We start from the raw sequence: 72,089 nt of genomic DNA on the forward strand, positions 1-72,089 counted from the left end.
TAAACCTTTTTCACAAAATCTGTAACGTTTCTTTGCTGATTTTTAATCACAAATTCACCACAAATATAACAAAACTGTCAACCACGATTAGACATTGCACTGAGCAGATTTACAGGAAACGGGAAAGTGAGGTTAGGTTGACAGTAAACAAAACACCATTTGTTAACACAAAAATAGAATCGGCCATTTTTTACCAGAAAATTTTTTTCTGCATTGCTACCAACGTCATCTACGTTCATTACACCTCCTTTCTAAATTAATTTAACTGTATAAAAGCCGTTAAAATCTTTAAAAATTGCTTAACCTAATGAATTTAACTGTAAAATGTGAAGAAGTGGTGGGTGGTACAGTTTTTTAAGTATCATATTTGGATTTCCCGCCCTAAAAGCATAAGAATAAGGTATTTTCAGCAAAAAAGTTTTTCCATCGTTGGCTTGTGTTACTCTTGCGTATTATGAAAGTACGCCTTCAAGGCTATGGCACACTGAAGATCCATCACAAACGCATTTTGTTTGTACAAATTGTTATAATTAGATGTTAGTCAATAATGTATCTACTATTAAAGCTTTGAGAACATTCTAAGGCGCAATGTATGGTCGTATATGAACCACTGTCAGTATAGCGCAATGAATAGAGCCGTGCGAATTGGCCGCGCAGTTTGAGGTGCCATGTCACGGATTGCCTGGCCCCTCCCGCCGGAGGTTCGAGTCCTCCCAAGGGCCTAGGTATGGATCAACGATGAACTTAAACAAGCGTCATGGGGCGCCCACCCCGAACAAGTACAACGAACAATAACGAAAAAAATGAGACCAACAAAAAAAAATAGAATCGCAAAATGGTAGGGTATTGGTTGTGTCTCGCTGGTTCGCGTCCTACGCGATGCAAAAATTTTTTTCTGGCCTTTGCGTTTTCTAATAGCCTCTAAAAGTATATTCTACAGTATTCGATTCTTTCTCAGAAATGGAAATATTTATCCCTCCGTCGGCCAGGAATGTTAAGATCAGGGCCCACTTCAGTGCTAATCGAAAGGAGTACGCCACTTCCACTGTCTACCGGCATCATTAACAACGCAGTGATGACTTTACAGTCCTCATGCACTCATCACATCCATGTAATTTTAACAGGTGCACTTAAAGTTATTACAGCCCTATTTCCTAACAGCGCCTTTGGTGGATATGCGCCACTCTACCGCAGTCCCGCGAGTGACCGACGTTTCTTGTGTCCAAGTGAATGGCGTTGATGTTCAAAGAGGTAATGCATGCAGTCTGCTGAAAAATAGCTAACAAGAAAATTCCAGGAAGAGCTCTGCTTTGCCTTCCTTTTTCACTACATGCCGTTGTAGACTGAATTGTACAGTGCTGACGCCAGTGACTGGAATCATATCACAAGTTGATAGAATCACACACGTATTGAATCACTTCAGTCCTATATTTACTACAACATATATGCATTCCAACGCAGGAGCACAGAATTGCTACAAAATCTTGACTACCTGGTCAACGAAATGGCGTTAATTAGGAAAGTTTGTGCCATCACGTATTCCACACGAATAAACAGAAAATTACGGTAACAGACGCACGCACTAATTATAGTTTAAGGATACAGCATCTACCAGGGATCATGCTCCTTAGGAGTGAGAGATAACGTTGGAAGTTGTTAGCTGACAGTGGGAGTTTTTTGATTCGACACATCCATTTTTCAAAAGCGTCTCTCTCGCGTTTCTCCGAAGCATAGCAAAACCACTTATTGCAAAACCTTGTGAAATTGAACGTTCATCTTCCAACAAGTGCTCCTTTTTTATTAGATTATGAAGAGCTTAAAATACACAAAGCCCTTTTTGTTTTCAGCGAGACTGTAACGTGTGAATAGGCTTCCTTAGCTATAAACATTTAATCTATGTTGGGATTGGAAAGTAATTAAATTATTCTTCAAACTATCTACTTTTTGACGTCTCCGAATATACGATTTTATATGTGTATTATGCTGTGGCAGTATCACTCCATAAAGCCAAGCCAATTAAATTTAAAAAAATGAAATTAAGATAGTCTGAATAGGGAATCAAATGTGGAAGGGTGAGTCAATGGGTCGCATCGCGATGGGATGTTGATTGAATCTTAAGTGAAACAAAGTTATACTGAATAGTGTGATTATTAAAAGTCAGATAAATGTCTAAGGGAGGTAATAAGTGCAGGTACGGCATGAGGAAGACGATTGATTAAAACATTTAGGGAAAAAGACAATAGAAAGTAGTTGCTAAGGAAGTTGTGTTTGAATACAAGTGGTTCAAGTGTTTAGTATTAAGAAACGTCTGTGCGTGTTGAGAAACTCCCGTTATACCATTTTCTGCTGCTGTTGATATTACCCTATACTCATCTGTCCAGAAATCCTTGTCTTCTTTCCATTTCACTTCACTGACCCCTACTATATCTAAATTGAGCCTTTTCATTTTCATTTTCAGATTTTCTAGTTTCCCTACCATTCAAGCTTCTGACATTCCACGCCCCCACTCGTAGAACGTTATCCTTTCGTTGAATATTCAATATTTTTCTCATGGTAGCTTCCCCCTTGGCAGTCCCCTTCCAGAGATCCGAATGGGGAACTATTCCGGAATCTTTTGCCAATGGAGAGATCATCATGACACTTCTTCAATTACAGCTGTATTTGTCAAGGAGAAATCTGTAGGTCAATGTTGAAATGATAAAAATATAGGAAAGTGATAGTACGTTCAGTTTCACTCAGCAGTTTCAAAATTAAATTAACAAGTTTCACCTTCCAAATTATTTCAGTCCAAGTAGAAAATTAATATAGAAGTTTCACAAGTAACCTTTTGAACATCGATATCAATCCCTTTGTAACACAAAGGTTTACATTTACATGGTAAGTGAAACGAAGACTCAAGTACATTGGCTCCTAATTGCAAAAATAGGCACACTTTATAGTTCTCTATTACAGCGCCATCTACCACGAATGGGGAACAGGGTTTTGAGTAAACCACCCACGCAGGAGGGGTGTTGAGGAGGTGGCCAGTTGTTGCACAGGCAGTTGTCGCCTTTTCCAAGATTAACTTTTCACTTAGGACATTCTTCTCCTTTTTTTGTAAACTGTATCGTTTTCGAGGTATTTAGTTGCCTCAAGTTAAAATAAACACCCCGTATATTAGACTTCATAAACAAGAAACAAGTATAACAAGAGGGAACATATAAAGTGCAAAATTATTGGGAGTTGTATAGTATAGTATAGTATAGTATAGTATAGTATACAACAGTATATATATATATATATATATATATATATATATATATATATATATATATATATTGAGAGAGTCCCCCATCTCTAATATTTAATTTTATTATTTCATTATTTCTGTATTTCATTTACTTCGCGAAACCAGTTATTGCTAAAGTAATGACCCTATACCCAGTACCGATTACAAACACTGGTATCTTTGAAGATTTAGTATGGGAGCTTTGAAGACGGAATTCTCTGGGCGCTTGCGGTAGTATGGCGGTATGGGAGCGCGACCAGCTCACAGAGCACGCTCGGTGTTGGTTTCAGATACATTCTGTTCCGGTTTGTTCGGCAGCAGAGTTGTCGTTGAATGCAGTGTGTGACGCTGAGCTGCCGCTTGGTGAGATGGTTAAATGTAACTGGACTCCACGTGGTAAAGCAAATCTGCACCGCGAACTTGTTATATCTAGCGTGAGTGGAATTTCATGTACTATAAATGACTCCTTCTTTGTGAGAGTTATAGCTTCTAGGATTGGATCAGAATGATCAGAATCTGTTCACAGTCAATGAATCCGTAGAATTTTATAGTTTTATAGTAAATTCAGCCACTCCTTCCTTCAGTGTAGCTTCCTAAATGGTTTGTAATCTGTAAACTGAAGAGACATTGTACTTGGTTCCACAGAAGGGTATATGTGTTTGCTACATCATATTTCACTTTTATAACTACAGGCTGGGACACACGTCTCCTTCATATAGCAACGGGCTATAAGCCACGTTGCTACAGACATTCATTATTGTTCAGGTATTAAATATGATTTTGCATATTCACTTCAACTTATTTCATCATCGCTATGCCAACTATTAATTATTGTGACCTTAAAATAGATGTTAACAGCCCAGGTAACCTACTTATAACGTGTTGTAGTCAGAATGTGTTCATAAATTAATTTCATGGGTCAAAACTTTGCGTAAGAACGGGCATAGCTTTCCACATTAGGCCATGTTAGGATTTAGTTACATCAGTAATCCAACTTTAAACCGAGCAGGACGCTTACAACTGTAAAAAGTAAAAGTCCTATTGTATCCCCATGGGATTCTTGTTATTGTTTGTTGTTGTGGTCTTCAGTCCTGAGACTGGTTTGATGCAGCTCTCCATGCTACTCTATCCTGTGCAAGCTTCTTCATCTCCCAGTACCTACTGCAGCATACGTCCTTCTGAATCTGCTTAGTTTATTCATCTCTTGGTCTCCCTCTAAGATTTTTACCCTCCACGCTGCCCTCCAATACTAAATTTGTGATCCCTTGATGCCTCAGAACATGTCCTACCAACCGGTCCCTTCTTCTGGTCAAGTTGTGCCACAAGCTCCTCTTGTCCCCAATTCTATTCAATACCTCCTCATTAGTTATGTGATCTACCCATCTAATCTTCAGCATTCTTCTGTAGCACCACATTTCGAAAGCTTCTATTCTCTTCTTGTCTAAACTATTTATCGTCCACGTTTCACTTCTATACATGGCTACACTCCATAAAAATACTTTCAGAAACGACTTCCTGACACTTAAATCTATACTCGATGTTAACAAATTTCTCTTCTTCAGAAATGCTTTCCTTGCCATTGCCAGTCTGCATTTGATATCCTCTCTACTTTGGCCATCATCAGTTATTTTGCTTCCCAAATAGCAAAACTCCTTTACTACTTTAAGTGTCTCATTTCCTAGTCTAATTCCTTCAGCATCACCCGACTTAATTTGACTACATTCCATTATCCTCGTTCTGCTTTTGTTGATGTTCATCTTATACCCTCCTTTCAAGACACTGTCCATTCCGTTCAACTGCTCTTCCAAGTCCTTTGCTGTCTCTGACAGAATTACAATGTCATGGGATTGTTACAAACCGATTTTTTTCCACAACTGTCCCGTAACATTTATAAAATCATAATTTGTATACCAGTACTAGCAAATGTCGGTAGTTAACTAACGTAATTTACATTTTTATTCGAAATTGTATCTTTTATGTAAGTTAGAGGACTTTGGCAGCACATTGGGATGAGGTGAGGCTGCTCAGGTGAGCAGCAGGGTCATGTGAGTTGACAGAGGAATCATCCTTGAGAGGAATGCGTCAGATGGGTGCAGGTCATTGGACTTCATTTTGTAATGTCGTGAATGGACATTGAAAGCACCATAGGCAACACAAATACGTCTCGTTTAGTCTAAGACCTCCGGCGGCGACCATTTTATATAATTCACAAGTGGAAGGAGAAGGAACGCTATTCTTAGCAAGGTCCAGGAAGGCACTGTTGTGCACAAATGTAGAAACTTGTGTTTCTTTGGAACACACCGGACCCTACAGACAATATCTAAAAAAGGGAGTGAGAACCAGCAGCTTGGAGTATCTTTGAAATTTTTCCAATACAAGAACTGTCAGGATTGTCTAATGTAAATTTACTGGAAGTTAGAAATTGAAACTCGACTGTGCTGCCGAAGACCCACTTCATTGGCCATAGAGAGATAGTAAAGAAACAGACTAAAGTACTTTTTTATAGAAACAGAGTAAAGTACTTTTTTTCAACGTTAAATGGTAGGACGCACATTACTAGTTAACCGCCTGAAGAAAGACTCAGGGAAGGGGACCAGCCGCTGCTAATGAATATTTTTACCTGTCGGAACTCAAACATCTGTAACCGCCTCAATCCGAACAGGGTAAAGAACGCAAGATCCAGAAATACGAGTTTTATTTTTAGTGAGCATTCGGTACAAAACCACTTCATCTCTTGACTGCTAAGAGTCTTAATCTCCGGGAGCCTACACCATCAGACCTCATCCATGCCGACCTGCAGTACCAACAGGGTCCATCCCCAGACATGTGAGCTCAGGGACTTAGAAAGATTTCGAGCTCACTTGAAACTAGCCGACAGCGAGAGTCGTTGGTGTCACCAATGACTGAATTTGCAGCCGCCTCAGCCTCCATCTGTAGTCTGACATGGTGAGATCGAGCCGCGACCGCGACATTATGCTTAGGGGCAGTTAAGCCATTTTTATACCTTTTTGTTAACCTCGAGCTTCGCCCTGAAGTCTTGTTTTCAAATTCAGATGACCAGTTTGCTTCCAATTCTGCCCACAGATGCAATGTATTCCCTTCTCTAATACTGTCCATTTTTATACTAACATCACGACAACAACGGTACAACTTCACGAGTGCAATTCTTTTACTTTTCACTCGATTTCTAGAATCTCACCCCAGACTCTTTTGTCAGATGTCGAAAGACTTCACTTGAGTTTTATTTTTATTGCTTGTCAGATGATTTATGAGCCACTTTATAGTAAAAAATCAAATTGGTTGGGACTATTTCTAATCTATTATTTCGGAGGCTGTCTAATTAATTCTTGTAAGATCGCAGGGATAATTGCATACTGTAATGTTGTTGCATTAATTTGTTCTGAAAGCGGTGCTGATATTCAAGACAATAAAAGCGGGTTACAAGCTGTGAGCTATCTGGGGAAGTTAACCTTGCATTACTGAGCAACTGTTTCTCCAGGTATCCAGTCCAGCTTAGCAAATTGCCAACCAGACTAACATTAATGATAATCTTTTAATAGCCATCTTACGACAACCGGTGATATATATTCTAACATTCTGCAGTGGTGGCTGTTTGTTCTAAGCGTGTCTCCCTACCACTTTCGCACAACGACGCTCTGAGCGTGTTTTTTAGGGAATTGACTAGTTTGAACCTGGGACCTGTTACTGGTAAGGAGACGCCAGACCACACATGACATGTAGAGTTCAGAAGAGTTCAGTGAGACTAGCGATGATATAACCAAATACTTAATGATTTCAGCGTCAGCTCCACTGCACTCCTTGTAAAAGAATCTTACTACTAACTAAATTTAGTGGAAGGGGTTCAAGGCTTTCCTATTTTTAGTTAGCTGGTAAAATAACGTCGAAAAAGCAGTTAAGTTTACCATTGGAAATTTTATTCTACTCACAAAACATTCTTTATAAATTGCTCTATTGATGAAAGGAAATGTTTTAATACAGGATGATAAAAACCAACTGCGTTCAACAAAAACGTGAACGAATATTCCCTGAATGGGTTTCCAAGTTTTACAATGGATCGAAGGATGACCTGTGCCATATCACATCTATAATCTAGGTTTAAATTAAGTTTCACAAAAGAGAAAACTATCAAAATGGTCCACAGTGACCCTCAGTTATCTTTAATTACCTATCTAAATTGTCGTAAATTACAGTGGCTGATGTGGCTTCTCAATAATTATATAACAGAAAAATCATCGCGTTTCGGATTTTTACTTCAAGTAGCAAATGTGAACACCATGAGATTTAATTGACGATCGACACTAGTATTTCGTAAAAAGGGGGTGTAACAGATGACACTTCTGCAGTTCTGAGTGAAGCTTTATGTGCTGTTATGCGGCATCACGTGTGTTCATTACCTTGTCGTTGGTTAGGCAGCGTCAGAGGGTGGCGGGCGGCACAGATCCATACAGCTCGCTGTCTCGGAAGCAACTCTTTCCTAACTTCTCCTTACTGCAATTTACCGGAGTTGGTTTAAAAAATAAAACTATCTGACTGTGTTTTCATCTGACCAATCAGGATCTCAATGTTAACCCTAAGCTCCGCCTACAAAAATTCTGTCTATCCAATGAGAAACGTTATACTTTTCGTGGTGGGGCAATGTTTTTAACATTTGCAATGGAACAGAGACACGAAAAAGTCTCACGCTAAAACTTCCCGCTGGTTTGGCCCTTTTAGTGTTATCGTAAGATCTATACCGTTCTTCTGGAGGGCTCTATCTTTTAACATGGGCTGAGGGGTGGTCCTGGCGGTTGGCTGGCGACGTGGGCGTCCGTCCCTTATCGTAGGGCCTTCTAGCTTAACACAGTTCTGCTCTTATCTTCTCGTTTCTCCCCTCGGAACTGCGTCTGTTTCATGGTGGGAAGGTATGACATGCATTTAGGCATTCTTGTGTTAATCTGTGGTATTCCATTTGCTCAGTCGTTAATCGTATTACTTTGGTTAATTTAATGTCACGATTTGTTCCGAGCTATGTGACATACTGCTGGATTTGCTTATCATGTCAGGGTTTTCATGGAAGGTGTTGGATTTGCCTGACACCTGACATATCACCACCCTTCAAACTTAATTTTTGCACTGAAGTTAGGCAATGAATGAATCATTGTCTAAGTCAGTCAAAAATTATTCCTTTATCTAAATTTTTTTGCCTACTGTTCAGCCACATTAATCTGGTTCTATGCTAGTTTGTATTACTAATTTATATTTTTATATTCTTCCACATTATTCTCTAAAATATGTTTATATTGACAAGAGAAGAATATTTTTATGCTATTATTATTATTAATTTTTAATTATTTTCTTTCTTTATTTAAGTGTGAAGTTTGTTTTTTAAGAAGTTTGTTATCGAAAGTGAGGAGTCTTTCACATCGATTTTCTTATAAATATTTGTTTTTATAAATGTAGTAATTAAGTAAAATCTGTTCCTAACACATATTCTAAATATCATGTACAAGAAAAATGTTTTTGTTTCTAGACACTCATTTCAACATTGTTACACTAACAAATAAGAATTATTTCCAAGAATTGCTTTGACAAAGAAATATACATACACAAGTATTGAGATATTATCCTAACAAATGGTACAAATGTTAAAAAAAGGGAAAACATCCAACAAGATAATTTTCTATTCTTTGTTTATATAAGGAGAAAATAAGTAAAATAAAGTTATTCTTTAGTTTTTATGAGGAGAAAATAAGTGGCATATAGTTTTAGTGTTTGTTCTGCCTTACTTTTGTTCTTTATATACTGTCCATTTCAGAACTAATGACTTATTTTTATCGATAGTCTATTTTTTACTCAAGTCCATAGTCAATGACTGTTATTTTCTAGTTTATTAGCTGTCTGGTGTGCTTAACTTATTTAGTTTCTCACATGTTTCTTTTGCACAATTTCTACATCACATAATTTGATTTCACACATTCACACAATCCTATGAATGTTTCAGCATGAGGCAGGCAAATGTTTTTGCATGAAGGTGATGGACTTGAGTAAGATGGATGTGGGCAAGTATTTGATGTACAGCTTCGTTCGTCGTTGCTTGTTGGCTTTGCAACTGTGTGTTGCTGTTGCGGAGGTCCTATAATGAAATGGAGCTGTGAGTGCAGAATTTCGTGGTTTACTGGCTTTGTATATGTGAAAGTCATCGTTATGTGTTGCTGAAAGCAGTCGTTTTTCGTTGTAATACTTTGCAGACGACTAGTTTACAATAGGATAGGGATTTGGGAAGGTATGTCGTCTGTTCTTCACCCATCTTCTTTCTTGGTCTCAATCTTGTGAATCTTCAACTTCTGTTCTTCCTGCTTTTTCTCTGCTTCTTACTTGATTCTTGGTTCTTCCCTGGGCAGGATATGGGAATATTTATTGATAACTAGTCGCTTTGAAGTTCTCCTCTTAGTAACAGTTTGATAAATTGTTGGACATCTCATTTCTACTTTGTGTTTTCTTCAGTTTCGTGCATCAGCGTGCTGTTTAATAGCAGTAGTGTGACTTTTACGCATATTTTTTTCCAGTGGTGGCTTGCCCAAGCGGTCTTCTCGTCAGGCCATTTTTTGCTCACTCTGCTGAGTCGGGGCGTTCCAGGACCCTCTTGGCCTTCCATGTTCTATCCCAGCAGGGTTCCACCACTCTGTGGTTCTGCTTAACAGCAGATTTACTGCCCACTTCAGCTACAAGGGTCCCCTGTTGCTCTCGCTGTCCTTTCCCTTCACATACCGAGCGAGGTGGCTCAGTGGTTAGACACTGGACTCGCATTCGGGAGGACGACGGTTCAATCCCGCGTCCGGCCATCCTGATTTAGGTTTTCCGTGATTTCCCTAAATCACTCCAGCCAAATGCCGGGATGGTTCCTCTGAAAGGGCACGGCCGACTTCCTTCCCCATTCTTCCCTTATCCGATGAGACCGATGACCACGCTGTCTGGTCTCCTTCCCCAAACCAACCAACCAACCAACCAACCCTTCACTCGATGCTTCTGCCTTGTAGGAATCATGTCTTGCTAATTACGTCCTTTTCTTTCTTGATACTTCTCGCATTGCAACTTGTGGGTTGTTGCATCTGATCCTTGCTGGAGTTTTTACAATGGTTTTTATAAAAAGTTTTACTTATAATCATCTAACATATGTCTAGTACCTACATTGTTTTACGCCTTCTTAAAAAGCCTTACAAATTTCGGCACTCTTTCCATGTTACAATTCTAAGATATTTTGAGTCTTAACTTCTACAAGAATCCTCAAATTCGTTTTTTTTTTATTTTTTTTTAGTGTTGTGGTGTATAGCATTTTAGTATTTCGTGCTGTTAGACTATCTACGCTTTATCCCTTCACCTTAATCTATGGTACTATTGGTGTTATTTTTGTTTTTGTTTTTATTGAAACAACTTTCTTTTTCCCATCTTCCTCTCTCTTCATTCTTCTTACTCCTGACAATCTTATCTGCAACATAAACTTGAAATATTGTGCTGATTATTTACCAGTAATAAAATTAATCTTCAAACTTTTTGATATGGCTCACATGGTGAAGTCCTAAGGTTTTGCCTGTTTTTGGGTTCATTAGTTCCACAGCATTATCATGAGCAATTCGGCTAATTATGACAGGTCCTTTGTATGCAGCATAAAACTTACGTATTTTGTGTTTCTGTTTGCTGGAGAGATGGTGTGTTTTTACAAATACTTTCTGGCCTACTGAGAATGTTCATTTAATTGCTGTTCTACCTCCTCTTTCTTTTCTTTTAATGGCTGCCTTTCTGATGCTGGAGATTGCTGTTGCTATGACTTGTTTGTGCTGTCTATGTGGTACAATAGGAAATCTAACATTTTCTCTGGTTATGTTTTGGGGTTCAATATTTTTAAGTACAGTAACTGGAGGTAGTAGTGTAGTGCTATGTGGCATTTCATTTATTACTTCTTGAAAATCTTTAAGGTATATATCCCAAGTGTTGTGTCTTTTGCCTGCATATAATTGGCATAAAGTGCCTATGTCCTTCATCGATCGTTCTGCTGGATTTACGCTAGGTTCATACTTAGATATGTAGATGGGTTTTATTTTGTGTTGTTTTAATGTGTTCTGCCATTGCACTGATTTGTATTGTGGGCCATTATCTGAAATTATTCGTTCCAGTCAACCTACTTGTCTGAGAAAATCTTGTCTAAATGGTTTACTTATAGTAAGACCTGTTGCCTGTTTTAATGGTGTCAAGGTAACATATTTAGAAGTAAGTTCCAAAACGACAAATATGAAAATATATCCATTTTTGGTGCATGGGAGGGGCCCCATCAAATCTGTTGCAGCTATATGTTTTAAATTTTTTGGGACTATTGGAAACATAGGTGGTTTGGTTTGGAAAGTGACGTGTTTAGCCCTCACACATTTTTTTGCATTTGACTAATACTGTTCTAATTCGTCTTTCCATATTAGGAAAATGGCTTGTTTGTTTTATTTTTAAAAAGAATTTCTTTGGTCCAAAGTGGCCATTACTTAAATGTGTTTACCATGTGTACTTATTAATCAGTTCATCTGGGATATAAATTAACAGTTCATTCGTTGCAACATTTCGTCTAAAAAATAAAACATTGTTTTTTTACGAGATAGTGCTGTCGAATGTCTGCAATATCCTTACTTCTCCACTTACGTTTGATTCCTAGTATTTCGGGATCCTTGTCCTGTTCTTTGCCTATGTTTTTCAATACTGTCGTAATGTAGTTATCGAAAGGTACTTGTTTCATATAGTACATTGTAAACTGGTCTTCTGCTGCTTCCAAACCTATGTTATTGGATGCATCCTGTGGACATCATGATAAAGCATCTGCTGATACATGTGTGTAACAGTGAAGTCAAATTCTTGTAGTATTAACATCCATCTGGCTAACCTCCCATGAGTTAGTCTGGCGGATAACAGAAATTCTAATTCTTTGTGGTCAATGTATACTTTTGTTTTTCTTCCTAATAGGAAGTATCGAAAACGTTGGAAGCCCCATACAATGGCCAATGCTTCCGGCTCCGTGACTGAATAGTTTTTCTCGCTTTTTGTGAGTACACGACTGGCAAATGCAATTGTTCTATATGATCTTAGCCCTGCCTGTTCGTATTCTTGGAATAAAATAACTCCTAAACCTGTTTTCGCGCTATCAGTGGCCATACAAAAATTTTGTGTTCGATCAGGATGTGCTAAAATCGGTGCTGTTGTTAGTGCGTTTTTCACTTTTAAAAATTCTTCATTGGCTTGTTGATCCCATACCCATGGCGTGTTTTTTCCAGTCAATGAATATAGGCATGGTGTTGCGAGAGAGTCGATCGAAATAAATTTTTTATAGAATCCGGTGAGACCTAGAAATCCTCTGACAGTTTTCTTATTATATGGAGTACAGAATTCCTTGATTGCCGTTAGTTTTTCTGGGTCGGGCATTACACCTTTCTCTGAAATTATGTGTCCTAGAAATTTGACCTCTCGCCTTCCAAATTTGGATTTTGTTATATTTACTGTGACCCCATGCTCTTTCATGATCTGTAAAAACTGATTTAATGTGTCGTTGTGACGTTCCCAAGAGGGTTCTGCTATAATCACATCATCAACATCACAAGTAATTTTTTGTAAAATTTCAGGACTGAGTATAGTATTAAATCCCCTAATAAACGCTGCTGATGATATGATTAAACCAAATGGCAATCGTTTAAATCGGTAACATCTACCGAATACGATAAATGCTGTAAATTTTCGACATTCTGGGGCCAATTCTATTTGCCAGAAACTACTCCGTAAATCAGTTGATGAAAATATCTTAGTACTGTGGAAGTTTTGTATCAATTCCTCTAATCTCAGTGATTATGATTGTGTTGATCTGTTTCGAATCAAGCACTAACCTAATGCTCCCATCTCGTTTTTGCACAATATGGAGCGCACTGTTATATATGGAGGTAGCTGGTTCAATAAAATCATCATCTAACATTTTAGATATCTCCTGGAATACTTTATTTCTATAGCTTAATGGGATTGTATAGGGTGGTACTCTAAATGGTTTGTGCTGTTTTACTTCAAACTTGTACTGAAATTGTTTAATACTGCCAGTCTTAGGTAAAAATACCTCTGCTTTCTCTCGTAAAATACCCTCTAATTCTCTTTCACTGTGTTCCGAAATACCTTGAACTTCTTGCAATTTTTCGTCGATCTCTTTATGGACTTCTAACATGAGTTGAGGCGATTCCCCCTTTTGTGCATACCATTCTAATTCTTCATCCTCTTTATCTCGCATCATTGTTAATTGTTTGTTTATAACTGGTATTTCTTCTAATTTTAGCTTTTGCTCGAAGAGAAGGGTGACATTCCCGAATGTTACGCTACCTTTTCCCATATCTATTATCGCTCGTCTCTCATTTAAAAAATCTGCACCTGTAATCAAATCTACAGTTAGTTTAGGTATAATCACGAAGTTGGCTTCGATCTTTTGACCCTGGCATTAAAGAGGTAACCTTGTTTGTCTCGTAACTTCCGCAGCGTTGTTTCTAATGGGACCTCTTACTTTAATCTTACGTGTTTTCAGAACTGGCAATTCCTCATTGGCATTACACTGCATGAATAAATTTTCTGAGATTGCGGTCAGTTCACTTCCGCTATCAATTACAATATTGACTGGGATCTGTTTCACCATGGCCTTCACAATTGATTGAATTTGAAAGGGTTGGTTCTGTTCTTCTTCTTCTTCTTCTTGCATCAACGAATCCTCCACTGAATCATACATGAGTCTTTTCAGGAATTTCCCTAGTGAATTCGTACTTTCTGTAGGATAAGCTTCGACTGCTACTTCTCTCTCTTTTATTTCCTCTTCTCTATTTCTTCCTTCATTTACGCTTTCTTCAACATCCTCTACTTTTTCCTCATCTTCGTCTATCTTCTCCTTCTTCGTCGCTACTTCCACATAATCGCGTTTAAATGCTCTAATTATCGCTTCATAACTTCCTTCATTATATACGTTGGGTTGTGTGCCCACTAGTAACTTATTTTCAACTTATGTCGACTGCGCATTATCCTCGTTGAATTCGTTTTCCCTGGTTTCCATCCCAAATAGCTCTGCAATATTCGTTACTTCATCCTTTCCTCCTACATTCGTGGTGCATGCCTCTGGTAATTCATCTTCCTCATCAGTATTCTCCCAATTAATTTCGTCCCAACACGATATTGTTATTTTCCTGTCTTCGTTTTCATCTGGTCCCTGCGGTTTTGTTTCTTCCTTCTTCTCTTCTCGTGATAAGGTATTTACTTCTCTGTTCAAGGTGCTGCAATTATTCTGGGTCGGTGCGTCATTCTCTTTGGCATGGGCGCTTAGCTGTCAATTCGAACGTTTATCGGGGTTTGGTGGTCATACCTCCACCTCTTCTATCTGTATTCTCTTTTCTTGCTCCGCTTGTTGATATTGGTTTCTTTTCTGATAGTTTGTCGGTCTATTGGTTCTCAAATACCCGTTCCGGTTGTCGTTATTCCCTCTGTAATAGTTGTTGTCGTTCCTAGGTGAATTATAGTTATTGTAATATTCTCTTCTAAATCCATAATCGTTTTTTTGTTGAAATCTGTTGTCGTTTCTTGGTGCGAAGTTATCACGTGGTTCGTAATTATTGTTTCTTCGTACTGTGTCTTGTGGATTCCACTGCATTTTTGCTTTCGTTTTCACGTGCGCTTCGTCTTTTTCTTGCATCATCTTTCGAAAATATAAACTCTAGTTCCCTAGTTCCCATAGAATTCCTTTAAATGCTTCGACGTCATCGCCTCTGCGACCTACTAATGATTGCTAGTATTTCAGCGGTAACTTCATCGCGCGTAATTTAATCAACTCTCTGTCACTGTATGGTACATCTAAGCATTGATTTTTCTTTGCCATTATTTCGACAAATTTCACGGGACTCTTCACTCCTGAATTTTCAAAATATGGGTTCTGTAATAATTCGTACTTCACTCTGTTCTGTGCTTCGCTGGACCAATATCGTGAGAGAAACTTCTCTCTGAAATCTTCGTACGTACGGCATGTCGCTGCAACATTCTGCATGGTTTCTGCGACTGTTCCTGACATGTGTGCACATATAAAGTCTAATTTGTGTGCTAGCGTCCAGTGTTCTGGTAATCCTACTCGGAATTGATCAATAAAAGTTCGTGGATGTAATGAGTTTCCTTCTCGAAAGTGTTGAAATTTTCTGACCGTGAGGAAATGATCGTCGTCGTACTTCGTCATGGTTCCATATGAAATTCGCGATTCTTCGCCACTTTTGTTTCTGATCATTTCTCCCGTCGTTCTTTCCGGTTGTGGTAGATCCATTGGATATTGTCCACTGTAACTTTCGCGTACCCTTACGGAATATCGTTGAAGTGGTACGCAATAATTTTCTTCCATCGGTTGTGAACGTGTGGCTGAATGCATTGCTCTGTACTCTTCGCGACCTGGCTTTCCATTGTCACGTATTGGTTCAGTATCTTGCCTGGCTAACCTTGCCGCTTCATTGCACGATCCAGACTGTCTTGAAACATACATTTGTGGTTCCGCATGTGTTTGTGGTGCCGTTCGTTCATCAAGAATTTCGAAACGTGTTTGTTGCTGTGCAGGCTGTCTGATTTCACGTATGTTACTTTCCGCCTGTGATTGGAATCGCAAATGCGTAATATCTTCGTTAATTGCTTGTTTTTCCGGTGCTGTTACAGATACGGATGTGGTAGCAGACTCACTGCTTGTTCGATCCTGTTCACTACGCTCTTCAATAGTTTGCAACAACTCTGTTCGCAATTTCTGAAATTGTTGCTTTGTTTGCGCTTCTATTTTGACTATACGATTATCATATCTTTTCAGCGCTGCTTTTGTGATACGTTTGTGTAACACACTGTTTTCAACAATTTCACGCGCTGTACCTGCTGCTTGTCTAGCAATTACGTTTATCTGTTTCTCTAATTTCTTGACATCTCCCTGGGTGTTGTTACGTAATGTTTTGATCTCGTTCTGAGTGTCATTACGCAATGTTTGTACGTTCGCTTGTACCTTGTCAATGTCTGTTCTCAATTGATTGTGACCTGTTATTAAGTTTCCTATCACTTCTCGAGATTCTTTTGCCTCGTCTTCAATATGACTTAGGTGTAACTGAATTTTTTTGTTTTGTTCTTCAATCTCACGCATTTGTCTCGTGGTTTCTGCCTTCTGAATTTGAATTTGGTTCGCTATTTCTTTATTTTTCCTTGTAATGGTTTCCGTAATTTGTTGTAACAATTCTGCCAGATTGGTGGGTCCTATTGCGTTTTCTTCCGACGTCCTAAGCTCTGTGTTTTCGCCCAAGTGTTGGTTCGCAACCGATTGCATTGAACTGTGCGGTGACACGTTTCTGCTCGCATTCCTTGTACTCTGTGGTGAGGGAGCTATGATTACTTGTACTATGGGTTCTACGTATTCAAGACTCAAGTTAGAATCCTCATCGACTGTCTCTCTACTTTCCTGCTCCTCTGTCGTATGCTGACCTACTTTTTCTATGCCTTGGCGTACATTATCCTCGTTATGGTGCGTTATCTGCCCTATTTCTCGCGATACTGCATCGACTGTTGTACGTCCTCTATTCTCTGGCAATCTTCATGCTGGGTCTCCAATTCGGTCAAGGTCTCGATCTGCCATTGCTAATCTTTCCGAATCCTTTATTTTCTGTTTTAAAAGCAATTCACGCGCCCTACTTCGTGTCAACATGCGCTCATACGATCTCACGCGTTTCACAAACTTTTTGTTCACACGACTTGACACTTATTATACCCAAGACTGACAATCCATTCACTTACTTCTTGGGTCAGAACCAACTTGTCAACGATGTATCCGCCACCTGTGCGCTTGCATTGGAGAGAAAACTTAATTCTAACAATATTAAAATTCATAACTTAATTATGCTATTGTCTCTGCTACAATGTCTCACTCTCTATTGAATACTTTCTTACTATCTATCGCTGCAGCTACTGTTTTCGACTATTTATAACATTCAGAAAAAAAAATTTGTTACCAAAATTTTTCGCAGGATATTTTTCTGACCTAGTTGGGCATGTGGTCGACCTTCAATCATGGTATTTTACGATCATGGCAGGGTCGCTATTCTCTAACATTCTGCGTGCTGTCTGCTTGTTCTAAGTCGTGTCTCCCTACCACTTTCGCGCAACGACGCTTTGAGCGTGTTTTTTAGGGAATTGACTAGTTTGAACCTGGGACCTGTTGCTGGTAAGGAGACGCCAGACCACACATGACATGTAGAGTTCAGAAGAGTTCAGTGAGACAAGAGATGATATAACCAAATACTTAATGATTTCAGCGTCAGCTCCACTGCACTCCCCGTAAAAGAATCTTAATACTAACTAAAATTAGTGGAAGGGGTTCAAGGCTTTCCTATTTTTAGTTAGCTGGTAAAATAACGTCGAAAAAGCAGTTAAGTTTACCATTGGAAATTTTATTCTACTCACAAAACATTGTTTGTAAATTTCACTATTGATGAAAGTAAATGTTTTAATATGGGATGATAAAAACCAACTGTGTTCAACAAAAATGTGAACGAATATTCCCTGAATGGGTTTCCAAGTTTTACAATGGACCGAAAGATGACCTATGCCATATCACATCTATAATCTAGGTTCAAATTAAGTTTCACAAAAGAGAAAACTATCAAAATGGTCTACAGTGACCCTCAAATTATCTTTAATTACTTATCTAAATTGTAGTAAATTACAGTGGCTGATGTGGCTTCTCAATAATTATATAACAGAAAAATCATCGTGTTTCGGATTTTTCTTCAAGTAGCGAATGTGAACACCATGAGATGTAATTGACGATCGACACTAGTATTTCGTAAAAAGGGGGTGTAACAGATGACACTTCTGCAGTTCTGAGTGAAGCTTTATGTGCTGTTATGCGGCGTCACGTGCATTCATTACCTTGTCGTTAGTTAGGCAGCGTCAGAGGGCGGCGGGCGGCACAGCTCCATACAGCTCGACGTCTCGGAAGCAACTCTCTTCTAACTTTTCCTTACTACAATTTACCGAAGTTGGTTTAAAAAATAAAACTATCTGGCTGTGTTTTCATCTGACCAATCAGGGTCTCAATGTTAATCCTAAGCTCTGCCTACAAAAATTCTGTCTACCCAATGAGAAACGTTATACTTTTCGTGGTGGGGCAATGTTTTTAACGTTTGCAACGTAAGAGAGACGCGAAATAGTCTCACGCAAAAACCTGCAGCTGGTGTGGCCCTTTTAGTGTTCTCATAAGATCTATACTGTCTCCTGGAGGGCTCTATCTTTTAACATGGGCTGGGGGGTGGTCCTGGCGGTTGGCTGGCGACGTGGGTGTCCGTCCCTTATCGTAGGGCCTTCTAGCTTAACACCGTTCTGCTCTCGGCTTCTGTTCTTGTTTCTCCCCTCGGAACTGCGTCTGTTTCATGGTGGGAAGGTATGACATGCATTTAGGCATTCTTGTGTGAAGTCTGTGGTATTCCATTTGCTCACTCGTTAATCGTATTACTTTGGTTAATTTAATGTCACGATGTATTCGGAGCTATATGGCATACTGCTGGATTTGCTTATGTCAGGGTTTTCGTGGAAGGTGTTGGATTTGCCTGACACCTTACAATATATAAAAATAGAATTTAAATAAAAAGAAATAAATCAGTTTATATTTAGCCATTTATTTTAACATTGATCATTGTTCGATTAAATTTTCAGCACATTAAACTTGATTCATAACTAAACTGGTGCCTTATTTAGGAATGTGAAAATGTGAGTTTGTAATTTTACGGAACACTTCAAATATAGAGCCAAGATTGGGACACTGCATACAACACTGTATTCATAAAATAACACACGAAGAACGTTGAAACATATGCAAGACGAAATTAACCACAACCAACTGATTTAAGTTTCACCCAAAGAAGTTACGTTCGTAGCGCAATCCTGTCCGTCATGAAATTACCACACACTGGTCTACTAAATTCATACTAACTCTCTGTGAAATCTTCCTGAAAAGAATAGCTGAGGGCTACTTTGATGGTTACACTACATGCTTCACGTGGTCAGTTTGGTTTGCACAAAGAGTGTAACTCCCCAATAATTTTGATAATTAAAATAAATTACATCGAAACACAAATTACAAAAGAAAAACCTCGAACTGGTTAGTATCGTCTTACTATTAACCTGATGGGTCAAACAATTGTATAAGCACGTGGTACTGGTCTCACAAAGTACACCCCACGTGGGTTGAATATAAAGAAAAGTTGCTATATTGAAAAATATTGTTAAGATGAGACGTTATAATCTCACGCACATTCGCATTTAAGAGTGATGATCTTAGTTAGAGTTACGTATCATCCACACGTGGTTCCACTTTACTCACAAAGTAGTGACAAAGCAACTACTGGAAGATATTCTGAACTTCACACTCGAATTACACAGTGTTGCAATTTAAGATAACATAAAGGTGATTAAATTTTCAGTTAGGCTGAACTTAAGAAATCCATTGTCCTGCGGACTTAGCAGAGACGCACTTAGCCGGAGATCTTACCACTTCAGACGCTCGCCGCAGACAGACTGCCTGGACCCCTACCGAGGGTGCTTAACAGATACAAACGGAAGTGACCAGAGAGACTGCTTCCTATGCCAACACGACAAGGGACGGACAGGACCATACTAAGAATAGAAACCTCTCTGCTTCTAGAAAGCGTTGCTACCTGTTACGACGTTGGTCCTACTGTTCTCTAGCAGACAGGCTTGTCTGCTACCATCAAGCATGCAACTAGAAATACATTTGCTCATTCATCCTTTCACACAGAAGGGAAGGGGGATGACAGTATCTTATCATATACAGTATATAAAAGAAAGCGGATGTAGGTTCCGTATGAGACTGTGTGACATGAATTACATGTAAACTGTATTTCAAAGTGTAGTAGTGTGACAGATCGTTCTTGTTTATGTATAAAAGTAACACGTTCCACTGCTTAGTCTCCTCCCAGATAGTCAGAAGCACCACAGTAAATTTAGAAGAGGAATTTATGCCGTAAATGACAACAGATTTAAGAAATTAACATGAAAGGAATCCAACAGAGACCTTTCAATACTTCCAGATTGTTAGAGACAACTGGTAACTTAAAGCATACTCCCAAAATAACCTGCCCATCTGTTCCTTACGTTCTGTTAAGAAACACGTGTTCAATTCTGTTTGCAAAAATATTCTGAATCTAGTCATAAGACTGGTCCAATACTTGTGAAACTAATTTTTTGCTGACTAAATGACAGCGCAGGACTGTTCAGATGGCCCCCGAAGCCAAGAACCGCTGGATGAAAATAGACCGCTATTTACAGCGCTCTGGGTCCCATGGACGAACAGCGGGCAGAGTTTCGCAAGATCTCTTGTTTGCGAAATTAATTTTGATTTTATTACTTGAACTCAAAATATTTACTTTAAGACTGCAAGAAAAAAATGGTTCAAATGGTTCTGAGCACTATGGGACTTAACATCTGTGGTCATCAGTCCCCTAGAACTTAGAACTACTTAAACCTAACTAACCTAAGGACATCACACACAACCATGTCCGAGGCAGGATTCGAACCTGCGACCGTAGCAGTCGCGCAGTTCCGGACGGCGCGCCTAGAACCGCTAGACCACCGCGGCCGGCAAGACTGCAAGAGACTGACGTCGAATATGCTGGTGCGAAAAACTTAATGACGAAAGTAACTTTCACATGACGTGTCACTGCCAAGTATCATAGCTCGGTAACACGCGGACAACACATAGAAATAACTCCTACAGAGTAGTGCAGAAGATAACTGAAAACAGTACGCATTGAGACGAATAGAAATGACATTTTGATTTAAATAGAATAATTATACTGAAGTCACCGCGGTTCATGATGCTCCCCTGGACGTTACAATAGGCGGGACACGGTTCTTAATAGGGTGTGCGACCACAACGGATAGCAGTGCATGTTGATAAGGAGTTCTTGTGGTCCATTGCTTTATGGACATTATTAATGTTATTATTATTGTCAATTATTGTTTTTGTTAATGAGGGCAATTATTATTATTGTGATTGTTACGTAACACTTTTTTGTATGTCAGATGTAAGAGAGGGCCTTACGACCATAATCTGATCAGACTAAATAAGCAATAAATAAACAAATAAATGTATTCATAGGAAGTTGTGGATATACCTAAATTTTTAAACAGTTGCCTACATGTCGTCTGAGGATAGACATCAGACATTATCCTTAGCGCACGCTGTTGTGAGTGGAAATGCCCGTGAAAATATTCCATATGGGGTTAATGAATGGAAGTGTGCAATGTAAGTCAACCTTCTTTTGTTTACATCCCAAGAATCATCGTGCACACGTACTGATGAACTCCAACGTTTGAGAATCCTTGTGAAACTTGATATGTTAACCACATTCTGAACTAGTATACATATACACACACAGGCTTTTGAACATTCAGTTTTACAGTTTTTCTTTCTCCCGTATTCTGCTATTATTGTGAAGCTTCGCGCAGATGTTTTTTGCAGTGTCCTCAGTGTGCCGTTCCATAGCGTCACATCACCCTTCTCGTTCTGATCGCACAGTGAGCATGTAAAGATACCTAGAACGACAGAATTTCCCACCAAACGTGAAAACCTGTCATTCGATTTCTTGATGTGGAGATGTTCCGCCTGATTTCCACTCAGGCCACGTAACTTAACTGTCGTGAGTAACAGCGAAGTGCAGCGATGGAAGGTACAGGAACTTTGGAGCAGAATGTACAGGCGTTCATGATGCAGTGAGTGTTAATCTGTCTTTCTCAGTGAACGGATCAGGTGAATCGATAAAATGGTCTACGAAAGGAAATTCGGAACAAGCGAAGAGGAATGTTGTTATCAAACGTTCTCCTACTCCATGACAATGCTCGGCTGCACACAGCAGCTGCAACGAAGACACTCCTGAATCGTTTTCGATGGCAAGTGTTTGATTATCCACCACACAGCCCCTGCTTCGCTCTCTCTTATTTTCATCTTTTTGCTCACAAATGAACCTCTGGATAGGGGGAGAGCATTTTGGCACAAACAACGAACTGCACACCAGCGTAGAGAATTGGTAGAAAACGCGGACGGCTGCCTTCTCTGAAGACGATAGTGGGAACTTGGTACCAAGCTACGACAAACGTCTAGGTCGAAGTGGCAACTATATAGAGAAGTAGGTGGAAGATGTTGCTAAATGTTGTCAAAAAATTTTTTTTTTTTTATTTTCACTGTTGTTTCCATTTCGAGACCGATCGGAACCTGATAAAAAGAACCCTCATAAATATGATATCAGAACACTGAGGTGTGTCTGTTCCACCCCGGTCATCTATCTCTGTTATCTCCGTGTGCGTACAGTCGAGATTTGAAGGTTAACGATACGAAAGATCGCCGGCCGCGGTGGCCAAGCGATTCTAGGCGCTTCAGTCCGGAATCGCGCGACTGTTACGGTCGCAGGTTCGAATCCTGCCTCGGGCATGGATGTGTGTGATGTCCTTAGGTTAGTTAGGTTTAAGTAGTTCTAAGTTCTAGGGGACTGATGACCACAGCTGTTAAGTCCCATAGTGCTCAGAGCCATCGAATCCTGCCTCGGGCATGGATGTGTGTGATGCCCTTAGGTTAGTTAGGTTTAAGTAGCTCTAAGTTCTAGGGACTGGTTACCTCAGATGTTAAGTCCCATAGTGCTCAGAGCCTTTTGATTTGATACGAAAGATCACTGAAGCACAGGTCGCTGAAGAAGCAATATCGTGCAACAGAAAGTTATCACCAGCTGATTCCCAAGAGTCACAAATGAAGTACTTGAAAAAAAGCTAAAAATATGCTTGACATAATACACTCTAAGGGAAAAAAGGTGCATGCACCACTAAGAAATCACCCGAATGGGACGGGAATCGGTAGATGTGATGTATTGTATTGTATTGTATGTTAACCGGAGGCCTAGAATCGACGGAGAGGCTCCGTCCCCGCCGCAGACGCAGTGGTTCACAACCCCACGACGGCTACCGCAATCCACTTCACCCCTCCGCCGCCCGGCGCCCGGCGCCCACCGCCCGCCGCCCGCAGCCCGCCGCCCCACACCGAACCACTGTTTCAGGATTATTGTGCGGTTCGGTCCCCTGTAAACACCCCCCTCCCCCCCCCCCCCCCAGGGAATGTCTCACACCAGACGAGTGTAACCCCTATGTTTGAGTGGTAGAGTAATGGTGGTGTACGCGTACGTGGAGAACTTGTTCGCGTAGCAATCGCCGACACGGTGTAGCTGAGGCGGAATATGGAGAACCAACCCGCATTCGCCGAGGCAGATGGAAAACAGCCTAAAATCCATCCACAGACCGGCCAGCTCACCGGACCTCGACACAAGTCCGCCGGGCGGATTCGTGCCGGGGACCAGGTGCTCCTTCCCAGATGTGACGTACATACACACAAACAAATATTCCGATTTCTGAATGTTTGGGTGATATATTCAGAGGAAGCGCTTCAAAAATTTAGCAAGTCAGTAGCGCGTTGGTCCATCTCCGACTCTTGTGCAAGCAGTTATTCGAATTGGTACTGATTGACAGAGTTGTTGGACAGCCTCCTGAGGGATATCGTGTCAGATTCCGTCCAATTGTCGCGTTAGATCGTCAAAATCGCGAGGTGCTTTAAGGCCCCTTCCCATAACACTCCAGACGTTCTTAGTTGGGGAGACAGCCGGAGACGTTGTTGGCCAGGATATGGTTCGGCAAGCACGAAGACGCGCAGTAGAAACTCTCACCGTGTGCGAGCGGGCATTATCTTGCTGAAACACAAGTCCAGAATGGCTTGCACTTAAGAGCATCAAAACGGGTAGTAGAACATCGTCGACGTACCGCAGAGCTGTAAGGGTGCGTGGATGACAACCAGAGGGGTCCTACGAAATAAAATGGCAACCCACACCATCACTCCTGGTTGTTGGACTGTATGGCGGGCATCAGTCAAGTTGGTCTCCCACCGCTCTCCGGGACGCCTCCGGACACGTCGTCGCTGGTCGTCGGGGCTCAGTTCCAAGTGGGGTTCATCACTGACGACAGTTCTACTCCAGCCAGTGAGATTCCAGGCCGAATGTGCCCGACACCACTGCAAACAGGTATTTTGGTGTACAGAGGTCAATGGTAGTCCGTGCTCAGCCTCATTTCTGGTGAGCCACCTATTAATGGTCCTTGTCGTCACTGAAGAACCAAGTGCACGTTGGATCGATGACAATGATGAATCTGGGTCTGAGTGCACCTGACGATTGCTCGGCCATCACGTTCTCTCGTTTCTCTAGGTCGACCGTCTCCACGCTATGTTAGGCCATGGTTCGCCCATTCCTGTCAACATCGTAGAATAATGGCATCGCTCCTATTCTAACGTCGCGCGATTCGCCGATTACTCCGATCGGCTCGTTTGACCCCAGTGCCACGTCCTCTCTCAACTGCTGACGTCTGCCTATATTGTTCACACGCCTATCTACGAGGCATAGTTACTGTCTAACGAAAATAAAACCCACAAACGCTTTATGTCCTGCTATCGATGTGTCCCCTGTTTTCCATCCTTGCTAACTGCACGATGAAACTGTGCTGCAGAGTCACACATTCATGGTTCAAATAGCTCTGAGCACTATGGGACTTAACTTCTGAGGTCATCAGTCCCCTAGAACTTAGAACTACTTAAACCTAACTGTCCTAAGGACACCACACACATCCATGCGCGAGGCACGATTCGAACCTGCGACCGTAGCGGTCGCATGGTTCCAGACCACACATTCACCCATTGTCCGCCAAAGGCTACAATTTTATATTTCCTGTCGATACCTGTATAAATACCAGTTAGAGACCAGTTTGCGTAACTCCTTCGCTGTGCGTCGTTTTGTTTGTCTTGAAGCGTATTACACATGTTGTACTTAGTCATCACATTCCAGCCCCTCCCATCCCCCCTCCCTCCACCCCCACCCGAAAAAAGTTGCTATATTGTGTGTGTTCTTCAGTTCGTCACATAGTGAAAATGTGGAGTTTTAATGAAATGATTTAAACAAAGCGGAATGGAACATAGTGTAACTTGACAATGTCGACATGTGGACATGCTACGTCATTTCTGGTGTAACCGTATTGCAGCAAACCAGTATCGAAAGCCAGAGTGATCACTATATCCTGATTTTTGCCACGACCTACTCCATTCTGCTAAGTTTTACTCACATCACTGAAACTCCACATGTGCGCTCCTAGGGTAAATAACGGAAGAAAGTTCAACGACCCAGTATCTTCTCATTTGGGAAATGCGACTCTCTAAGTACTGTTCCAAACAAATATTTAGCATTTAGCAGAACAACACATCGTTTTTGGGCGAATTTGGTGAGCACGATCGTCTGTTACACAGTCTTTTTTTAGCCACTTTTTTCTGTAGTTAACTATTGAACATCAATTGTACAATAACGCAGAGTTTAGCAGATAAATAATCTTGATAAGTGGCAGAATAGACATGTTCTTATTCGGTTTTCGCCGAATGATGTGCAGTACTTCTGTTTGAACGTTGGCAGTACGCCATCCACATCACGGCGCCTTAAATTCTTTTATAGACATTTTTCTCTGTCAAACAGTAAACCGCTTTCTATGCTATATACGAATGCATACTATCCGCTCACTGTCGAATTGTGATCAGGCATCCTCTCTCCGAATTACTAAATGCAGACACGCACGCACGCACACAAACACACACACACACAAAAAATGGTTCAAATGGCTCTGAGCACTATGGGACTTAACATCTGTGGTCATCAGTCCCCTAGAACTTAGAACTACTTAAACCTAACTAACCTAAGGACATCACACACATCCATGCCCGAGGCAGGATTCGAACCTGCGGGATTCGAACCTGCGACCGTAGCAGTCCCACGGTTCCGGACTGAGCGCCTGAACCGCTAGACCACCGCGGCCGGCCACACACACACACACGCACACACACACACACGGCTACATTGATAAAAGGTACCATAAAAACACAATGTAATACTGAGTCATCGCATGCGTAGCTTTATTCAGAATGATCGGTTCCTATGCGAACTGTGTACTAGTCGTGCAAATACGTACCACGTGCAGTGTCAACGTCATGGATGCAAAACATTTACTCACGAGGTCAATGGACTCTGGCGTCGACTTGAAGCGCTTTTGTGATGCTGGGTATCATACGAGACCCGCACTGAGTACTTAGTTGGGTCTTCCGAAATGTTAGCTCACGCTTTGAGATGTCAAATTGGAGGGGACTTATTAACCGTTTATTTTTATACAAATTGTGAGGTTGTGTCTAATTTCGAATCTAATTTCGAACTTCTAAACTCACCAACTGTAGTCTCAATAGCTAAGACTGTCTTGCAATATGAAATCAAATATGATGTTCTTGTTAACGTGTTGTCTGTCAGAACATGCGCTAGTCCTGCACTGTATTTAAGTACGACAGGACAGTAACTTTATAATGTGAGACTGCTTCCTAATGCGATATTCTGAATTTACTGATACTTTCGAACGAAGTTTCAAAATAATCTCCTTTGATTGACGAATTTTTGGTTAATCCTGGGACGGTTACTATTATTAATGCCTTTTCAAGTAAATAAAATTTCTGTAGACCCTAACACAATAAAATGTGGCCATTTATGAAGCATTTCAAGGCAGATTTATCACTACTGAACTTTCTCAGTGCCTCCGTCAAAGATCTTTCTTCATGGAGCTGCAGTGCTTGTAGATGCAAATCTCTCAAACGATGCTTCGTAAATCCAACAGCGAATATATTTTATAAATTGTCCCGAAAGGATTTCTTTTCTACAATAAGCAGGTTACTTTAAACAAAGGAGAGTACCTCATTTTATAGGTGATACCAAAACATCATTCCTTACCACAGCAGTTAACAGAACGTAAACGTGCTCCTTGGGAGACTGAAAGCGACACACATTTTTCTCATCCAAACCAGAAAGTTCCTAGACTTGTGTCTTTCCCTACTAATTCTAACGACAAATCAACATGAAAGCTAAAACCATTACCTCTGTTTTATACTAACATAAAAACACGAGTCAGTTTAATCAGTTTAGTGGCGTTGTGCTGACTATATTCTACCTACGCACACAACGATTAACTACACTACAGTACTTTTTTCTCTCACTATCTCATTTTAAGAAGACCATGTGCTAGAAGTGGTGGTAATTTTCCCTGAGGATATTATCAGCTCACACAAAAGTCACAGTAGGCCCTTACAGGGTGAAAACGACCACCAGCGAGAAAATTTCGTGGGTTATTCAGGACATTTTCTGATTATTTTGAAATACTGTAAGAATCTCGTGGTCTCTGGTGGCTCGTTACAGAATAACAATGTAAATATCATGTGTTAGGTTTGTTATCCCGATCATTCGCGACCCTGGGTATGTCTGTAGTATGCGTACACCAAAACGTACATTCCAAAACACAGAGTAATGCAACAACTCACAGATGAAACATGTACGCTTTTTCATATCGCCTTTGTGCCGCTTTTCAATTGCAGTCAATGAGACAATACACCAGGTGCATGTCAGCAAACACCGACCCTGATTCACTTACGGCACTTACTGTTTACAACAGTGATTCCCACTTTATTCTTCGCCCGCAAGCTTGGATTTAGTATCGCTCAATTATGTATTGGATTTGTTTTTCCGGCGGTCAGCTGTACGTTAACAGTGGCAGGCACCAACGTGGACAGGTTAATTGACGAAGCGATGGTGTTTTCACTATTGCCTAGATATTTCCAGTGCAGTAGAGATACAGATATAAATGGGGGTTAGAAATCGCACGAAACGCTATTACTCTTCAAGAAGCCACTGGAGACAGCGAGTTGTCTATACCAAAATGCTCAGAAAACATCCCTGAACAACCTACGGAATTTTGTCGGAGTTCGGATTCATTCTGCATATTTCAGTTGTTATTGTTGTTGTTATTACTGTAATAGTCTTCAGTACGAAGACTGGTTCGGTGCTGCTCTCAATGCTGCTCTATCCTATGAAAACCTTTTCATCCCTGCGTAACTGCTGCCACCTACGTTCTTTTGAACCTGCTTGCTCTTTTCGAGCCTTGGTCTCCCTAAAAACCTTTACTCTGCACACATGCCTCCATCAACCGGATTAATGATTCGTGAGACCTCCGGATAGATTCTATCAACCAGTACCTTCTTTTAATCAAATTGTCCCATTTTTTCCCTCAGTTCGATTCAGTACCTCCTCGTTAGTAACTAGATCTACCAATCTAATCTTAGCACTCTTCCATAGCATTACGTTTCAAAAGCTTCTGTCTTCTTCTTGTCTGAACTGTTTTTCATACACTTAACTTTCGTACAAGGCTACACTTCAAATAAATACTTTCAGGAAAGACTTAAGTACAGTTAAATTTACATACGATGTTAAAAAATGTTCCTGTTCTTTTTCTTACTACTGCTTGTCTGTGTTATATATACTTTCTAATTCTGTCATCGCCAGTTATTTTGCTCCCCAAGTAGCAAAAGTCAGATACTTGTTTTAGAGTCGAATTTCTTAGACTGATTCCTTCAGCATCGAGTGATTTAATTCGTCTACTTTCCATTAAGTTTTTCTTTTGTTGATATTCATGTTATATCACTCTCCATTCAGCTCAACTGATTTTCCAAGTCCTTTCCCGTCTATAAATTTCTCTTCCATGAACTTTGATTCCCTTTCCATATAGTTCCTTGGCTTCCATTAGTGCTTGCTCAGTGTACAAAAATGGTTCAAATGGCTCTGAGCACTATGGTACTTAACTTCTGAGGTCATCAGTCCCCCTAGAACTTAGAACTACTTAAAGCTAAATAACCTAAGGATTCGAACCTGCGACCGTAGCGGTCGCGCGGTTTCAGACTGTAGCGCCTAGAACCGCTCGGCCACCCTGGCCGGCGTTGTGGTCTTCAGTCCTGAGACTGTTTTGATGCAGCTCTCCATGCTACTCTATCCTGTGCAAGCTTCTTCATCTCTCAGTACCTACTGCAACCTACACCCTTCTGAATCTGTTTAGTGTATTCATCTCTTGGTCTCCCTCTACGATTTTTACCCTCCACGCTGCCCTCCAATACTACATTGGTGATCCCTTGATGCCTCAGAATATGTCCTACCAAGCGATCCCTTCTTCTAGTCAAGTTGTAAAGTTACGTAAATGTTGGAAGAGACATCATCAAAATATATGAGCCACCGTTAGTAAAACCTTTCTAAATTTCCTTCTTTTCTGTTCTCGGGAGCAACGTACTGTAGTTAAAACAATGTAGCGACTGATACTCGATACACGCATCATCATCATCTTCATCAGGATAAACGCAGCCTCCAGGCTTTACCATGCATTACAGGCCCCAGCTATACGCATGTAAGAGTTCCTATCAGTACACGTTTCCTCTTGTTAACCACCCTTCTTGCGTTAGATCTCAACCTCGGTCTTTTCTTATCTCTTCCAAGCCAGAGCAGAATTGCGGAATATCCTTGCTCCAAGAAGCATCCATTCTTCTGACCGCAGAGACTAAGATACTTTTTTTTTTCCACCCTCAATTCTCTCATCAAGTTCCGTGAATGAGTCTTTGATTCTCCTTATACCAATTTTTCATGCATATACTTTTTTCTGCTTGTCACAAGAGAAAACAATTGCTATACCAGGAACGCCTTGATAGTCCAGTATAATAGAATAAATATTGCACAATATCATTACACATTTTTACTGAGCATTCTGGGGAAATTTCAATAATACTGCACAATATTATTGTGCAGTGAACTTGACCGTCTAGAGGCCGCTTAACAACGAGTAATACCTGCTTGAAACACGTAAAGTATATTAAAATAAATAAACAATACGACTTGTAGCGGAAGAAAATAAATAATTTATCCGTAACAGTGACGGTACCTACACTTAGCCACTACGGCCAGTGTCAGTAATGAAGTACCACAATTGGGACATGTTGCTAGAAAGCTCCAACACAGTAAGACGGAAGTGCTTAAGATGCCTGAAATGCGGAAGGCTGCTCCACGGTGTCTGCAAAGTGCTCCACTCTTTTCATCAGGCGGCAGGGGGCGTCACGAAGAACAAAAAGCCCACTTCTCCCACTTCCCCTTCTGCGGCTCGGGCCGCGGGATTCCCGCGAGTAAAGCCGCGTGTGGCGCTGCGGGGTGGTCCAAAGCTCAGGGCAGAGGCGGGCGGCGTTTGTTTGAAGACGCCGGCCTGGGCTGCCCCAGCCCCGCACCCACCCCCGCCCGCTTACTTATTTTTAGAGGGGCGCCGCGCCACGCCGTACATCTCAAAGGGGTGGTCGCCGCTTAGCCCCGCGGCTTCCGCGCCGGGTTTTTCGTTGAGCTGGTGCCGCCCTCTCAACGGGGTGATATAGGGTAGGCAGTGGGCAGGCCCGCCAGGAGCCCTGCCACTGATGGACACGTTGCTGCCGTCTTCAAACGCTTGCCCTCTCTCGCATGAATCATCAAACCCATAATGCAAAAATAAAGTCTTGATATACAGCCGGCCGCGGTGGCCGAGCGGTTCTAGGCGTTACAGTCTGGAACCGCGCGACCACTACGGTCGCAGATTCGAATCCTGCCTCGGGCATGGATGTGTGTGTGATGTCATTAGGTTAGTTAGGTTTAAGAAGTTCTAAGTTCTAGGGGACTGATGACCTCAGAAATTAAGTCCCATAGTGCTCAGAGCCATTTTTGTTTTCATGATATACAGGGGATACGCAAAATAATGTGAACACCTGTACTTACTTAGGAATGCTTTATTAATAAGGCATTGGACTCACATTTGCTCTTAATACAGCTGCGATTCTTCTTGGAATAATGGAATATAATGATTATATACAGGGTTGCCCATTGATCGTGACCGGCCCAAATATCTCACGAAATAAACGTCAAACGAAAAAACTACAAAGAACGAAACATGTCTAGCTTGAAGGGGGAAACCAGATGGCGCTATCGTTGGACCGCTAGATGGCCCTCCATAGGTCAAACGGATATCAACTGCGTTTTTTAAAATAGGACCCCCATTTTTATTACATATTCGTGTAGTACGTAAAGAAATATGAATGTTTTAGTTGGACCACTTTTTTCGCTTTGTGATAGATGGCGCTTTAATAGTCACAAACGTGTAAGTACGTGGTATCACGTAACATTCCGCCAGTGTGGACGGTATTTGCTTCGTGATACATTACCCGTGTTGAAATGGTCCGTTTACCAATTGCGGAAAAGGTCGATATCGTGTTGGTGTATGGCTATTGTGATGAAAATTCCCAAAGGGCGTGTGCTATGGATGCTGCTCGGTATCCTGGACGACATCATCCAAGTGTCCGGACCGTTCGCCGGGTAGTTACGTTATTTAAGGAAACAGGAAGTGTTCAGCCACATGTGAAACGTCAACCACAACCTGCAACAAATGATGATGCCCAAGTAGGTGTTTTAGCTGCTGTCGAGGCTAATCGGCACATCAGTAGCAGACAAGTTGCGCGAGACTCGGGAATCTCAAAAACGTCGGTGTTGAGAATGCTACATCAACATCGATTGCACCCTTACCATACTTCTATGCACCAGGAATTGCATGGTGATGACTTTGAACGTCGTGTACAGTTCTACCACTGGGCACAAGAGAAATTACTCGACATTGACAGATTTTTAGCACGCGTTCTATTTAGCGACGAAGCGTCATTCACCAACAGCGGCAACGTAAACCGGCATAATACGCAGTATTGGGCAACGGAAAATCCACGATGGCTGCGACAAGTGGAACATCAGCGACCTTGGCGGGTTAATGTATGGTGCGGCATTATGGGAGGAAGGATAATTGGCCCCCATTTTATCGATAGCAATCTAAATGGTGCAATGTATGCTTACTTCCTACGTAACGTTGTACCGATGTTACTACAAGATGTTTCACTGCATGACAGAATGGCGATGTACTTCCAACATGATGGATGTCCGGTACATAGCTCGCGTGCGGTTGAAGCGGTATTGAATAGCATATTTCATGACAGGTGGATTGGTCGTCGAAGCACCATACCATGGCCCGCACGTTCACCGGATCTGACGCCCCCGGATTTCTTTCTGTGGGGTAATTTGAATGATATTTGGTATCGTGATCCACCGGCAACGCCTGACAACATGCGTCAGCGCGTTGTCAATCCATGTGCGAACATTACGGAACGCGAACTACTCGCTGTTGAGAGGAATGTCGTTAAACGTATTGCCAAATGTATTGAGGTTGCCGGACATCATTTTGAGCATTTATTGCATTAATGTGGTATTTACAGGTAATCACGCTGTAACAGTATGCGTTCTCAGAAATGTTCAAACGTACCTACGTTCTGTTTTTTAATTTAAAAAACCTACCTGTTGCCAACTGTTCCTCTAAAATTGTGAGCCATATGTTTGCGACTTTTAAAGCACCATCTATCACAAAGCGAAAAAAGTGGTCCAACTAAAACATTCATATTTCTTTACGTACTACACGGATATGTAATAAAAAAATGGAGGTTCCTATTTTAAAAAACGCAGTTGATATCCGTTTGACCTATGGCAGAGCCATCTAGCGGGCGAACCATAGCGCCATCTGGTTTCCCCCTTCAAGCTAGACAAGTTTCGTTCTTTGTAGTTTTTTCGTTTGGCGCTAATTTCGTGAGGCATTTGGCCCGGTCACGATCAATGGATCACCCTGTAGTCTCCAGTGGAATGTTATGCCACTCTTCGATTAGACCTGCTTCTAGCTCCTGTAGTGCGAGGTAGGCGGCTATCTGCTCCGGAGTCTGCGCTCCAATACCACCCACAAAGGTTCGATTGTGTTCGAGTCAGGGGACCGTGCTCGCCAAGGAAGACGCTGCAGTTCAGTTGCACGCTCCAGGCTGTCCTGGCTGTGCGAATGGGTGCATTATTGTCCTGAAATATGGCATCATTGTTGGAGAACAACATTTGAATCATGGGGTGCACCTGATGACCTAAGATGATCACATAATCGTCGGCTGTAACTCGGTCTTTGAGAGTAATGATGGGACCAGCATAATACCATGATACGGTTGTCATACCATCACTCTTCCACCTCCATGCTTAATCGTTGTAATCAAGCAATGAGGATTGTAGGCTTCTTTTGGCGTTCTGCAGACGTAAATCCGGCCCGATGTTGAAAATAACGAGAACGTTGGCTCCTCAGACCGCACGATGTGTTTCCACAGATGGGCCGTCCAGGATATTTGCTCCTGACACCATGTTTTACGCTTCCTGGCTGTCGTCACTAATGGTTTCGATACACCAGCTCCTCCATGAATAGTCGCTTTATGGAGTTCTCGGCGGACAGTGTCGATAGATAAGGGATCTCGAAGATCTGTGCCGTCACTTCAGCCGGTGTAGTTTTGTGTTGTTTTGACACAATTCGTGTTAGCGTACGACGATCTCTGCCATTTAGTTTTGATTTGCGCCCACCATGACGTTTACATGGTGATGTCTTTCCACGTTTTGTGTAGGCTGTCACTCCTGAGTCTGCTGACTTTAGAACTCTGTTAGGTCTTTCATTCCATGTCGACCTCGGCCTCTGAATGTAAATACGAAGTGTGCACTACTGGTAAACAATCTGCACTGATGCCTAGTCCGTACTGAACACGCACAGTCCAATACAACACGTGCCTTACCCGCGTTGTTGACCGTCAAACACAACCATTCCGTTACTACCACTGTTCACATTATTTTGCCTATCCCCTGTAGCTCTAGCGTCATATACCTATCTTTCTGCAGAATTCATTACAGTTAACCCAAATACACTGAGGTGATAAAAGTCATGGGATAGTTATATGCGCATATACAGATAGCGGTAGTATCGCGTACACGAGATAGAAAATGGCAGCTATCATCTGCGCTTAGGTGATTTATGTGAAAAGGTTTCCGACGTGATTATGACCGCACGACGGGAATTTACAGACTCTAAAAGCGGGATGTTAGTTGGAGCTACATGCCACATTCCGTTTCGGAAATCGTTAGGGAATTCAACATTCCGAGATCCACAGTGTCGAGAAAGTGACGAGAATACCAAATTTCAGGCGTTACCTCGTACCACCGACAACGCAGAGGCCGACAGTCTTCACATTAGACTGAAAGACCGGCGTCTGCGTAGAATTGTCAGCGCTAACACACAAGCAACACTACGTGAAATAACCGCCTCCTGCGCCTCTCCTGGGCTTGTGATCATATCGGTTGGACCACACACTACTGAAAAACAGTAGCCTGGTTATACGAGTCCCGACAGCAGTTAGTAAGAGCTGATCCTAGGATTCGAGTGTAGCGCAGACCCCACGAATCCATGGACCCAAGTTATTAACAAGGTACTGAGAAAGCTGACGGTGGCTCCATAATGGTGTGAGCTGTGTTTACGTGAAATGGACTGAGTCATCTGGTCCAATTGACCCGATCATTGACTGGAAATGATTATGTTCGGCTACTTGGAGACCATTTGCACCCATTCACGGACTTCGTATTCCCAATGACAGTGTGCCATGTCGCCGGGCCACAGTTGCTCGCGATTCGTTTAGAACATTCTGAACATTTCGAACGAATAGTTTGACCACGCAGATCTCCCGACATGAATCTCATCGAATATTTATGGGACATAATGGAGAGGTCTTTGCGTACACGGCATCCTGCATCGGTAAAACTTTCTCAGTTATAGACGGCTATACGAGTAGGAGAAGCATGGCTCAGTGTTTCTGCAGTGGACTTCCAGCGACTTTTTGAGTCCGTGCCACGTCGAGTTGCTGCACTACGCCGGGATAAACGAGGTCCGACACGATATTGAGAGGTATACCATGACTTTTGTCACGTCATTGTAAATATTTCTGCAGGCCAGTCGGGAGCTGTCCTCATTTGCGAACAGAGAGAGCGAAAACGTCTTCGTGTTACCTAAGACCTTTATTAGTAATACCAGAGAATATACAAAATGAGTGTACACCATTTTTCAGTTTCATTTTAAGGAATGAAATTGTTTCATACACTTAGGGCACACAACAATACTGTTCACAAACGTGTTTTATGTCTGGAGTCCTAATCATGACTCCCGTTGGCATTTGGACAGCTTGAATTGGCGAGGCAGTGCAATCCGAATAGAATCGAATTTAACGTGATACGAAATGACATAATATCTTTGTTGAACGTTCCAACAATAATGAGCTTTCACCTGAAGGTAGACCTGTTCAAAAATGGTTCAAATGGCTCTAAGCACTATGGGATTTAACATCTAAGACCATCAATCCCCTAGACTTAGAACTACTTAAACCTAACTAACCTAAGGACATCACACACATCCACGCCCGAGACAGGATTCGAACCTGCGACGGTAGCAGCATCGCGGCTTCGGACTGAAGCGCCTAAAACCGCTCGGCCACAGCGGCCGGCAGGTAGACCTGTGTTCTCGTTTCTGTCTTGCATACTAGTGCAGAGGCCACTCTACTATCGAATGCCAACATACGTATTTTCTTGTCCACTCATGTTCTAGAGTACACGCATTCGTGCATTTACTATTGTGCTACAAAATCAAATATACCACCTAAGATTTCTGGTGACATTTCTTTGGAGGGCAACTAGAGTATCCATTATGACAATATTCCTATCTACACTCCTGGAAATTGAAATAAGAACACCGTGAATTCATTGTCCCAGGAAGGAGAAACTTTATTGACACATTCCTGGGGTCAGATACATCACATGATCACACTGACAGAACCACAGGCACATAGACACAGGCAACAGAGCATGCACAATGTCGGCACTAGTACAGTTTATATCCACCTTTCGCAGCAATGCAGGCTGCTATTCTCCCATGGAGACGATCGTAGAGATGCTGGATGTAGTCCTGTGGAACGGCTTGCCATGCCATTTCCACCTGGCGCCTCAGTTGGACCAGCGTTCGTGCTGGACGTGCAGCCCGCGTGAGACGACGCTTCATCCAGTCCCAAACATGCTCAATGGGGGACAGATCCGGAGATCTTGCTGGCCAGGGTAGTTGACTTACACCTTCTAGAGCACGTTGGGTGGCACGGGATACATGCGGACGTGCATTGTCCTGTTGGAACAGCAAGTTCCCTTCCCGGTCTAGGAATGGTAGAACGATGGGTTCGATGACGGTTTGGATGTACCGTGCACTATTCAGTGTCCCCTCGACGATCACCAGTGGTGTACGGCCAGTGTAGGAGATCGCTCCCCACTCCATGATGCCGGGTGTTGGCCCTGTGTGCCTCGGTCGTATGCAGTCCTGATTGTGGCGCTCACCTGCACGGCGCCAAACACGCATACGACCATCATTGGCACCAAGGCAGAAGCGACTCTCATCGCTGAAGACGACACGTCTCCATTCGTCCCTCCATTCACGCCTGTCGCGACACCACTGGAGGCGGGCTGCACGATGTTGGGGCGTGAGAGGAAGACGGGCTAACGGTGTGCGGGACCGTAGCCCAGCTTCATGGAGCCGGTTGCGAATGGTCCTCGCCGATACCCCAGGAGCAACAGTGTCCCTAATTTGCTGGGAAGTGGCGGTGCGGTCCCCTACGGCACTGCGTAGGATCCTACGGTCTTGGCGTGCATCCGTGCGTCGCTGCGGTCCGGTCCCAGGTCCACGGGCACGTGCACCTTCCGCCGACCACTGGCGACAACATCGATGTACTGTGGAGACCTCACGCCCCACGTGTTGAGCAATTCGGCGGTACGTCCACCCGGCCTCCCGCATGCCCACTATACGCCCTCGCTCAAAGTCCGTCAACTGCACATACGGTTCACGTCCACGTTGTCGCGGCATGCTACCAGTGTTAAAGACTGCGATGGAGCTCCGTATGCCACGGCAAACTGGCTGACACTGACGGCGGCGGTGCACAAATGCTGCCCAGCTAGGGCCATTCGACGGCCAACACCGCGGTTCCTGGTGTGTCCGCTGTGCCGTGCGTGTGATCATTGCTTGTACAGCCCTCTCGCAGTGTCCGGAGCAAGTATGGTGGGTGTGTCAATGTGTTCTTTTTTCCATTTCCAGGAGTGTATTTAACATTAATATCGATACAGTGGGGTCTTTCGAAAAAAACAATTAGCAATCCCTTCAGGTTCTATTCAAATTTATGATGGCAAAAGAGTTAAAATTGAATTGTCAACTCATCTTGTGACATCAACGCCTTCTGTTGATGTTGCTACAGAAGAATTGACGCAGCCCTTCTTCTGTATTCATTCGCCGGCTTCAGTTTTCTTTCTGTTCCCTGCTGTCTGTTATAGCGTATGGTGCAAACGGTCTGTTACAGCGAAGGGTGCAACATACAAATGTTTAGTTCTTAGTTTCAGTACCGAAAGGAGATCACTGGGAATTCTATCAGTATAAACCTACATGCACATTTATACTCTGCAAATCCACCGTGAGGTGCTTGGCAGAGGATACAGCCCATAGTACCAGTTATTAGGGTTTCTTCCTGTTCTAATCACGTATGGAACGCTGGGAGAATGATTGTTTGAATGCCTCTGTGCGTTCAGTAATTATTCTAGTCTTATCTTCACCATCCCTATGTGAGCGATACGTAGGGGGCTGTAGTATATCGCTAGAGTGATCACTTAAAGTCGATTCCTGAAGCTTTGTTAATAGACTTTTGCCGTATAGTTTACGTCTGTCTTCAAGAGTCTTCCAGATCAGTTCCTTCAGTATCTCGTGACATTCTCCCACGGATTAAACAAACCTATAACCGTTCATGCTGCTCTCCCGATTAGTCCTATCTGGTACGGGTCTCACAGACTGGAGCAATATTCAAGGATGGGTCGCGCTACTGATTTGTAAGCAATCTCTTTTGTAGACTGATTGCACTTCCGCATTATTCTGCCAATAAACCGAAGTCCAACATCTGCTTTACCCACGACTGAACCTATATGATCATTCCATTTCATATCCATACAAAGTGTTACCCCCATGCACTTGTCTGACTTGGCTTTTTCCAACAGTGACTCACTGATATTATAGTCGTAGGATACTACGTTTTTTCGTTTTGTGAAGTGCAAAATTTTATACGCCTGAACATTTAGAGCAATTTGTGAATCTCTGACACATTGATATCTTATCTACAAGATGTGACTTAATATTTATGCAGCAACTGCATCATCTGAAAAAAGCCTGATTTTTACTATTAATATTGCCTGGACGGTCATCAATATAAAACGTGAACAACAGGGGTCCAGACACACTTCCCTGGGGCACACCCGAAGTTACTTCTGCATCTGGCGATGACTCTCCATCCAAGATCATGCTATGTCCTCCCTACCAAAAAGTCATCAGCCCAGTCACAAATTTCGATTGATGCCCAATATGATCGTATTTTTGACAATAAGCGTAGATGCGGTACTGAGTCAAATGCTTTTCGGAAATCAAGAAACACTGCATCTACCTGGTTGCCTTGATCCAAAGCGTTCAGTATTTTCTGTGAGAAAAGTGCGAGTTGGGTTTCACATGATCGATGTTTTCGAAATCCATGCTGGTTGGCGAAGAGGTGGTCATTACCTCATCTTGTCTGAGCTCAGAATATATTCTAAGGTTCTACAACAAATCGTTTTAAAGGATATTGGGCGGTAGTTTTGTGGATCACTTCTACTAACCTCCTTGTAGACGGGTGTGACTTGTGCCCTTTCCAAGAACTGGGCACGGTTTTTTTTTTTTTTTTTTTTTTTTGTTTCTAGGGATCTACGATCCATTATAGTTAAAAGAGGGGCTAACTCAGCCGGAAATTCATCATAGAATCTGACAGGGATTCCATCGGGGCCTGGAGATTTGTTCAATTTCAGCGATTTCAGCTGTTTCTCAACGCCCGTGATACTAATACTTACTTCGCTCATCTTTTCAGTGGAATGAGAATTAAATTGGGAACAATTCTCCTGGCTTTTTCTTTGTCGAGGAACATTTGAGAACCGAGTTTGTGGTTCTTTCTATGAATGTCGTGACACAGACGAGGCACAACGTCTCCTGCTGCCCCACATTCGCACACATCATGGCGACCTCCTCGAGAGACTTGAAATAACTCTAAGCAATACGTCCAATGCTGCAGTTCTGTACAGTAGCTACTATAGTGCATTTCCGTGCACTTCCGTCTCCAGTGGTGGAAACTCTCTCTGTCCTTAAAAAGGTGGATACACGTTTGTCTTCTTCTACGTAGGGCGAAACATAATAAGGCAGTCAGAGATGTACAATCGTTTCTTGTCTGCATGAAGGAATGATAAGAGGAGCTGTCGTTATGTCACAAACTTGAAACCGACTCCGCCAGGCCAGCTGCTCCAAACATTAGCTTCTTATGGTGTATTTTGATAAAAAAAATGCCATCTTGCGTCATTTGTGGGTGTACTAATCGTTCTCATTTTAACTTAAAGCGTAAAGGAATCACGTTTCATTCGTAACTGGACTCATTCATATACATGAATTTTGCTTGCGCGGACTACTTTTTCCGTATAGGTTTTATTTCTAACATTCGGCCTTATGTTTCCTATCAGACCACCTCTAAAATCCCTCTGGATGAACGCTGTGAGAAGGAAAGATCGGAAACCGACCAAACATAGCAAAATATATCTTCAGTATTTTCGGGAAGAGGACATGTAAAGAAAAATTTAAAATGCTGCATTACGAAAACAGCCTTGCAACGTTACATGCTGCTTTTCTTCATTTTTTTCTGTTTTCCATCGTTCTTTAGTTATTTCTATGCGAGTAATTGAAGGCACTTTGTTTATTGCCATACGCGTGTCACTTCTTTTATTTGTGAAGCATCTTCAGTAGCCTGTAATACATGTTTCCTTTTATACATTTATTATATGTACACACATACATTTATTATATGTATTAAAAGAAACATGTATTACAGGCCACTGAAGATACTTCACAAATAAATGAAGTGAAACGCGTATGGCAATAAACAAACTGCCTTCATTTAGTTGCAAAGACTGAACACAGCACCAAGAACTACTTTTCACGTTTACTCGTAATGTATAACAAAAACAAGGTTACATTAAAGCGGAGATTTGCGTCTTATACTGGATCTGTTAAACATGTAAGTCCAGAAAAACGTCTGAAAATGGCTTCCTGATACTGTGCTGTTATCGAAAACACTATAACATTTACTATTTAAAACAAATGTTGCGAGCACATGATACAAATGAAGAACAAGAGGCAATCCTAAACAGCAATCTGCTTAAGTTTTTGGTCATTGAATATGACGGGGCCAGCTTCAAGCAATGTACAGCGTCTTTGTATAAGTTTCTTCATCAACTTTCAGGGTCGATCCCATTTTTACAACAGCATCGCTGATGTGTCGGAAGTTCTATAATTTCAAACTCAGGGAAAGATGATCCGTTGGGTGCTACAGGCCTATCTGGTAGCCACAGTGACATCTCAAAACTATATTATCACATGTGGACTGTGTTTCGTATCTGAATTGTTTTTCATGTTAACTATGTACTTACCAAGGGTTTAATTCATATAGTAAAACATTCATCAGGATTTCTGCATCGATTTGTTTTTCCACATACCAACTTCTTGTTGCCTGCTTGGAACCGTTCTTGTTGACTGCTTGGGTATCTATACGTGTCTTTGGCCTTGGGGTAAGTTTCTCTTAAAGTGGGGGCAACTTAGACAACCTTCACGTAAAGCAAAGGGGAATTGTTCTGATTCGGAGAGAAACCGGCGACCGATGGTCCGTCGGTTTATCAAGGTTTGTACAGGTACCCGTGCATATCGTTTATGGCGGTTTCCGGTCTGCCGCAGGACTCTCGTGAGTGAGAGAACAGCTTCGTTGCCTTTAGAGGTGGGCCAAACGGTGATTTCGGAGTATTAATTATCACGGTTAGGTTATTTGTATGCCAGTTACTTTTAACAGTTATTTATAACTATCGGTCATTTTTACTGCCGAATTCGCCAGACAGGGGTACAGTTGAATAGCTAAGTAGGTAGAATCCATCAGTTTAGTTTAACAGCATAATTAAACCTGTGGGTATTGTGAACTGGCAGGAATGTCGGCTAAATCATGTCATAACTGCCTATTACATTTCAATTGATGTTTGAAGGGTTATCGGATTTTCGTGTTACATCTACATTGCAGAGCCAAAGAAATTGGTACACGTGCCTAATATCGTGTAGGGCCCCAGCGAGCACTCATGAGTGCAGCAACACGACGTGGCATGAACTCGACTAATGTCTGAAGTAGTGCTGGACGGAACTGAGAGAATTCCTTCAGGAGGCGACCTTGTCAAATCTGTCAGGTAATGTAACGTTTCCCAGCCAGAAGCCCTATTTCCTATGCAGTTATCAAACAGACAAGTCCCCCGTAGTAAGAGTATAAGTCAATAAGTCAGTGAGAAAAATGTTTTTTTTTTCCTTACTCAAATCACAATACAGTTCACACCAAAACTGTTTCTTTAGGACAGTAGCATCTAACAGTATTTAGTTACGCAAACATTCGTTATATCACACCATAATAAATATTTCTTAATCATCATTATAGCATCTTTGGACTGGCACATACATACAATACACAAATGCAGGGAAAATATATATTCATAAATACTAAGGCTCCAAACTCGTGATTACAACAAATACAAATAATCACACAATATTGATCAAGAGTTACAATAATGTTTCTTCTTGGTTTCGTTGGTTACACAAAGATCGAAACACATTGCCTTTTACAGTTAATAGAGATACGTGTACTTCTGGAGTCCTCCGTCAGAATTACGTGTCTTTCGAATCAAATTAAGTTTCATATAATTGTAAACTACGTTAATGGTAAATTATATCCATAATTCAATGCATCTAAGTGCCACCCAGAGCCCAACACAAATTGCTGGGTGTGTTCGCATGCAAATTGTGTTAATATATTATTTAAAACGGGTTGAAAGGGGCTTAGTAGGTCTAAAACGTACAAAAAAAGAAAAGTACTAAATAAGTTCCAAAACTAAAATCAAACAAAAAAGTATGGTATATAGAAACTGATTCTGATTGATCAGAGGATTACGAAACTAAAATTGGATTTTGTCTAGGCAAAAGTATTACTAGAGTTAGCGGTGTATCTTTAACAATATTTCAATTAATTAACAGAAATAAGTAAATCGTTTTAAGAAAAACTAGTTATCAGAATCGAAATATTTCGACATTGTGTATCAATTGAAATACCTCAATTACTTGACAATTCTTTACAATATTAAGACTGGTGGTGCTCTCATATCAGGCTTTGCAGGGTCGATACCTACTCCGTGACTGTGAACAAGAGGTGTTCCTGACTTCCAATACATGTTAGTAAAGATGGAGATAATTCCTACAAGAGAAACCAAAAACGAAAACCCTATCCGCTTTAAGAAAGCTAGTAAAGTAAATACAAGAAAAAATTGGTAAGGATTGGGTCAAAATATTTGGAGCAATTTTACATAGTGTCGGAAAGCGTTACATCAAAGACAACTAGTATAAAGTAACATTTTGGGTTTGGATACAGCAGGGCTACACCATTCATGGAGCTAATCAGCCTGTGATAAGGTATATGGAAAGGTGTTCTAGTTCCTCACACAGTCAAGGTCGTCTTGCTTCATTATGTGTCAGTGAATCTGTGACAACGCATGTGGTTTAGTAAGAGTGCTTTCTATTATACTATTGACAGGACAGAAGAGCATGCTCTAGAGGTAAGGGAGTTTTGATGGATTATTTTCATAGTTTAAGGATACAAACCAACATAATACTGTGTACCATGCCCAACAATGCGAAATTTTGAACTCTTATTGTTACTTGTATAAGAACACAGATTATGTAGTGTATGTATCAACAAATATTTGCCCGCATCTCGTGGTCGTGCGGTAGCGTTCTCGCTTCCCACGCCCGGGTTCCCGGGTTCGATTCCCGGCGGGGTCAGGGATTTTCTCTGTCTCGTGATGGCTGGGTGTTGTGTGCTGTCCTTAGGTTAGTTAGGTTTAAGTAGTTCTAAGTTCTAGGGGACTGATGACCATAGATGTTAAGTCCCATAGTGCTCAGAGCCATTTGAACCATTTTTTGAACAAATATTTCTGGCACTTTCCATGAATATTTGATCACTTAGTAGAAGCAAGTCCTTCGCTGCAGACTGTATACCAACTACCTTCCTTTGGGCGTATGCTGGTGCAATAGCTCCACACTTCACAATCATATACAACCGCTCGCTCGACGAAAGATCCGTACCCAAACACTGGAAAGTAGCGCAGGTCGCACCAATGGTCAAGAAAGGTAGTAGGAGTAATCCACTAAATTGCAGGCCCGTATCATTAACGTCGATTGCAGCAGGATTTTGGAACATATATCGTGTTCAAACATTATGATTACCTCGAAGAGAACGGACTATTGACACACAGTCAACACGGATTTAGAAAACATCGTTCTTATGAAACACAACTAGTCCTTACTCACACGAAGTTTTGAGTGCTATTGACAAGGGATTCCGTATATTTATACTTCCAGAAGGCTTTTTACACTATTCTATACAAGCGGCTCGTCACGAAATTGCGTGCTTATGGAATATCGTCTGAGTTGTGCGACAGGATTCGTGATGTCCTGTCAGAGAATTCACAGTTCGTAGTAATTGACGAAAGCCACCGAGTAAAATAGAAGTGATTCCTGACGTTCACCGGGATACCGTTATAGACCATCTGCTGTTCCTTAACTATATAAACGATTTAGGAGATAATCTGAACAGCCGTCTTAGGTTGTTTGCAGATGATGCTGTTGCTTATCGTCCAGTAAAATCATTAGAAGATCAAAATAAATTGAAAAACGATTTAGAAAAGATATCTGTAAGGCACGAAAATTGGCAATTGACCCTAAGTAATGAAAAGTGTGAGGTCATCCACATGAGTGCGGAAAGGAAACCGTTAAACTTCAGTTACATGATAAATCAGTCAAATCCAAAGGCTGTAAATTCAACTAAATACCTAGGAACGAACAACTTAAGTTGGGAAGAATACATAGGAAATGTTATCGGGAAGGGAAACCAAAGACTGCATTATATTGGCACAACTCTTTGAAAATGTAACAAATGTACTAAAGAGGCTGCCTACACTACACTTGTCCATCCTCTTTTAGAATACTGCTGCGCGGTGTGGGAGCCTTACCAGAAATGACTGACGGAGTACATCGAGAAAGTTCAAAGAAGGGCAGCACGTTTTGTATTATCGCGAAATAGGGGAGAGAGTGTCACTGAAATGATACAGGATTTGGGGTGGACGTCGTTAAAACAAAGGCGTTTTTCGTTGCGGCGGAACTTTTCACGAAATTTCAATAATCAACTTTCTTCTCCGAAAGCGAAAATTCTTTGTTGACTCCGACGTATATGGAGAGAAACGATCATCATAATAAAATAACAGGAATCGGAGCTCGCACGGCGAGATATAGGTGTTCGTTTTTGCCGCCAGATGTTCGAGATTGGAATTATAGAGAATTATAGTGAAGGTGGTTAAATGTGATTTGCAGAGTATCCATGTACAGGGTGTCCAGAAAAGGGCACCCTGATTTCAAAATTAAATATCTCAAAAACAAAGATCGATAGAGGAATGCAGTAAACGGTATGTTTACTGTGAAAGCTGTAAGAAGTTTATACAGCAGTTTGAAATAATAGTTACAAAAGCTGCTAACAGATGGCACTGTAGGCTTTACAGCTCATATTCAGCATACATAAGTGAAATAATCGTATGAAAACAATCTAAGCAAACAATCACACCACAATGTTTTCAAAATGTTCACCATTGGCACTACAGGGGTGGCGCAAACGAAGAACGAAATTCGCCATCACATTTCGTAGTGTCTCAACCGAAATGGATTCACATGCCACAGAGATCGCCGATTCAAGCTCGTCCAGCGTGGCGGGATGCTTCGGGTAGACCATGTCTTTCACTGTACCCCACAAAAAAGTCACAGGGAGTCAAATCCGGTGAATATGGAGGCCAATACATGCCTGCACCAGTAAATTTGGGATATTCCAAAGCAATGACTCGATTCCCGAAGTATTCCTCAAGAAAGCGAAACACTTGTTCGGTCCGATGTGGTCGGGCTCCATCTTGCATAAACCATTCAGTACCTGGTCGATCCTCTAACGCTTGCTTCGTGGCGACAAATTGTTCCAAAATTGCAACGTAACGTGCACCAGTGACCGTTTCTCGAATGAAAAAATGGCCAATAATGCCTCTGCTGCATACTGCAGCCCACACAGTAACTTTAGCAGAATACAGGGATTTCGCTTCACAACAATATGGCTTTTCGGAACCCCAAAATCGCCAGTTATGCTTATTCACGTATCCATTCAGGTGGAAGTGTGCATCATCTGTAAACCAGATGCAGCCAATATCAAATCCTTCACTATCAATCATTGTGAGCATATGATTAGCAAAGGCAACCCTTTGTTGCACAGCTCGTACGGGTATGGCCTGATGCGTTTGAATTTTGAATGGAAACATGTGTAGGCTCTTTCTCAGTATTTTATGCGTGCTGGAACGCTTCAAACCAGTCTCAGATGCAGTTCTACGGACGGATGACATTGGATTTCGCTGAATAATTCCAGAAACTGTGGCGATATTTTCAGGCGTAACTGCGGTTTGCTTGCAGCCAACATGCCCTACTAAATCATCAGTTACGCTGCCTGTTCGTTGAAATTTTGCGAAGAGCGTACGAATGGTTTTCGCATCGGGTCCTTCGCCTTGTTACCGTAGGACTCTCTTCTAACCTGTGGTACTCTAGCACCAGAAAAACGCGTTGTTCAATGGAGTACATGGTTTTAATTTCTTCCTTCGGTACGCTAACCTCCTTTCACGTTTCAGTAGTGGAACTGATCGCTCTGGGCTTCGGATCACTATTTATACTAGGCATTACGTATGGCGATTACAGCGCCATCTGTTAGCAGCTTTTGTAACTATTATTTCAAACTGCTGTATACACTTCTTACAGCTTTCACAATAAACGTACCGTTTACTGCATTCCTCTATCGATCTTTGTTTTCGAGATATTTAATTTTGAAATCAGGGAGTCCTTTTCTGGACACCCTGTAGTTGTAGGTGTAGATTTCACGCTTCTTTCAAAATGTCTGCACATGGGGCTATTTCTCCCCGTGCACGTGGGGCATTTAAGTGGCGTTCTACTGCGAAATTTTAGAGAACAGGTTTGTTGGTTTCTTTTCATATGGTCCGTACATACAAAAGGAGAAAGCTAAGTGCTTCCTGCTCTGAGGAAGATATGAAATACGCAGTAACAAGTGTTGTAGGCAGCTCGTCTAGATAAAGTGGCAGCACTGTGTTAAGTGGTTTCACGAATTGAGTGCAGGTGCAAAAGGACGAAAAAATGTTTATTTTTGGTAAACGCTTGTGTGATTTTGACACTGAAATACACTGGGCAGAGTAGCCTCTTCAGTGCATGAAATAGCACATCATTTTTCTGTATTCTGATTTCTGCACTCTTCAGATTTTTGTTTAATACTTTGTTCGTGTAGAGGAATTTCGACCTTTTATATACTGGAAGAAGGAAAAAGGGAGTTGATTGACTTGTGTAATCAAATATGGCTAAAATGGCTCTGAGCACTATGGGACTTAACATCTGAGGTCATCAGTCCCCTAGAACTTAGAACTACTTAAAGCTAACTAACCGAAGGACATCACATACACCCATGCCCGAGGCAGGATTTGAACCTGCGACCGTAGCAGTCGCGCGGTTCCGGACTGAAGAGCCTAGAACCGCACGGCCACCGCGGCCGGCTGTAATCAAATATACATGACACGAAAATGGCCAAAGGACTTGACAAAAAGTATTTTAGAAAAGAAAAAGAACAGCAAAAAGTATGAGGAACATAGAACAGTGAGCTTAATATCGCATGCAGCCGAAGTCTTGCTGAAGTCGCTGAACAGAAGGTTCTATGGAAAGTTGAATTGCGTAATTGGAGATGAACAACTTGGTTTCAGGCGAGGACTGGGAACTAGAGATGCCATTGGGCTACTGAGAGCTATAGGGGAGAGGTACATGGAGAAGAAAAGGAAGGTGTATGTTGTGTTCATTGATCTTGAGAAGGCTTTTGACTGTGTTAGATGGGACAAACTGATGGAAATCGTAAAGAAATATGGAGTTGACTGGAGGGATACACGGCTAATTAGAAATTTATATTTGAACCAGAGAGCAAGAGTAATAATAGTAGGTATGATGAGTGAAGAAATTGAAGTGGGTAGAGGTATAAGACAAGGTTGTTGTTTATCACCAACGCTGTTCAGTATCTATCTGTAGGAAATTATTGATGAAAGTTTTAATGGAAGGAGAAGAGTCTGTATAGGGGGTCGGCGAGTGGAGTGTATAAGATTTGAAGACGACGTCGTTGTGATCGCAAGAGAGTGCAAGGGAGATGGAACAAATGCTAGATGATCAAACACATATTTAGAAAAATATGGAATGAAGACTAACAAGAAGAAAACGTAAAGTACTGTAATTGGAGGAAATGGGAGAAAATGCCGTATGGAAACAGGTGGAGAGGAAATAGAGCAAGTGAATAACTTCAATTACTTGGGAAGCGTAACAATGGATGATATGTATTGCTCAACAGAAATTAGGAAAAGAATTGCAGTGGCAACAGAAGGACAAGAGGAAACAGAAATTACTTTGCGGACCACAAAACAAAGATCTGAGGAAAAAACTTGCCGAGTGTTACATCTGGAACATTGCACTGCATGGTGCGGAGACCTGGACATTGAGGAAGGAAGATGAAAGAAGATTGGAGGCACTAGAGATGTGGATATGGAGAAGAAAGGAAAAAGGGAAATGGGAAGACCGAGTAAGGAATGAAGAAGTGTTAAGAAGAGTTGGAGAAGAAAGAAACATGCTGAAAGTCATCAGAAAGAGAAAACGGAACTGGATTGGACATTGTTTGAGGAGGGACTGTTTATTGAAGGAAGGAATAGAAGGAATGGTGGAGGGAAAAAGGGGAAGAGGAAAAAGAAAATATCAAATGCTGGACAATATCAAATGCTGGACAATATCAAAGGAGACAAATATTCAGAAATGGAAAGACTGGTTATGGACAGAGAAAAGCGGAAGGGGCTTAACCAATGAGAAGACCTGCCGTAAGGCAGAATAATATACTACTACTATATACTGGAATGTATTGACAATTAACATTGTATAGTTGTATCATATTAGTTTTTTAAAAAAAGTTTCATGTTATATTATACAGGGTGTTACAAAAAGGTACGGCCAAACTTTCAGGAAACATTCCTCACACACAAACAAAGAAAAGATGTTATGTGGACATGTGTCCGAAATCGCTTAATTTCCATGTTAGAGCTCATTTTAGTTTCGTCAGTATGTACTGTACTTCCTCGATTCACCGCCAGTTGGCCCAATTGAAGGAAGGTAATGTTGACTTCGGTGCTTGTGTTGACAAGCGACTCATTGCTCTACAGTACTAGCATCAAGCACATCAGTACGTAGCATCAACAGGTTTGTGTTCATCACGAACGTGGTTTTGCAGTCAGTGCAATGTTTACAAATGCGGGATTGGCAGATGCCCATTTGATGTATGGATTAGCACGGGGCAATAGCCGTGGCGCGGTACGTTAGTATCGAGACAGACTTCCAGAACGAAGGTGTCCCGACAGGAAGACGTTCGAAGCAATTGATCGGCGTCTTAGGGAGCACGGAACATTCCATCCTATGACTCGCGACCCGGGAAGACCTAGAACGACAAGGACACCTGCAATGGACGAGGCAATTCTTCGTGCAGTTGACGATAACCCTAATGTCAGCGTCAGAGAACTTGCTGCTGTCAAGGTAACGTTGACCACGTCACTGTATGGAGAGTGCTACGGGAGAACCAGTTGTTTCCGTACCATGTACAGCGTGTGCAGGCACTATCAGCAGCTGATTGGCCTCCACGGGTACACTTCTGCGAATGGTTCATCCAACAATGTGTAAGTCCTCATTTCAGTGCAAATGTTCTCTTTACGGATGATGCTTCATTCCAACGTGATCAAATTGTAAATTTTCACAATCAACATGTGTGGGCTGACGAGAATCCGCACGCAATTGTGCAATCACGTCATCAACACAGATTTTCTGTGTACGATTTGGCAGGCATTGTTGCTGATGTCTTGATTGGGCCCCATGTTCTTCCACCTACGCTCAATGGAGCACATTATCATGATTTCATACGGGATACTCTACCTGTGCTGCTAGAACATGTGCCTTTACAAGTACGACACAACATGTGGTTCATGTGCGATGGAGCTCCTGCACATTTCAGTCGAAGTGTTCGTACGGTTCTCAACAACAGATTCGGTGACCGATGGATTGGTAGAGGCGGACCAATTCCATGGTCTCCACGCTCTCCTGACCTCAACCCTCTTGACTTTTATTTATGGGGGCATTTGAAAGCTCTTATCTACGCAACCCCGGTACCAAATGTACAGACTCTTCGTGCTCGTATTGTGGACGGCTGTGATACAATACGCCATTCTCCAGGGCTGCATCAGCGCATCAGGGATTCCATGCGACGGAGTGTGGATGGATGTACCCTCGCTAACGGAGGACATTTTGAACATTTACTGTAACAAAGTGTTTGAAGTCACGCTGGTACGCTCTGTTGCTGTGTGTTTCCATTCCATGATTAATATGATTTGAAGTGAAGCAATAAAATGAGCTCTAACATGGAAAGAAAGCGTTTCCGGACACATGTCCACATAACATATTTTCTTACTTTGTGTGTGAGGAATGTTTCCTGAAAGTTTGGCCGTACCTTTTTGTGAGACCCTGTATGGGGCTTGGTGTTGAAATGAGCGAACACTGTACTCCGTAAAGGAATTTTCGTGTGAAGCACATGAAAGTCGAGAACTCGCAATCGATGTTAGACTTACAAAGGGTACGGATAATTGAACAGAATTATGTCACAAAATGAGAAATTAATTTATCGGCACGCGACACAACAAATGGGTAGACCGATACCCGAATAAACAAGCGCCTGTACTCCTAAAACGATGCAAACCTCTCTGTCAACAAGCAAGAGAGGAAGAAGGCAGAAGAGGGGGTGTGAGAGAGCCGGCCGCTGTGGCCGAGCGTTTCAAGGCGCTTCAGTCCGGAACCGCGCTGCTGCTACGGTCGCAGTTTCGAATACTGCCTCGGGCATGGATGTGTGTGATGTCCTTAGGTTAGTTAGGTTTAAGTAGTTCTAAGTCTAGGGAACTGATGACCTCAGATGTTAAGTCCCATAATGCTTACAAGGGAACCTCCCCATTGCACCCACCTCAGATTTAGTTATAAGTTGACACAGTGGATAGGCCTTGAAAAACTGAACATAGATCAATCGAGAAAACAAGAAGTTGTGTGGAACTATGAAAAAAAAGCAAAAGATAGGCAATGTCAAGTTATTCGGGAACTCAGGAGCGCCGTGGTCCCGTGTTTAGCGTGAGGTCCTTGGTTCAAGTCTTCCCTGGAGTGAAAAGTAAAATTTTTATTTTCAGACAATTATTATCTGTCCGTCCGTCCGTGAAATACTTTGTGAAAAGATTCTATGATTTTGCGAAGCTGCACAGGTGCACAGAGCAGTATTGTTTACGTCATCGTGTGTCAATTATCAAAGTTCAGGCACTCACACATAATCAACTTCGCTCTCCAAAATTCCAGGACATGTTCAGATTTGCTAGGACATACGCAGGATTCGACGGTCTACACACGGAAAAATTTGAAAACTTTAAAAACATATGTTTTGACAGAGCACAGGGAAAACTGTGCGAATGTGAAACTGTTGCATTCGTTTGTTGCAGTTTATGTGACAAACTCTTATGTTTTCATCACTTTTTTGCGAGTGATTATCTCATCCAGAAGAAAACCTAGATCGGGCAAGGTAGAAGAATCTTTTTACCCATTCGCCAAGTGTACAAGTTAGGTGGGTCGACAACGTATTCCTGTCATGTGACGCACATGCCGTCACCAGTGTCGTAAAGAATATATCAGACGTGTTTTCCTGTGGAGGAATCGGTTGACCTATGACCTTGCCATCAAATGTTTTCGGTTCCCATTAGACGGGCACGTCCTTTCGTCTACTATTCGCACGGTTTTGCGGTGCGGTCGCAAAACACGAACACTAAACTCATTACAGTGAACAGAGTCGTCAATGAACGAACGGACAGATCAACAGATCATAACTTTGCGAAAATGAAGAAAGTAAACTTTTCACTCGAGGTAAGATTTCAACCAAGGACCTCTTTTTTTTAATTTCATTTTGTTCGCTTTTGTTCGTCGTATCTGCTCGGGGTGGACGTCGTAAGATACCCTTGTAAGTTCGTTGTTAATCGATTAACTCAGTTTTTTTTTATTATTATTACAGAGAGCAGCTAACCCTCTGACCGAACACGCTGAGCTACCGCGCCGGCGCCTCTCGTTCCGCAACTGCTCACGGTAACCACGGGACCACGGCGCTCCTAAGTTCGTACCATTCTTGATGTTGCCTATCTTGCACATGGACTACTCAGTTTGTATATTTTGCTTTTTTTTTTTCATAGTTCCACACAACTTCTTCCTGTTTTCTCGATTGATCTGCGTTCAGTTTTTCAAGGCCTATCCACTGTGCCAACTTATAACTAAATCTGAGGGGGGTGCGATGGGGAGGTTCCCTTGTTAGAGCCATTTCAACCATTTGAGGGCTGTGAGAGGATACGGATGGAGAGCAGAGTAGGTGTAGGTAGCGAGAGGTTACACAACCGGAGATTGACTGCGTCAGTCGGGCGAGGAGCGTGCTCGCGGCCAGGTACGCCGGCGGCTGTGTGTGAGTGGTGGGTGACCTCCAGCTGGACGGAGGCATTCTCGTCACGGCGCCGCTACACGGCGCGTGCAGAGAGCCTCGCCCTGCAGTTTGGCAGGGCTGGCCGCGCTGGCAGGTAGCTGAGCCCTGCCGCTCAGGCGCCACGCGCCCCGCCTTCTGGCCGGGAACTTCTACAACATGGCGCGTCCGCCACTTTCCAGCGATTGCGCCGCCAATGATCCGCATTTATTGTGTTTTGTTCTTCCTGGCTCTCCGCATAGAGATGTTGTTGTTATTGTTGTGGTCTTCAGTCCTGAGACTGGTTTGATGCAGCTCTCCATGCTACTCTATCCTGTGCGAGCTTCTTCATCTCCCAGTACCTACTGCAACCTACGTCCTTCTGAATCTGCTTAGTGTATTCATCTCTTGGTCTCCCTCTATGATTTTTACCCTCCACACTGCCCTCCAATGCTAAATTTGTGATCCCTTGATGCCTCAGAACATGTCCTACCAACCGGTCCCTTCTTCTTGTCAAGTTGTGCCACAAACTCCTCTTCTCCCCAATTCTATTCAATACCTCCTCATTAGTTATGTGATCTACCCATCTAATCTTCAGCATTCTTCTGTAGCACCACATTTCAAAAGCTTCTATTCTTTTCTTGTCCAAACTATTTATTGTCCATGTTTCACTTCCATACATGGCTACACTCCATACAAATACTTTCAGAAACGACTTCCTGACACTTAAATCTATACTCGATGTTAACAAATTTCTCTTCTTCAGTAGCGCTTTTCTTGCCATTGCCAGTCTACATTTTATATCCTCTCTACTTCGACCATCATGAGTTATTTTGCTCCCCAAATAGCAAAACTCCTTTACTACTTTAAGTGTCTCATTTCCTAATCTAATTCCCTTAGCATCACCCGACTTAATTCGACTACATTGCATTATCCTTGTTTTGCTTTCGTTGATGTTCATCTTATATCCTCCTTTCAAGACACTGTCCATTCCATTCAACTGCTCTTCCAAGTCCTTTGTTGTCTCTGACAGAATTACAATGTCATCGGCGAACCTCAAAGTTTTTATTTCTTCTCCATGGATTTTAATACCTACTCCGAATTTTTCTTTTCTTTCCCTTACTGCTTCCTCAATATACAGATTGAATAACATCGGGGAGAGAGATAGCTACAGAAAAATTCCACATATCGATGCTGCACTATCTCGCATGCCATAAGGAAAAAATAAGACACTTGAAGCTATCAAAAGAGTAGCCCTACACTTTTACGTATTCATCCGTTGTCCAATAGCTTTCCTCTCCGATTCGATGTTTATCGATTCGCCGAACGATACTATCGAAAGCCCAGGATTTGAGGACGATAAAATCGCTGTTTCAGACGTGAGACTGCGTCTGAAATACGAAGACAAGGGTTTTTACAACGAATATAAAACAGTCCTTGCAGCAAAATGTGGTTTGAATACCTTATTGCTTTCCTGTGATACAGGAGATGGCGATCATCCACCATTGTTACCTGAAACGTCTCCTTGGAAAAATTTGAGAATTACTGTGCTGATAAACCCCTTACGTTATTTGCTTTTAAAACAGCTGAGCAAAACTGAACGTACTCAGACATTACTCTCTTTACTTATTCTGATCAACACTGAACTGACACAATATTTTTAGCGCAACGCAATCTGACTTTCAATAATCCCTACAAAAGAATGGCCCTGACTAACAATAACCTATACCTTCCACAGATCACTTACCTCACAAAAACCATCGTTACTCGAACTACTGCAATACAGCGAGCGCCACTATTGCCAGCTAAATAAAAGATTCGAACTACTGAAGTCACTAACTACTGGTAGCCATAGTTAGCAAATGAAAGATTTTGATAAAGAACAAACAATGTATTTACCTTAATAGTGTTCAAAAGTCATTATATATATATACTTACTTACTTACTTATCGCGAATGGACCCAGAAGGATCACGCAAAGCTTTCTGACGTCGTTTCTTCCATACTTCTTTCATTCGTTCTCCATGTTTTCTTTTTCTTTCTTCTGTCCATTTTGTTCCTGGTCTCTTTAGTGCTTCCTTCTCCGACAATACAATCCACTTTTCCACCTTATTTCTAAAAGTTTTTCTATCTTTGACATCTTTAAGTTCAATATTTGCTTTTTGTAAATCTAATTTTACTTGGCTAATCCATGGTGTTGTTGATTTGACTTTTTCTATGTAAGTGAGAATTCTGTTGGTGAGTCGTGTGGGGGGAAGTCTAGTGACATGTCCATAAAATTTTAATCTTCGCCTTCTTATGTCTGCTGCCAGGTTTGATATAGTTTCTGTGGTTCTTCTTGATTGTATCCGGTATACTTCTTCTGTTAATTTTGGACCTAAAATCTTTCTCATAATTTTGCGTTCTTCTTTTACTATTTTTTCTAAATCACATTTTGTGTGGAGTGTGAGCGTTTCACTAGCATATAGTGCTGCTGGCTTAATTACTGCGCAGTAGTGTCTGATTTTTGTGTTCGAGGAGATGCATTTTTTATTGTATATTTCATGTGTCATACCATATGCTCTCTTCATTTTCTGTTGTCTGATCTTCTGTGCAACTTTCTCTCCTCCGGTTGGCTCCAAAATTTCACCTAGGTATTTAAAATGTTTTACTCTATTTATTTTTCCATATTTTGTGTTCAAACTGTGTATATGGAATTTCGTACAGAAAAATTCTGTCTTTTGAAACGAAATTTGTAAACCTACTTTATCCGCGTATTCCTTAAGGATCTCTATTTGTTTGGTGGCGATTTCTTCATCATCTGCAAGTATGGCCAAGTCGTCCGCGAATGCTAAACAAGATATCTCCACGTTGTCTTTGGTTCTACCAAGATGGATTGGTTTCCAGTAGGATTGATTTTTTAATTCTTTTTCCCATTCCTTAATGACTTTATCCAGGACTATATTAAACAGAAGTGGAGATAGCCCGTCACCTTGACGTACTCCAGTTTTTATGAGAAAAGGTTCAGAGATTTCTCCCCTGAATTTAACTTTAGATACAGTGTCTGTCAGTGATTCTTTGATAAGCCTTAGTGTTTTGGAGTCAAGTCCAAGTTCCTCTAAAATGTTAAACAAAGATTGCCGGTCAATTGAGTCATAGGCTTTCTTAAAATCTACAAATGTACAAATTACGGGGGCATTTCTAATTGCTTTGTGTTTTAATATTGTCTTTAAATTAAATATTTGTTCTATGCATGAGCGACCGGGGCGGAAGCCTGCTTGATAATCACCAATTTGGCGTTCCAGCTGCTCTTGTGTTCTTTTCAGCAGGCATGTTGAGAGAATTTTGTAGGTGACTTGTAAAAGTGAGATTCCCCTGTAGTTATTGACATTTGTTCTGTCTCCTTTTTTATGTAGCGGGTGAATAAGGGCACATTTCCAATCCTCTGGTAATTTTTCTGTTTCCCATATTTTTGTTATTATTTTTGTGAGCTCTTGCAACGTCTTTGGTCCTAGGTTTTTTAATAGCTCTGCAACAATGCCATCTTCGCCAGATGTTCTATTATTTTTTAAGTTTTTAATGTGACATTTGATTTCTTCCTGTGTTGGTGGTAATGAATCCGGTTGAGCGTTGGCACTGATTTCTTTGGGAAACCTTAAACTAGGTTCTGGGCAATTTAGTAGGTTAGAAAAATATTGAGCCAATACTTGACAGTTTTCCTGGTTTGTTAGGGCTAATTTACCATCAGGTTTTCTGAAACATAAATTTTGAGGGATATATCCTCGTATTTTATCTGCGAAAGTTCTGTAGAAGTCTCTTGTATTATAGTTTTGGAAATTTTCTTCTATGGCATCCAGTTGTGCCTTTGTGTACTTCCTTTTTGCTTGCCTAATGGATTTTGAAACCTGTTTTCTAACCTCGTTAAATAAATGTAGACTTTCTTGTGATTTTTTACTGTTATATTCTTGAAATGCCTTTTTTCTCCTTTCCAATGCATTTTCACAGTCTGAATCCCACCAAGGGTGTTTGAATATCTTTTTCAAGGGAATAGTTTCCTTAGCTATTCGCGTGATTTTAGAATGAAATTCTTCCCATGTGTTTGCCTTTTCCTTCTCCCATTCTTCTTTTACTTTAGATTCTTTAATCTTCTTGGTGTCATATTTCTGTATTTCTGTTTTCTTCTGATGACTTCTTCGTGCTGTAAACTTGATTTTAATTCTAGTTAGGTAATGGTCTGAATCAATGTTTGCTCCTCTGCGTACTTGGACGTCGTAAATTTCTTTTTGTACTGGGTATGAAATCGCCACATGATCTATTTGAAACTCGCCAATTTGTTGTATAGGAGATCTCCATGTCTTTTGTTTTCTTGGACATTTTCTTAGAGATGTTGACATTATCTTCAGGTTATTCTGCTTACATAGTTCGACGAGCCTTGTACCATTTTTATTGGTAAATTTATGTGCAGGATATTTGCCTACGGTTTTTTGGTGGATTTTCTCTCTACCAATTTGGGCATTAAAATCGCCGAGTAGAACTTTTGTATCATCTTTTGGAATCTTGGCCATTATATTCTCCAAATTTTCCCAGAACTTTTCTGTTTCTATGGGGTTTTTCTTGTTGTCTCCGTTTGTGGGAGCATGAACATTAACCATTGTGTATGTTTTGTTGGCACATTGTAAGCGCATCGTCATTATCCTATTATTTACGGGAGTAACTTCCTTGATGGAGCTGAGCACGCTCTTGTGTATGATAAACGCCATCCCGAGATGGGGGGCTCCTCTTCCGATTCGTTTATCCGTCTTGCTCTTAAAGATGCGATAGTTGCCATAATCTGATGTTTCTTCATCTGTAAAACGTGTCTCCTGTAAAGCTAGTATTACTATCTTTTGCTTTTCAAGTTTTGTTGTAAGGTTTAGAAGTTTTCCTGGTTGGATTAATGTATTTATGTTAAAGGTTCCAATGTATGTAGGTGTTTTAAGTGGAAGTTTGCCAGAGAGCTCCGACTTTCTCTGGTGTAATCGTGTAAGTCCAGGTTCCCCAGAATCCGAATTCCTGGTTGCCATCTGTTGATGGGTGGATTGGTTACCACCTGGGGTAATGTTGTTATTACTTGCACGAGTCATACTTGCTTGTAATCAAGTTGGTCCAGTGTTTCCACTGGGTGTTTAGAACCAGGGATTGTTAGTTCCTGGCGCATTATGACCAGCCGCACATTGTGTGAACAGACGCTGACCAGGATGCCGATGGTTCCCACTTCAGACGCGTCCTGGATTTGGGTGTTGACAGTGCTTATTGTAATGGCGGCACTTACTCGCCATGACACAGCAACGTCTTCGGGTTCTGTGGTTTTTGAATGAGTGTGACCCTTGCCAAAAGTCACCCTCCCACACCCTCGTGATGCTGCCGCCTCGGTCCGGGACTGCTTATTTGGGTTTCCCCTTATTCGCAGCTGTCCACCATATCTGATGGATCGTTCGCTATCCGCCACCTGCGACCCGCCCTGTACCTGAGGCTCGGCTAGGGCATTATATATATATCAGTTCATATATATATATATATATATATATATATATCAGTTCATGACATTAAGTCTTACAAATTTACTGTCTCTGATGGAAACATGTCCAGATCATCCGCTCTCAAAACTCCGCCATCTCTCTCCCCACATCCACCACTGCCAGCGGCTCACCTCCAACTGCGCAACGCTACGCGCTGTTCACATCCAACTGCCCAACACTACAATAGCAAATTCCAACAATGCAAACCAGCCACAGGCTGCACATAGCACAGTCAGTGATTTTCATATAGAGCGCTACGTGGCCTTACCAACATAAAAAACTAAACAGCCTACTTACATACCTTCTGTCAAAAGACGTGATTTCGGTGTAATAAGTAGCGGCACCGCTCTTCCGGATGTTTTTTGCTTTCCAGTTGCTGGAGCTTCAGCTTCAAGTAGCGCCTCAATTCGCCCCGCGAGGCTGAGTGTATCCTGTTTTAGTCCTCCCAACAAGCAGAAATCTGTAGCAGTATCGAGAACAGAAGCCAGGCCCTCTGCATGGCAATCAGAGGCGCCAACCTTTTAGCTATAGAGCGAGGTGGCATACTGGACTCGCATTCGGGAGGACAACGGTTCAAACCCGCGTCCGGCCATCCTGATTTAGATTTCCCATGTTTTCCCTACATCGCTTCAGACAAATTTTGGGAAGGTTTCTCTTGAAGGGCACGGCCAGCTTCCTTCCCTATGCTTCCCTAATTCGATGGGATCAATGACCTCGCTGTTTAGTACTCTAACATTCTGCGTGGTGTCTCTGGTTCTATGTCGTGTCTCCCTACCACTTTCGCGCAACGACGCTCTGAGCGTGTTTTTTAGGGAATTGACTAGTTTGAACCTGGGACCTGTTACTGGTAAGGAGACACCAGACCACACATGGCATGTAGAGTTCAGAAGAGTTCAGTGAGACTAGCGATGATATAACCAAATACTTAATGATTTCAGCGTCAGCTCTACTGCACTCCCTGTAAATGAATCTTAATACTAACTTAATTTAGTGGAAGGGGTTCAAGGCTTTCCTATTTTTGGTTAGCTGGTACAATAACGTCGAAAAAGCAGTTAAGTTTACCATTGGAAATTTTATTCTACTCACAAAACATTGTATATAAATTGCACTATTGATAAAAGGAAATGTTTTAATACAGGATGGTAAAAACCAACTGTGTTCAACAAAAATGTGAACATTATATTCCCTGAATGGGTTTCCAAGTTCTACAATGGATCGAAGGATGACATATGCCATATCACATCTATAATCTACGTTTAAATTAAGTTTCACAAAAGAGAAAACTATCAAAATGGTCTACAGTGACCCTCAATTATCTTTAATTACTTATCTAACTTGTCGTAAATTACAGTGGCTGATGTGGCTTCTCAATAACTATATAACAGAAAAATCATCGAGTTTCAGATTTTTTATTCAAGTGGCAAATGTGAACACCATGAGCTTTAATTGACGATCGACACTAGTATTACTTAAAGGGGATGTAACAGATGAGATTTCTGCAGTTCTGAGTGAAGCCTTATGTGCTCAAAAATGCGGCATCGCTTGCATTCATTACCTTGTCAGTGTTCGTAAGGGGGCGGCGGCCGGCGCAGCTCCGTCCAGCTCGCCGTCTCGGAAGCAACTCTCACCTAACTTCTCCTTACTACAATTTACCGAAGTTGGTTTAAAAAAAAACTATCTGGCTGTGTTTTCATCTGACCAATCAGGGTCTTAATGTTAACCTTAAGCTCCGCCAACAAAAATTCTGTCCATCCAATGAGAAACGTTATACTTTTCGCGGTGGGGCAATGTTTTTAAAGTTTACAACGTAACAGAGACGCGAAAAAGTCACACACTAAAACTTGCGGCTGGTGTGGCCCTTTTAGTGTTATCGTAAGATCTATACTGTTCTTCTGGAGGGCTCTAGCTTTTAACATGGGCTGGGGGGTGGTCCTGGTGGTTAGCTGGCGACGTGGGTGTCCGTCCCTTATCGTAGGGCCTTCTAGCTTAACACGGTTCTGCTCTCGTCTTCTGTTCTCGTTTCTCCCCTCGGAACTGCATCTGTCTCACGGTGAGAAGGTATTACATGCATTTAGGCATTCTTGTGTTAGTCTGTGGTATTCCATTTGCTCACTCGTTACTCGTATTACTTTGGTTAATTTAATGTCACGATTTATTTGGAGCTATATGACATACTACTGGATTTGCTTATCATGTCAGGGTTTTCATGGAAGGTGTTGAATTTGCCTGACACCCTACAGTACCTTCCCTCAAATCAGCCAACCTTTCAGCCACTGTGTGACCATCTGGGATGGGGCATACAACTAAATACTTAATCATGCTGTTGTAATTTTTCGACAAATATTCTAAAAAGTTAACTAGTGTTAAGTTTGCATTTACTGTATGTTCATTCAAACGCCTCCATTTTCCTGCATTTGTTTTTTTTCTGTTTAGCTTATTGACATTGCTTAAGTTCCTTATGTATTTTGTAATTACATTGATAATTGTTTCTTCTTTTAATCGGTTTTTGTATCACTCTCAACGTTTTATACCACCTGATCTAGCCTTGTCAAGTACTAATTTTATTTTATTAGGTTTGTTTATTAATAGCAACTGTTATGTAGGCATGCTGTTCCTATTTTGTGTTAAAGTTTTTCCTGCCTACTCTATTTTTATTTATTTACTGTTCAGTATTTTACTTCTTCATTGCGTTATCACCATACTGTCAAAGATGTCACTTACTGTATGTTTCTGCTTCCGTCTAGGCGAGTTACTTCTCTTCCAATGTTTTTAGCAAACATTGTAATTTCTTTAGTGACAATACTCAGTAAATGTCTCAAGATGGCCTGTAAGCCGAAAACCGGTTAACACAATAAAAGTAATATTGTAGAACAAAAGCAAACTCTTGCTTTTCATTTATTATAATGTTTTTCTACCAAGAACCGACGAAAGATTCTGTTAACTTGACTACTATTCTTATATTTACAAACTAAAAAGCTATAGATAATGTATGGCGAGTCTTTTTACGACGACGTGGCATTTTTTCCAAATAAATGCTTTACGCATCCATTGGGTGGCATCAAACTAATCGTAGAACTAAATTTGATATCACATATTACTCTTTCTTCTCCCATATTTTGTGCGTATTTAGTCATATGATAGTGCATGAATGCGCCCATATTTTAAGGTCTGATAGTGCATAGAAATTTAGGCTCTGCTGATTAATGAAACAAAAACTAAATACTTCCATATTAATACTCTTTATTTCAATCAGAAATACATACAGCAATTATAAAATAAACATTTCAGTTTATCTAAATGAAACAAAAATTAATGTGATCTTTGCTGTTGCAAATTCGATGCCAAATAATTTCTTTATAACTTTTAGCGGAATGTATACTGAACTCGATTCATCTGACAAACGGTTTCTTACCGAGTCTTTAATGTTACCCGTTTCCGAAAATAATGACTCACAGACGTAGGGGCCTAGGTAGATGATAATATTGTCAGGATAGCAAACCCCAGCTTCTTTATACTGTTGTATGTGTCCGCAATTGAATTCCACGTTTCCATAATTTTAATGTCGGAATTTCTGCTCATATTGCCCGATAGTCTTTCTAATTCGTTTACTCCCAGTTCCTTTCCCTGTGTCGATAAATTTTTGAGTCCGTATTGAACTAGACTGGATATCAGTCAGTTGCATTTCAATTCTTTAGTTTCCACCCGGTCAAATTTACACATAATAAATTCTAATATTTCTGAACTCTTTGAACTAAGTAAATCTCGATGAAAATACGTCGTAGGTTCGAATCCTGCCTCGGGCATGGATGTTTGTGATTTCCTTAGGTTAGTTAGGTTTAACTAGTTCTAAGTTCTAGGGGACTAATGACCTCAGCAGTTGAGTCCCATAGTGCTCAGAGCCATTTGAGCCTAAATACGTCGATTGAAGAACGTATCACAGAAGAAAATTCCTCAGTGAATTTTTCTTGATCTATCGAAAGTAAATCCAAATCACTGGTAATTTTTTTCACATTTAGGAAATACTTGTAGTTTTTGGAAACAATATCGTTATTAAAAACATACAGCTTAGCTTCAAAGCCGCGAATAATATCCATCATAACAATAGCTCAATAGCTGCTTTGTTTGAGCGTTGAAGCTTTACTGTTCAAATCATTGAAATGCTGATACATGTCTGTGACAAACTTCAATTCTGTAAACCACCTAATATCCGTTAACTTTAAATATTTGGAAATTTTCCCTTATTTTGTAAAAACAGCTTGATTTCTTTCAAAGAATCCACAAATCTTTACAGTAGGCTACCGTGGCTCAACCAACGAACAATGTCATACATGCGTAAGCAACTGCATGTCGAGGTGACTTCATCTGACAACGCTTCGAGCTTTCCTTTATCAAAAGTTCTCGACGATACGAGGTTCACTACTTTTGTGACTACAGCCATTTTATTATCAAAGGAAGCAAAACCACCCTTTGCACACAAGGCTTCTTGAGGTATGGATATCTGGAATAAATTAATAAAACCATTTGGAGCATCATCAGTTGTTATCAAAAGTATTTTTCTTAAATCTATTTCTTTTTTGGAAAACGAATTTTTAACAGCCGTAGAAATACCTAGGCCCTTAATAGTTGCTGGTAACAATATTATCACAATCAGTTTTAGATCATTTACAACACATTATCGAGCAAACACAGCTAAACCGGCAAATGTGGGTGAAAGAACGCCGGAAATTGGCCAACTGGAGCATGGAGACTAATGAACACATCTCTGGAACCACATATGTAGGATAACAGCGCTGGAAATCGCCGCTCAAGATGCTTTACAAATAAAAGAAGCGAAACCCGTATGGAAATAGGCAAACTGCCTTCAGTTCGTTGCATAGACGGAACGTACCTCCACGAGTTTTGAAACAACTAAGGAACGACGGAAAACACTAAAAATGAAGATTTAGTTACATCTGCACCTTTGTGAAGTCACAATGAAATACAAGAAAAGAACGTGATGTTATTTTCCGTTGTTCTTTTCCATATTCCGCCAGTTTTAGGATTCTGTCTTTTATTATGCTTCTAGATGAAGGTGTATTTTTGATGCGTTCCGTTATCTTTATTTTCAAAATCTTCAAAAATTGTTGGTACACACACTAACCAGGGGCTTCCTTAAAAAATTTCACGTCGCTGAAAGGTTTACCATGCCGGACATTGGAATTTGCAGCCGAGGAACTTGCAGCACTGATATGACATATAACACACAGCGCTTTGTTGCCTTTTTTAATCATGCCGTATTTCTCAGTCTGACAAGTTTGACATTCTCTTTTACTCTTATCTTGCACTTTTTGCTTCTTTGCCAAATTAGCCATGTTGAATAATACTAACAAGTTTTAAAATGGTACCGACTATGTGTAATTGCAGCACACGACCTGAGCACGCAACAAACAGAGACGAACGGATGGACACAGTTTCCCCGCGACAATTTGGCCGTAGGTACAAGTCGGTAGAGGTCGGAAGTGGAAAGGCTGCCAACCTGTGCGATCTGACAGCGGACCACGATGTATTATTACTAATGCATTTGATTACAGCGTGGTGCACAGTGAGTGAGCATGTGCAAAGATCGGTCATCTACAACTTCGGCACCGGTAGCCGGTCCACTATGAACTTTGGTACTATAATTTAAAATGCAGACGAACAGAGGAACCATTTAAAAACGGAACTTACTTACAATTGTGTTTCTTATCATGCATTTATTTTATGAAATCAGACAATAAATTTCGCTTCGTGACTGAGGAAAAGTGACTTTGCACTCAATTTTGCTGCTAGTGACATGTGAGACTATCACTTACAAAGCTATTACTGCACGCTAGTTGCTTCGTTCAGACACTCATCTAAGAAGTTCGGTCACGAACTCTGACTGATAATTATACATATAAGTGTGTATCATCTGAAGAAAAGTAATTCCGATCAACAAAGGAAATCCATATTTACAGACATAGCACAGTCGGACGAGAAGTTCATTTATTGTGTGGGGTGTTCCATTAATCCTGTTACACATTTGTAAGTATCTACAAGGGACTTTGTATATTGCCGTGAGCTGACCGTCGTCCACATCCTTCGTATGAAGCTCTGTTATAGTCCCGAAGCGCAGATCGACGTTTGGGGCTTCCAATAAGAGGAACATGATGAACTGCCCGATAATCGCGAATCTCAACTGAAGTAACTCTATTTGAACGTTGCAGTGACCATGAGGACATGACAACATGGCCACAGCACGGGGATCCGCTAGCGCCGTTATTCGAAGGAACACTGACTAGATCCAGATCCCCGTAGTCCACTCCGGAGCAGTGGATCGCTATTTTGTTACGAGGAGGAGCAATGACCGGCCCTATGCGTCGTTCCCGCGATGTAGCGGCTATAGTGGCTGGAGAGCAACGTCCGAGTCACCAGTTCGATTCTCTTTATCCATTTCATCGCAACCTAATCAGCATCTCCCAATAATAGCGTTTATTGCCTGATGTGCATCTGACTCATCGATTCTTTTGCATCCATTAGTACCTTGCCAACGCGGATCATAGAAGGAATATACTGTTTGTACCGGCGGATTGCATTTCCGTAAAACAGCCTAGTTTTGCTGATACGCTTCCTATTTTCATTACTGCAAATTTCATATATCTTTACCGCAAACTATTAGGAATCAGTACCGGAAATTTAAAATTCACAACAGCTTACCTTTAAAAATGACAGCGTAGTACTGGTTGCCCCGGTTATACCCTTGTCCGAGCGTGGAATGGCTGTAACCTATGTGCAGTTCCTTTTACGTACTCCTGTAACAATAATTCGCCACTGTGATATTACTTGTCCCGCAATTTAGTAGCAGAACGATTATTTTCACGGTAACGTCTATTTTTGTTTTATTATGCATTGCGTTAAAACACACGTAAGTTTCACTTTGCAATTTCTTTAAACCATCCCTAAACTCGTGCATAGAAGGCTGAGGTTTGTAAAATTGCTGTTTAGATGTCGGTGAAACGACTACACACCGTTTGTAGTCCTGAGTATCTGTTGTATACTGGCACATGAATCACATAGAAATTTAGCATCTTCGCTTACGTACTTTTCAAGTACATATGGTAGAAAAAATTTAAGTGATTTTGACTGGGAGCAATACTATGCAACTTGATGATCGCTTCCCCGACTGTGCTTGGAGGTAGAAATACATTTTCATGGTCATGGATGTCTCTTAAGCACATTATTTCATTCGTTTCCACATTAGTCTGTAAATCTGAGACACAATTCTTCTGCGTGCACAGCGGTTACAGAAATTGGAAATTTGTGGTAAGGTCTCATGGGACCAAATTGCTGAGGTTATTGGTCCCTAAGCTTACACACTACTACTTAATCTAACTTAAACTAACTTACGCTAAGGACGACACACACACCCATGCCCGAGGGAGGACTCGAACCGCCGACGGAGGGAGCCACGCGGACCGTGACAAGGCGCCCAAGACCGCGCGGCTATACCGGGCGGCCCCAGCGTTATGCTGACTTCCGCATTTAAAATTGTCCTTAATATTACAATCAACTCCCCGATTTGTAATAGTTTTGTATGAAGTCCATTCTTTAAACCCTTAAATTGACAAGAAGGAGATAAATGCACTTCGACATCACTGTCGACATTTCGTTTTCCCTACCAAGGCAAAGGAGTAACTTCCAATTGTGTACATGGTCATACTCAGTTCACCACCGAACACAACGTACAGTCTTCTACCTTGTATGCTCAGCTACAGTAGCTTTCGCCTGTGGCAGAAGTCAACACACAGTCGTCGATGTGGCGCCATCTGCAAACAGCAGTAGTTAAGTAGTATGTGATTATGGACGTAATTTAGCGATACTGAAAATCTATCTTTTGTGGTAATGAAAAAGTACTTTTTGCGGTACTGAAAATTAATTTTTGAGGAGTTTCTTTCTCGTTTTTGCGCATTTGCTGTGCCGTAAATACGACGGCTTTTTCGTAACCTTGATGGAGCGTCTGTAACGTAATACCCGCGCTATGTGTCATACGTAGAATCCGGGATCAGGCACCTGTTTCGAGAGCTAGGTCGCCAATAGCAGCTTAACCCTCCACACTGGAAGTACCACCGAAGAATACACAGGACTGAAGTGTCTGCCTCAAGAGAGTGCTCCTATCCAGACATACATCGAATTTGCTAGCAATATGCAGTGTTACATGCGAACATATGTCCAGAAGAGCATGTTGTTATATTAGGGGGAGAAAACTGCTTTACGTTTCTCAACTCTATCACTAATAATGGCATTCCTTATGTAGTTTTACATATTTAGATGACTTTAACGCTTCTACTACGCATCCCCGTGTATTTCATCACACCTCAAGCATAAATATTTGGGTAGTTTTATGTTTAACGTCAAACTAAAATGTGGCTGCAGGAGAGCCTACTACCACCCAAAGCAGTTGCTGTCTTTCGAGGTGGCTTGCTTGCGTGCAGAGATTGTACGACGTCGTCTTGGGATCAAACAGGTTTAGAAAAATCGGCGAAGAAATTATGGTATACATATTAGCAGCAATTTCCAAAAATTTGTTAATGTACACTGATCAGCCAGATCATTATGACCACCTACCACGGTCCGCGCTGCTCCCCCCGTCAGAGGTTTGAGTCCTCCCTCGGGCATGGGAGCTTGTGTTGTCCATAGCAAAAGTTAGTTTAAGTTAGATTAAGTAGTGTGTAAGCTTAGGGACTGATGACCTAAGCAGTTTGGTCCCATAAGATCTTACCACAAATTTACAAATTTTTACCACCTACCTAATAGCCAGTATGTACACCTTTGGCACGGATAACAGCGGCGACACGTCGTGGCATGGAAGCAACGTCGCTGCTGGGAGGTGGCACCACATCAGCACACACAAGTCAGCTGATTCTCGTAAAGTCTGGGGAGCATCCCAGATGTGTTCGATCGGGTTCAGATCTGGCAAGCTACGGGGTCTACACATCAATTGGAAATCGCCACTGTGTTCCTCGAACCACTCCATCACACTCATGGCCTTGTGACATGGCGCATTATCTTGCTGAAAAGCGCTATTGTCTTCAGAAAACATTATCTTCATGAATGGGTGTACACGGTCTGCAAACGGTGTGCGATACTCCTTGGGCGTCATGGTGCGTTGCACGAGCTCCACTGGACCCATTGAAGCCCACCAGCTTGTCTCCGTCCCGATGTACAGGTGTCAGGGAACTGTTCCCCTCCCAATGGCGTAATGAAAAAGGTATTGGGACTCATCAGACCATGCAGCGCCTTGCCGCTTCGCCGACGTCCAATGCCGGTGGTCACGTGCCCATTTCAGTCGTAGTTGTCGATGTCGTGGTGTTAACACTGGCACATGTTTGGGTCGTCGGCTGCGGTGGTTCGCCGTTGGGAGTGTTCGGTGCACTGTATGTTGAGACACACTTGCACTCTGCCCAGCATTTAAGACTGATGTTAGTTCCACTACAGTTCGGCGCCCGTCCTGTTTTACCAGTCTGCCCAGCCTACGACGTCAGACAGGTCTCATAAGCGGTGGCCGCCCAACTCTACGACGTCTGGACGTAGTTTCACTTTGGTTTCAACACGTGTTGAAGACACACATCACAGCTCTCATCGAACACCCGAGAAGCGCAGTTTCCGAAATGCTCATGTCGAGCCTCTGGGCCATCACAATCCGCCCTCGGCCAAACTCAGATAGATCGCACCTCTTCCCCGTTCTACACACAAACAGCATGCTCACAAGCACCGTGCTTGTGTCTGGCTAGTAGCTATTCATCTCCAGGTGACGCTGTTAACGCCTGGTCGGGTTTATATCGATAGTAGGTCGGTGGTCATAATGTTTTGGCTGATAAGTGTAAGCTATACATTACATAACTTGAGTATGAAGATGACACGTGGGAAGAATGAATCGGAGACTGGTGACCTTAGTTGTTAGTCTCTTTGATCCCATAATCACCATAAAACAGCTTGCAGCACTAGTAAATTGTTGCGATATTCAGGAAGACCTGCCAATCGTCAACGCTTGGTATAAAGATTAACAGTTGATTCTCAACATAAAAAATTATTATATTGTAATCAAATAGACAGAAGTACCCGTTATTCTTTGATTACACGATATCTGAAAAATCACTAATCACAGTCGCGTCCATTTAATATCTGATAGTATGCGTATGGAACATTTTAAAGTAAATTACCACGTAAAACTAATCGTAGGAAAGTTAGATGCCGGGCCGAGTGTCGTTGGATGAAGCTTCAGGAAACGTATCGGATATTGAACGGCAAGGAGATCCATCGGTAGTTGTTAGATATTTCAGTAAGCCTAGGTTCAACATGTCGAGACAGTATCGTGAATACTTATCAAAAGGCACCATCTCTCACGAAGGAAGTTGCTTACAAAATCCTCCTTGGACATAGACGGTACTTCCTTATTGCCCCTCGGTCCGGGACTTTACCGCACATCACTGGTAGAGGAAACGGAGAGGGTCCAAAGAAGAGCAGCTCATTTCGTCACGGGTTCGTTTAGTAAGCGCGAAAGAGTCACGGAATTACTTATTCATCTCCAAGGACGAAGGAACTGCACATCACTGCGATATTTGTTGTTAAAATTTTGAGAGCTTACTTTCCTAGAAAACTCAGTCAACATATTTCTTCCTCTTACAAATATCTCGTGAGGAGACCAAAAGGTAAAACTAGAGCAATTAAAGCTCATACGGAAGCTTCCCAACAGCCGTTATTCCCGCGTACCATTCACGTCTACTTTAGGGGGGAATGGCTATGGTAAACTAAGGACCCTCAAGCACAAACTCTAAAATGTCCTGTGCTTAAACTCAGAAACCACATTCGATCTGTTATCCGGTATACACCTTTTCTCAAAATTGACAGTTATCCGCGTTTCGAGGTAAGAATTTTTGTAGGTTTTGCAAGAGTAAGACCGAAACATGATTCTGAAACAATGCCACGAATCAAATAGTGTTTTAAATTGATCAGTGAGAGGCTGCGACCGATGGATGTAAAGTTTGCGGACTGAACTGCCCACCTGAAACAGAATTTCTGTTCGATATGTCAAATTCCTGGCACAGAGCTTTCGGGCTGATATACGGCACGGGTACAACATCGATACGCTTCGTAGTGCCTTCGTTGCACAATGGGCAAAGAAAACTTGCATGTATACACATTCGCAAAACTAATACCAAGTTACACAAAGGAACATGATAGCTTTTAACTGAATGTATCGACGACACTGAGAAAATGTGGCTCGAATTACACCGAACTGTCCAGAACCACGGGACAGCATCACGCATATAGTCAAGCCATACTAGTATCATATGAAATACGTACAAATATTTGTAGCGCGTTGTGATTCCTTTCTGTCTGAGTTTTCTTGAGCTGCTCGTGGGAGTTTTCTGGGGGGATAGAAGGTACACAGCCGTAATTATTGGAGAGTGAACGGGAAGGAGATGCATGGGATATTCTGTTTAGGTAGTTGTTCGGCGTTTTGGTGTTCCTAGGTTCACTACGTCGACACGGCATCATGAATGTTCAAATGTGTGTGAAACCTTATAGGACTTAACTGCTAAGGTCATCAGTCCCTAAGCTGACACACTACTTAACCTAAATTATCCTAAGGACAAACACATACACCCATGCCCGAGGGAGGACTCGAACCTCCGCCGGGACCAGCCACACAGTCCATGACTGCAGCGCCTCAGACCGCTCGGCTAATCCCGCGCGGCCGGCATCATGAATACCTACAAGATGGCACCATTTTTCATGCGTAGTTAATGGCCATAATCATCATTACGTGAAAACGAAATTGTTAACATTAATAACGTTATGTTGAACAACATCAACATTTAATGAAGGATGTGCGAGGAAGTCGGAATGCAATCACTGCTATGTAATTGCGTGTACGGATTCTAGTGCCAAATAAACGTTTATAGTCTTTCCTTACTACCAGCACTTCCTTGTAGTCAGTAATTTGCCTCAGAACAGTTGCTCGTACGTGAATTACTGAGTTTAGAGAAATGGCTCTGGTTCAAATGGCTCTGAGCACTATGGGACTTAACATCTATGGTCATCAGTCCCCTAGAACTTAGAACTACTTAAACCTAACTAATCTAAGGACATCACACAACACCCAGCCATCACGAGGCAGAGAAAATCCCTGACCCCGCCGGGAATCGAACCCGGGAACCCGAGCGTGGGAAGCGAGAACGCTACCGCACGACCACGAGATGCGGGCAAGTTTAGAGAATTTGCTCAAGTTTTAAAGAAAACTGTATAACAATGTGTAGTACAGTTCAGATTTTTATTAATAATTGATTAATCTAGTAGCAGATTAACCGGCGTTACCCGATTACATACACTGATGTTGATTGATGTTAATGTGAGTATCGCCTGCTCTCACTTACATCAATAGAATCGAGCGCGACTGCACCGTGACATATGCTTCAGTGCGGATGCACAAATATTGTTCGAACCCCTACTGGAATCATGAATTAGCGAGTAGCAGCGTGCGATGAGTTGAGAATTTGAGTCGCACGGGAGACGTGTCCAAGTGCGCGAGGCGGTAAAGTCAGCCGTTCAAGAGAAGCGGAGCATCTGGTTTCGAGTCCCGGTAAGTCACAAACTTTCAACTTTCGCCATTCCAATACCGCAATGTCCAGTCGACTGGGAGCCATGATTTACCACCTAACCCGTCCCCTTTCTTCCCTTTCCCCTGTTTCAGAGAGAAAGACCAAAATCAATACTTTCAGCCATGAGACTGAATACTCCATGGTGGCATCGCTGGCACATGACGCGGTAAGGGAGCAGTATAAGCAGAGCATGGAAGAATGATCTACCATTCAGCAACCATATGTGCCGCAAATGGAATAATATATTGACATAAGGGACTTTGACAAAAAATGGTTCAAATGGCTCTGAGCACTAAGGGACTTAACTGCTGAGGTCATCAGTCCCCTACAACTTAGAACCATTTAAACCTAACTAACCTAAGGACATCACACACATCCATGCCCGAGGCAGGATTCGAACCTGCGACCGTAGCGGTCGTGCGGTTCAAGACTGAAGCGCCTAGAACCACTCGGCCACATCGACGGCTATGTCATATCACAGAACATGTAGGTCTGAGACGCTCTGTAAGGCAGGATGGACACCGATCTCTTGCAGATCTGAAGACAGAATATAATGCTGATGCAACCACAAGTGTTACGCACAATATTATTCAGTGCACATTATTGAACGTGTGACTCCGCAATGGGCAAAACGTAAACCTTCCCACATTGTCCCAACGAAATAATTATGACTGCAGTGGACACGGTTCATCGAGGCTGGACCGTGGATGTATGGAAACGTGACGCCTGATCAGGTAATCTCATTTCTTGTTACATAATGTCGTTGGTCGTGCCACTTTTTTTTTCACACGAAGTGGAGAGCCTCCACGCCCACACCAGCATGATGACCAACTCAAAAGGTCTACTGCCATCTCTGCATAAGGGTTAGTTTTCACTAATGTGAGGTGTCGCAGGATGTGGGAACTGCGATGTTTGCGTACGTCTGGTTAAGGTTAACCATTAATACGCGCTCATCTGGAGATAAATTGGGTTGAAAGTCGAACGAAGGGTAGCGGTTTGAAGGGCAGAGGAAAAAAAGTGTCAAAGCAAGAGCCAAGGGAAAAAAACCTCTGCAACAGTTAGGTCGGGTAGTAAGAGCAGTAGCGGATGTCTTGCTGCCTGCGACAGGTCATGTAAGGGTAGGCTTTGTTAGTAGTGGGTATCACGCGTGTCTGTACCTTTGACGTTGAGCGGTGCTGTTACTCGGCGGCTGCCGCTGGGTGTCGGTGTTGCTCTCTCTGTCAGCGTCAGCATACCTGTAACAGTTAGGTTCATCACTGTTTTGTGTCCGATAGGTCATATATCAGATGCACATTGTAGGGTGATGTTGGCGATTTGTTTGTGCGTCAGTGGGCGAGCTCGTCGGTTTCCCTGCTGTGGCCTGTTGGTCGGCTTTAATAGCAACGTTGCTGATATGCAGGGGCTTGCCGACTTTTGTCGTTTGTTGGTGCATGCTAGCTTGCCATAGGTGGTCATTCCCTAGCTAGTAGTGCCGCTATACGCTGTTATCCAGGCGAACGGCTGCTCGATACATGCACTGCGCCGTGTACACAGACCGCTGAGTGCAGTATTATGCTATGTGGGACATTGCTGCGCGCCCGGTTAGCCGTTCGGTCTAACGCACGGCTTTCCGGATAAGGAAGGAGCACCTGGTCCCCGGCACCAATCCGCCAGGCGGACTTGTGTCGAGGTCCGGTGAGCCGGCCAGTCTGTCGATGGTTTTTAGGCGGTTTTCCATCTGCCTCGGCGAATGGGGGCTGATTCCCCATATTCCGT

This window comes from Schistocerca piceifrons, chromosome 4 (assembly GCF_021461385.2).
Source record: "Schistocerca piceifrons isolate TAMUIC-IGC-003096 chromosome 4, iqSchPice1.1, whole genome shotgun sequence".
Classification (NCBI taxonomy): Eukaryota; Metazoa; Arthropoda; class Insecta; order Orthoptera; family Acrididae; genus Schistocerca; species Schistocerca piceifrons.